General features: G+C 48.2%; 2 protein-coding genes across 11 annotated transcripts in view; one reads left to right on the top strand and one right to left on the bottom strand.

The window, feature by feature from the left end:
• Nucleotides 1-16,079: 16,079 nt before the first annotated feature.
• On the bottom strand, nt 16,080-43,116 carry ALDH5A1 (aldehyde dehydrogenase 5 family member A1). 7 transcript variants are annotated; one of them, XR_005525412.1, is made up of 11 exons: nt 42,778-43,116; nt 40,343-40,426; nt 38,381-38,551; nt 36,917-37,033; nt 33,678-33,821; nt 31,755-31,898; nt 29,080-29,238; nt 24,528-24,697; nt 20,652-20,710; nt 19,104-19,700; nt 16,080-19,024 (listed from the first exon to the last, which is right to left on the bottom strand). XR_005525412.1 is itself a non-coding variant. In XM_039216716.1 (10 exons), exons 1-10 carry the CDS (start codon nt 43,114-43,116, stop codon nt 19,495-19,497), a joined length of 1,593 nt encoding a protein of 530 aa, XP_039072647.1. In that variant the 3' UTR covers nt 16,080-19,494. The 7 variants fall into 7 exon arrangements, 1 of the variants encoding a protein (XP_039072647.1); XR_005525408.1 differs by having other exon boundaries at nt 16,080-19,151; nt 19,196-19,700; XR_005525410.1 differs by having other exon boundaries at nt 16,080-19,135; nt 19,196-19,700.
• Nucleotides 43,117-46,371: 3,255 nt separating this feature from the next.
• The window catches only part of GPLD1 (glycosylphosphatidylinositol specific phospholipase D1), a 61,503-nt gene continuing 37,478 nt past the window's right edge, over nt 46,372-70,396 (top strand). For 2 of the 4 annotated variants that reach the window (XM_039216718.1, XM_039216717.1), the window contains exons 1-7: nt 46,372-46,505; nt 49,238-49,293; nt 61,112-61,190; nt 64,381-64,478; nt 65,133-65,243; nt 66,858-66,906; nt 67,862-67,916. In XM_039216718.1, the coding sequence (XP_039072649.1) occupies nt 46,409-46,505; nt 49,238-49,293; nt 61,112-61,190; nt 64,381-64,478; nt 65,133-65,243; nt 66,858-66,906; nt 67,862-67,916 (545 nt within the window). In that variant the 5' untranslated portion in view covers nt 46,372-46,408. Of the gene's footprint in view, nt 46,506-49,237; nt 49,294-50,224; nt 50,255-61,111; nt 61,191-64,380; nt 64,479-65,132; nt 65,244-66,857; nt 66,907-67,861; nt 67,917-70,396 lie in introns of those variants that run through there. The other 2 variants (XM_039216719.1, XM_039216720.1) reach the window with 2 other exon arrangements.

The raw sequence follows: 70,396 nt of genomic DNA, 5'->3' as shown, positions 1-70,396 counted from the left end.
AGATAAGGATCTGTCTCCCCGGAGCCGAGGTTCTTCTCTTCTCCAGGGACCGTTCTCTGAGCAGTTTCAGCCACTCTTGATCTTCCCCTCATCTTTCCGCAGAGGGGACCCACGCCCCTCCATACCTCCAGGTCCCAGCCCGTTTTTACCTTCCCCAGTTCGCAATCTCGCACCTATGAGGCTGCTGCTTAGTGGACTCTTTCTGTTTTCCTTCCAGACTTTGGCGGTTCAGTGATCTATGGCTTCAGGCCTTCTTTGAGAGATGTGGGTGAGCGAAATGTACGGAGCTCCCTATTTCTCTGTCGTCTTCTAACATTTATTTATTTTTGAGAGACAGAGAGAGACAAAGCATGAGCAGGGGAGGAGGAGCAGAGAGACAGGAAGACACAGAATCCAAAGCAGGCTCCAGGCTCTGAGCTGACAGCACAGAGCCCAACATGGGGCTTAAACCCACAGACTGTGAGATCATGACTTGATCTGAAGTTGGACGCTTAACCAATTGAGTCACCCAGGCGCCCGAAGAGGGACTTCTTAACTGGCACAGGCTTTGTTCTCGAGGTGGTGACAGTGCTCTGGAGTCAGATGGTGGCAGGGAATTGACTAAAAGCCACTGAGTGATACACTTTAGAAGGTGACTTTCACGGTAAGTAAATTCTACCTTCGTGAAAAGATAAAAGTCATCACCCTGTGCATGGCTGAGTCTGTCTGCACCCATATGCCTGTTGCGCCTCTTATCTCAAGATCTGTCTGTCATCAGTTGACTCCATGGCTCTGCGACTGAAGAGCCTTCATTTGTAAATGCAAACAGGTCAGTTCCTCGGCCCATAAGACGCGCTTCTGCCCCTGCCTGACTACACAGCTGTGACAGGTCGCATGGCGGGCATGGACGTGTCACTGCCTGACCGCATGGCCGTCCTCTCTCCTGGTCTCCTCTGCAGCATGTGATTGTGTTTTCTGTACAGAGTGGGCTGCCGCCCACCATCCTCAGAGCTGCTGACGTGGTCCGGAATCTGCTAGGCAGCTCCCCAAGGAGAAGGGGGACTTCTTGGTTTTCAAAACCTTGAGTATCAACACAGTAGGTGCGTTTCCCTGAGTCCACGTAATGCAGATACTTGTTGTCCGTTCGGAATTGCGTAGCACTGAGCGAGACATCCGGTCAGATAAATGCAGCAAGAATCTCACAGAAACATGAATAACTACCCGTTGAGGTTAAAGTAAACAGAGTCCAGAATTTATCTTTCTTTTTTTTTTTTTATGTTTTATTTATTTCTAGGAGAGAGAGAGAGACAGCGTGAGCAGGGGAAGGTCAGAGAGAGAGGGAGTCACAGACTGAAACAGGCTCCAGGCTCTGAGCTGACAGTCAGCACAGAGCCCGACGCGGGGCCCGAACCCACGAACTGCGAGATCATGACCTAAGCGAAAGTCGGACGCTCAACCGACTAAGCCACCCAGGCGCCCCCAGAATTTATCTTTCTAATTAGAAATTATATATCAAACGTAATTCCTCCAGGAATACTCCTACAGGATGACTCCTCTGGGGAACATTCTAAAAGAATGACACTGGCCAGGCATGGCGAAGTGTTGCTGGTGTGAGAAGAGACACGATGTGCGAGCGTGTTCACGCTGGCATCCAGACACTTGTTTTGCACAAGTCTCTGCAGGGGACTGCTTCCAACACGTCTGCCGACTGCTCTTATGTCTCCAAGGAGCAGCGGCTCGTGGGTCAATGGTCAAAGCTGTCAACGGTCCTTGTCAGAAATGTCCTATGTAAGCCATCAGAATGGTGTTAAAGACAGAGAAGCATTGTGGGCTGGCAAAGCTGCGGTCACATAGTTTTTTTTTTTTTTACCTTGGACACCAGGGTGGGGTGACAATGGTGTTCACATGCCACGTGCCTTCCCTCGTACCTCCAGTCACAGTCCCTGGCTCCTGCCCCGTCCCCGCAGCAGCCTGACTCGCGAGTGTGGGTGGCATCATGCTGTCCGACCTTAGGAGGACCGCGACTCCCTCACAATGTGGGACGTGACACCCCTCACCCCCCCGCAGCAGGCACCGAGGACTGTGAGCGTTACAAGGGACACCACGACATAGTGTAGAAACACTTAGCTTGTTTCAGGGACATGTCTCCCCACAATGGACATCCTCAGCGCTGACATGCACTAACTTAATTTTTTTAATAATTCCTTTTTTCTTCCTACAAAAGTAATATCCATTTATTTGTTAGAAGAAACTTGGAATATCCAGAAAGGCAAAAACAAACAAACAAACCCAATCCTCTAGATTCTAGAGCCTAGAATCCCCACTCTCTAAATTTTACTTTTGTTAATAATTTGCTGTATTTCATCCAGTCCCTCCATCTTGGGAAACCTGTGATACAATCAGCATAATTGGATAGATATTGTTAACCTGCTTTTAAACTTCATTTTCTTGCATCTTGCACGATTCTCCCTCAGTAGGATATTTATAGCTGCGTGGTCCTTCATTCTGAATGTGTTCATCCGGTCCTCCGCTCACGGACTTTAAGGTTGACTTTATTTATTTATTTATTTATTATTTATTTATTTTTCTTAAAAAATTTTTTTTGATGTTTTATTTATTTCTGAGAGAGAAAGACAGCATGAGCAGGGGAGGGTCAGAGAGAGAGGGAGACACAGAATCTGAAACAGGCTCCAGGCTCTGAGCTGGCTGTCAGTGCAGAGTCCGACATGGGGCTCGAACCCACAAACTGTGAGATCATGACCTGAGCCAAAGTCGGACCCTTAACCGGCTGAGCCACCCAGGCACCCCAAGGTTGACTTTAAATACTGCTGAATCGTAGATAAATTGTCGTGCATATCCCAGTTATCACTGGATAACTTCTTAGAATCTGTCTTTCTTAGGCCAGAGGCTGCTATGGTCTCTGCTACATTTTTAAGGCTTTTGTTACCTGGTACCGATCGTTTTTTCCCCTGCCATTTGCTCTGATAGAATAGACTCCCTGGAACTTCCTCTGTACCGTAAGAGGTTCTAGATCCAGCAAGCTGCATCCCTGCAGGACCCTGTACGAATTGGGGTCCACAGTGGGTGGAGCCAGGACCCCCTGCTGGCCTGGTAACCTCAGCCCCCACCCCATTTGCAGACTGCCTTCCAGAATGCTCCGGCCACTGCCACCCCATCACAAAGTGTTGTGTGTGCCCTTCACTGTGGATGGAGAACCCGATAGAGCGTTACTTCCGCACCGGGGAGAGCAACTGTGGTGAGTTCTGGGGGTGCAGCTGTGGGCAAGGGGCGCGGGGAGTGCCGGAAATGCCTGCCCTGCTTTGCGGCTATAAACATTTGCCCTTTCTCACCTGAAGCCAAGGAGCAGTGACCTATGATCCTCCACTCCACAAACCAGAGCAGATGTGCTTAGGCGTTTCTGGAAGACTTCCAATGAGGTAAGTCACTTCGGCAAAGAAGACTTCCGCCACCTGGGCCGTTATCAGGTCACACCTGCCGTGGCTTGTGCTCCACTGACCTTCTGGTGAAGTGTCTCCTGAGGACAGAACGTGGCTCACTCTTCCCGGATGTCTGCCTGGGCAGGCACCCAACATTGAGCCAGCTGGCCAGCCTGGTGCCCTCAGGTGTCTTCCAGGGAGAAAACTATTTTAATGCCAGTCGATTTCTAAGAGTAGTTTTGTTGCTTTGGGAACGAGATGTTTATATTTGGCAGAAACATTTGAAAATAGTCCCTAGATCATTATTTCAAGGAGCACGGTACAACACTGAATGGACTTAAGCCTTTGTCTTTGGCTCCTTGCTTTCTCTGTCTCTGAAAGGCCACGGCCAAGCTGTTTACACTGGCACTTGCAAGGGAGTGGAAGGAATGGAGATCAGGTACTTTCTGAATGACTGGCTCTCTGAAAACTGTCTCCGTGTCTTAGGCAGCCCCACAGATATTTTATTTGCTTTATGAAAACCAAGCCAGACCTATTTCGGTGGGAGGGTGGTGTTGCTTGTGCTTATGACATGGCTATATTGATGGGCCATATGTGGGTGTCTGCATATTACTTCTTAATTCGCTTGTTTTTTCAGATAATTCTGTCTGTAAGTCAGCATGAAATATACTCCATCAGGTCCCCAAGCCGATTGGACAAAAATAGGGTGCTTTCACATCATCCCTGATTTGTCTGCAGTTGACCTTGCTCATGCTCTGGCACCAGCCCCGTGAGGTGTGATCAGCCAGCACTATGTACGGGTGGCCTGTGTGTAACCACGCCCACCTGGTGTTCTTGTTTTTCAGAGTGGCATATATTCTCCGTGACCATGGTGCTTCTCACTCTTCTGGCGATAACAGGGGGCTTGCCCTGACTTTGTGTCTTCTGCTCCAAGAGGTACTTGGCCTGCTTGTCTGTGTTTTTACCTGAAATCAAGACACATCATGAAACCAGACTTTGGCTTTGGCTGGGCTTGGTTAAGCTGCGTGAACCATATGACGGTCACTTTTTTATAAGACAAAGTAGACTTTAAAAGTCCTTTATCGGAGCGCCTGCCTGGCTTAGTTGGTGGAGTGTGCACCTCTTGAGCTCAAGGTCGTGAGTTCAAGCCCCACATTGGGCGTGGAGCCTACTTAAACCCTTTATAATGAACCGTTGCCCACAAGGCTTATGTGCCCGGATAAATGGAATAAGAGTAGAGGCAGCTCCTTTTTTCCTAGAAGGTGCAGGGATCCTGTATCCAATCTCATGTTACTTTGTGTCAGCTCACACCATGTGTACTGTGACGCTCCCTGAGCCGCCTGACTGACCAGCCAGCCCTCAGGAGACTTCGGAGTTCTGGAACACTCATGCACATTTAGAATTTGATTTTTTTGTGTGAAGCAACAGTAGAATCTATCTGAATTCTGTTTAATAAATGCAGAACTTCGTCAAGGCGATGTGATCACTAAAGAGAAGATTTACTTCAAGTTTTTCCTTCTTCCTCTTTCCACGGAGCTGACCTCTGAGAAGCTGATGAGCTGCCTCATTGAATCTTCCAGAACTCTGTGCCCAGCCCTGTGGGGAGGGGATTTGCAGAGACAGTGATTTCTCAAGTCCTTAGAAGACAGTGCCAGGTGGCCCACCTTCCTATATCTCCCTTGGAGATATGATTTAAAAAAAATGTATATCATACTTAATAGTTATTTTTTAAAACCACTTAGATGATCTTGGTTTTATTTGTGATTACTTTCCCAAAGATGAGGCTGGTGAAGGAGGGGATACAGGTACTCAGAGGCCTAAATCCCAGAGTAAAACTTCTCTGAAAGTTTTAAAAAATACAAATTCTGCAGTTTTGTGACATCTTATCAAGCAGATGGTGGTGATATAAAGAATGTGGTTGACTGTGACCGTTTATTAACTGTCATTGTGATGAGTGGCTCTGAGTGCTTTACATATATTCCTCAGTCCTCCTACCAACCATATAAAAAGGGACTGTTTTCAATCCCATTTTACAGATGGGAACATGGAGTCAAGAAACTATCAAAAAATTGTCTCAGAGTCACCCAGCTAGCAAGTACTAAGTCAGGTGTTAGAGGCCCAAGCTCTTAGCCACCGGTCAGAAAGCTGTCTCGGGCCGGGCACTGCCCTCAGCACGCCTCACCATGGCTTTGAGGTGAGCTTTCAGAGAATCCCCTGAAGCTTTGGGTGACGTGCAGGGGACCAGTGCAGTTGTTTTCAAGCACTGTGAAAAAATGAAAACTGAGTAATTGCTAATTAGTTCTGGGGAATCTGTTCTATTTCTGTGTGTGCTGTTATTTGTTTGTTTGTTTTGTTTTCCTGGTTGCCAGTTTATGTGACCTGTTCGTTCTACAGTTTGGACATTACAGGCCAGTATAGGTTCAAGGGAAGACATGTGCATCTGGTGTTTCTTTTTTTTCTTTATTCTGAGAGAGAGAGAGAGAGTGGAGAGGGTAGGAGAGAGAGAGAGAATCCCAAGCAGGCTCTGAACCATCAGCCTGATGTCAGAAACTTGAACTTGTGAATCCCTGAAATCATGACCTGAGCCCAGATCAAGAGTCGGACGCTTACCTGACTGAGCCACCCAGACGTCCGTCCAGGTTTTTCTGAGTAAAGAATTAACCCAGGAAGAAAGGCTGCTGTGCAAACACACAGGCGCTGAGGGTTCCTGCCGGAGGCCCTGGCCCCGGTCCCGAGGCTCAGCCGGGAGCTCACAGTCAGGTGGCCGCTGGTGGTGTCCTGCTCCCGTGTTTCCTCAAGATGCATAGGGCTCTTGGGTCTGCTGACCCCACACCTGGCCGTGTGCGCGCCTCATTCCTACAGTGCGGGCTCTTCCGTTCCTGCACGTGTTTAATTCCTGGTTCCCGGTTCCCTGTCTGAGAATCTGACTTGAGCTTTTCATTCTTGCTTTCAGACGAAAGAGGACTAATTTGAGAAAGAAAACCAAGTATAGTCTCTTGGATAACATGGATGACCAGGAAACTGTGGAGCTGAGGCCCAAGTGTGGTGAGGTGGGCTCCAGGAGCCTTACCTGGTGCCTTTATTTATTTATTTAAAAAAATTTTAATGTTTATTTTTGAGAGAGAGACAGAGTGTGAGCGGGAGAGGGGCAGAGAGAGGGAGACACAGAATCTGAAGCGGCTCCAGGCTCTGAGCTGTCAGCCCAGAGCCCGATGCGGGGCTCGAACCCACAAACTGCAAGATTATGACCTGAGCTGCCTGAGCTACTCAGATGCTTAACCAACTGAGCTGCCCAGGTGCCCCTCACCAGGTGCCTTTAAATCCTGGCCTCCAGGAGTTTGCTGAGAGTTACCTTGGGGGAGGGGAGAGCAACAGACTGGGGCCGGCCCTGTACTCGGGAAGGAAGGGAGTCTGGGCTTCGCCCACACCAGTCCCTGGCACTGGGCCGGGGAGGTGTACTGCGCTGGGAATTTCACGAGATTCGGGTGAAGCGTCAGTTGAGGGGTGTGAGATGCCTGTTCCCAGCGGGGCTCCCGCCGGAGGGCTGCAGGCAGAGAGTGCTTTTCCCGCACAAGTCCGCACAGGCTTTTCCCTCCTGGTGCGGGCTGTGGGGCGCGTCACCCAGCTCCTGTCCCGCGCCCCGGGGCCTGCAGGGCAGTGGCGTCGCCGGTAGCCGGGCGCAGGTGACACGCAGCCGGTAAAGCGGAGCTTCCTCACAGAGTGAGCGGGCCGTGTGCCCACCCGGGTTGGCATGGACTCCTAGGGACTTAGGGACCCCTGTCTGGCCCCTGGAGGCTGCTGAACACTGAGGCTTTCGTAACCACATTCCTACAGAGGGACACAGTCCCTTCCAAAGTCGTGAGATGCACAGCGCCCCTGATGAACGCTGGGTGCTTACCGTGCACACCGACGCCGAGCCAGGCCCTGCAGGGGGAGCAAAGCCCAGGGCCCCCTTTATAGGGGCTGATGGGCCCTGTCAGGGCACGGACGATGCCCCGGGCGGACGAGGGCGCACAGGGTGTGGCTGGGGCTTTGGCGGGGAGGGCGTCACTGGGAGTGCGGGCGATCGCGCGTGTGCGGGTCGTGCGCGTGCCCACGGCGGGAGGGCGTCACCGGGAGTGCGGGCGATCGCGCGTGTGCGGGGCGTGCGCGTGCCCACGGCGGGAGGGCGTCACCGGGAGTGCGGGCGATCGCGCGTGTGCGGGGCGTGCGCGTGCCCACGGCGGGAGGGCGTCACCGGGAGTGCGGGCGATCGCGCGTGTGCGGGGCGTGCGCGTGCCCGCGGCGGGAGGGCGTCACCGGGAGTGCGGACGATGCGGACGGGGTGTGTGTTCACCGTTTACATCACGTCGTTTACTGTCAGGTATTAGAAGGCAGCTTTGTACCTGAGAGTGCAAGGTGCTTTACCCTTGGGTTGTGTCACCCACCGTGTCCTGACGTGCACCCGTCCTTCCGACCCCCCAGGTCTATTCAGAGAATCCCGTGCTTGTTACTGCCAGGCTCCAAGCCGGCTGTTGGTGCTTGGTCAGGAGCGCCTCGTTCCGGCCCCCCCCCCCCGCCCAGTCTCTGGTCCCTGTCCCCGACAGCATCATCACCACCCTGCAGACCCTTATTGCCTCCCCTCTGGACCAAGAGCACTAACGGTAATTGTGAATTTCGTACGTACTGCATCCTGTGCGAGCACATCACCCACTCAGTTCCAGCACTCCCGTAGCTCTGTGATATGTGTACTGTGATTATCCCCATTTCACAGAAGAGGAAACTGAGACATAGAAGAGTTTAGCCACTTGCCCGAGTAACAGCTGGAAAGCGCTGGCGGCTGGTCGGGCCGGGCCGTCTGCTTCTCCCAGTAGTTCCGGGGCCGGTCTGCACCCCCCGAGCCTCCCGGTCCTCCTGGCCAGACCCCCGACTCTTCTCCTCCCGTCCTCTGTGAAATTTCAGCGAAGCAAAGGCCAGGGATCAGTGTGTGCTTACCTCTTACTGCTTCATGTAAGATTTATTTTTTTTTAATGTTTTTTTTTTTTTTTTTTTGAGAGAGAGAGACAGAGTATGAGTGGGGGAGGGGCAGACAGGAAGACAGAATCGGAAGAAGGCTTTGGGCTCTAAGCAGTCAGCACAGAGCCGGACGCTGAACTCACTAACGTTAGATCATGACCTGTGCTGAAGTCTGACGCTTAACTGACCGAGCCACCCAGCCCCTTATTTTTAAAACTTTCTGACCTGTTTTGAACCATCTTTTCATGAATCTTTGTCTTAAACCCTTATCTGGACACTAAATTCTCCGAGAGCAGGGATCAGATCTTACACCAGCTCGGTCTCTTACTTTCACCCCTGCAGTCACATATTCTACCAAAAATACTTGACTGAACCAAATAGTAAAATCCTCAGAGCTTTCATTTAGTGAGTGCTTACTGAGTGCTGAGTGCTGGGCAGCAACTTCACATGCACTGTGTCACCTCATTCTCACCTTAAACCTGTGGAGTAGACGCCTTGTGGTCGCCCAGGTTTTAAGGGAGAAGGAGACCGAAAGCCCAGAGACGTTCGGCATCTTATCCAGCATCACACAGTGGGTAAGTATCAAAGCTTGGGCTCAAGCTCGGGTGTGACTCCAACACCCCCGGTCATGCTCACACCCCCGGTCATGCTCACACCCCCAACCTGTGCCATGTTGTGAGTGACACTTTGAAGGTGCAGAGAGCACAGCTGGGTGCGTGGATCCGACAGCCAGAAGGACAGCTGAGAACGGAAAGGCCATCGCCCCCCCGCCCCCCCCGCCCCCCATGCATCTGTCTGCTTCCCCCTGTGTATTAAACACCGAAACACAGAGCGCAACTCCAGCCTGATGGTGTCCGAGTCTGAGTTTGACAGTGATCAGGACACAGTCTTCAGCCAAGAAAGGATGGAGCGAGGAGATCCAAAGGTCTATGAATGGTTCCGTCAGAAATGAGGCTTCCTTCAGCTTTGGCCCTCAGGACAGGTGGTTGAGCCGCTGTAACCTGAAGACCCCGCACGGTAGCCCTGTCATCCAGGACCAGTTAATGGAGTTAAGACACAGAACTAACTCTTGTTAGAATTGTGTATCGATGTCCTTTCACACTGGGCTGGATGTGCGCCCCTAAATTTAAAAGATCGGTTTTCTTGGGGAGACACAAAACAGAAACGTTGCTCTTTTAACAAAGATGCTGGTTAATAGGGATAAAGGCTGGGTAAGATACTAGGTTTACTTAAAAGAGTTTTGTAGCCGGCCCAGTATTTATATTACCCACATTAAAATAAAGATTAACACCTGTTTCTATCAGCAGACCCTCAGGTAGATTTGAACATGGGTTAAAGAGGCCTGATTTCTCTTACAAGCTGTGATTGCCTTTCAAGACGACGTTCCGAACATGGTTGCTCTGGTAGGACCCGTACGGTCCGATGGCTGTCTACATTAAAGTGGTTCCTCTGAGACATGGGTTTTCTAGATAGCAGGCTTTCTGTGCTTTCTGTGGACCGCAGGTCCTAGGAGTCTGCGAGCTAAATCAGAATCGTATTATGAGGACCAGAGGCGATAGAAAGGAGAGTGGAGGGTTAATGATCAATAGGATGAAAGTTGCAGGTAGCACGTTAACATTCTTTGCCTTTTCTTTCTCCTAGTAAAACAAACAACACTGAAGTCTCTCTTAGCCCCAGTTTACATTAAACACGACAAAAGTAACGATTAACTCATGGAACATTTGTTAAGTATGTACATAGGCCGTGCATCTGGAGGGCCATAGAGGTAACGACTCAGCAACTTTGTGTAGAGTCCCAAACTCTGAAATATAGTCTTAATTAGGATGGGATGGCTATGGTAATTGGCCCCTACGGATGCTTTCCATAACAGATTGGTGTAGACTTTTACTTCATATGTTTAAAAAAATATGTCTGAAAATATATTTAGAAAAAGTGGTTTACTTTTTCTACCAAATAAATCTCATTTTAAATATATGAAAAAAAAAAACAAAACCCAAAACCCATGCCATCCCCAACTGCAGAGCACCCCGGGGCAGTGAACAAAAGTAAACTGTGGCCTGAGAAGCTGGTTGGCTTATGCTCATTCTCTGCCTGTAGTCCAAAGGTGGTGCCCTTGGCATTTTGGGGGAAGATTAGAACAGAGGCGACACCCACACCAGATAGAACCAGCGTCATGGCCTCACGCACCTAAATAATATGCTGATGTACAGGTTTCTGTAAAACTAGGATTAAACCACCAGGTTTAAACCATCAGGGTGGGAACCAGTGAAAAACATTCCCATGAGTCTTTGAAAACCTTTAAGCCTTCAGATGCTTTTGTCCTCTCTGGTAATAGTCACCCTCATGAGATCACCTTGTTTTTAGTTACTGTATTTTATGGGGGACTGCAGAACTAAAAAGTGTAAGACGATAATTTTATTTGAAAAAATAACTTCTTTGCCTTATGCTTCCACTTTCTGTGTTGCTGGCCAGTTCGGTATACACTGCGATGCCGGAAGGAAGATGCGATGCTTTTTGCGCCAATATTTATCTTCATAAGCTTAATGTGTGCCGTAACCTCCTGATGAGAGTTAGTGATTGTGTGCACAACCAGAAATCTCTGGCACCGGGGAACGCAGCCCAAATATGAGGTCGGGAGAGAGGGCGGGGGTGAAGAAGGAAGGGCACATTTGCAAAGTGCTTGAAGTGCATAATGCAGGTGTTGTGTGTACCCGACTGGTCCCGACAGTCCCCCTCCATTGGAAGGGCCACAGCCTGGAAGTGGGACCTGAATGCGAAATTTTTCAGCTGCCAAGCCCATCTTTCCTCCCTCGCCCCTCACTACCCAAAGACCTCCCACCCTCCACGGCTGGAGAGCAAATTCTCGCGGGCCTTTCCCGGCACAAGGAGGAATTCCTTCGGAAGGTGAGGACCGGCCGCAGAGAGAGGCCTCCCTCGTCTCTCGCCTTGGGGAGGTCACACCCGCGCCACCGCCCTGGGTTTCAAAGCCGCCCCTGGCCTGCGCCTGACCTCTGCCTCCCTTGCACCGCGGGGTCCCTGCCGGCAGGTGCAGCAGGAGGCCGGGTGGGGCGGATTTCGGGGTGCAGGCGCCTGCCCGTCCCCAGAGGAGGGCACCCCCCCCACCCCCCAGCAGCTGCGATGGAGAAGCCGGCCGAGACCCTCACCGCCGCGGGTTCCCAGTCCGTGGGGCAGTGGTGGTCGTGACCGAGCAACGCGGGGAGCAGTCTCGGAGCGCGTTCCAGCCTCACGCGCCCACTCCCGGCCCCTCGCAGAGCGGGGCACCTGCCGGCCCTCGGCGGGGGGAACCGCGCAGGCTCAGCTCTGCCCCCGGCCCCGCTGTGGGTTCCGGGGGGGGGGGGCCCGGGGGGCCGGCCCGCGTGCGCCTGCGGAGCGCCCCCTGCCGGTTCTCGGGGCGCCAGGGGCCCCCCTCCTCCTGCGTGAGCCCCCCTACCCCGACATTAACGGCAGAGCGCCCCCTGCTGGAGGAGGCCTGCAGCTGGCGGCGGTGTGCGGAGCGGGGTTACAGCCCCTAACCCCGTTTCTACCCATCGTGGAGCCCGCGTGTTATCTGTGTGCGACTGTGTCTCTCCTGCGTCGCGTTCCCAGCTGAGAACTCAGGAAGTTCGGTTCCCTAAAGCCTCGCAGCCGCGCCTGCCTGTTACATGGGCTGCTTAGAGCCAGACACTGGGTTGACTTAAAAAAAAAAAGTACGTGAGCTGTAATGGATTCATGCTAAAATGCAAACATGCAGTACAGCTTGGTAAGTGTTAATGTGTGTCCCACTGGGAAACCGTCACCACGATTGAGATGAAATTTCCTTGTGACACTTTGTAACCTCACCCTCCCTCAGGCAACCCCTGATCCGCTGTCACTACAGGTTAGCTTGAATTTCCCAGAGTTTCATGTGAATGGGACCATATAATATGCATCCAAAACTTTTGGAGATTTTTACCTCTCAGGTTTCCTTCTTTCCAAGCCAGTTAAGTGAATCCGTTAGCACCTTGGACCAAGAAAATACTTGCTGAAGTAAAGATCCCAGTAATGGGGATGGAATTACTGTGGTTACCGAAACTAAGTTCAGGCTCCAAGGTCGTCCTCGGTCCTGTGAGAGGTCAGCGTTCATTTACTGAAAACCGAACTGCCCTTTGCATCAAATCTTTATAATCTCAACAGTGATGATTTTTGAATGCAGATAAATTCAAATCAAAACAAACCTCTAAGCTACGTCTGAGTCCACCTAAAAGTTAGCATTAAACTCTGGCTTTAAAGCTTCCCGAAAGTAGAAGTGTTTTCCTTTTGATCTTGGGGGAAAGTGAGAGGTTTCCTGGCATCTAGAGAGAACTGTAGCCCAAAGACCTCACTGAAACTGGTCATTCCAAAAGGTCACAGGCAGGGGCTGGCGGTGCTCTATTTCTTGCTCTGGGTGCCGGTCACAAGGGATCCCCAGTTTGTGAAGGTTCAGCAAGTTCCCAACAAATACGCTTTTCTTTGCATGCACGTTACACTTGGATGAAAATTTAACAAGAAACCTGCCCAAATGACTTTACTTTTGAAGCCAGCTAAGTATAAAGGGGTAGCAGGAGAGATTCCCTTGGTGGGGGTGAAACGGTTCTGTATCTTGATCGTGGCAGTGACTGCACTAACCTACCTGCTGACATGCTTAAGTTGGATAACCCATAAAGGTACATAAAAACTGGGCAAACTGGCGTTTTTTTAAGGCCTGACTTAATAGTGTGATACTAATTAACGTCAGTTTCCTGGCTTTGGTTATGTAAGACCGTAGCCTCATGGGTACAAGGTAAAGAGGAATCTGTTACTTTTGCATCCTCCTGTGAATTTATAATGATTTCAAAATAAAAGGTTGAAAGATGTTGGGAGGAAGCAGATTGATGATTTAATAGTGAACTACTAAAAGCTTTTCCATTAAAGTCTGGAACAAGTTAAACAAAAATGCAAACCCAGCATGTCTCCAGCTAAACAGAGAGTCTCCCTTTTTGAGATGAGTTTACTAAGTGGCCAAATATCCTGTATTTGAAGCCTACTTAGTATTGTCACCTCTGTCCTCCTGAAGGTGATGAGCCCAGAGTTGAAGGCCCGAGGCCTTAGCACCACAGCAAGTGAGCACATCATCTTCCCTAATCTGACCAAAACATCCGAGTCCTCTGAACCACTATGACGAGACTACCTGTGGCCTAACCTGTGACGAGTCCTCGTTAGCTGATAATACAGACAGACGATAAGTAAGTTTGCAGACTACTGATTTCCAAACCCATTTCCTTTCATTTATAAATAGCACGTGCAAATAGAACATAGTGGTAGTTTTTCAGTGCGCTCAGAATAAGCAGGACCTGCTGTTTTTCCAGAGAGATTGCTCAGACCCACAAAGGAAGACCACACTAATTTGCTGTTTAATTTGTTGCAGGCTAACTTAGAAATAAAGCGGCTGTAGCAGGCAAACACTTACCGATAGAGAACAGAAGACAGGGTAGGAAGATGGAAAGTGACACTTGCTTCTAAGTAGAGGCCTAGGCCAAGCACATAAAAACCCACAAATTGAGAGGTAAGTGGAGACTTTGTCCTGGTAATGAACTAACTTTAAAAATCACAGTCAAAAGCAGCTTTAGTGGAAAACTGCATTGTCTACACAGAGCAGAGCCGTCCTGGGTTATCTGGTTCTCACACTCATTGCCCTGGAGGCATTTTCAGACTCTCTAAGGTTGTAGAGCAGAGCGGTAGCAATGCAAATTCTGTCCGGTCCTAGAGTTTCACCGACTTCCCTCCTGCACAGTGTGCTTCCATTCATTTTTGTTGTTCCTCGTCTGTACAAGTTTGGGGAGCTTTTGGCTTCTCCTTTCCACTGGTTATCATACCCTTACTAGGTTCCTCATCGATGACTTAAATAAAATACCCTATGTTCATTTTTTTAAAATTTATATATTTTGAGAGATCAAGCAGGGGAGGGGCAGAGAGAGAATCCCAAGCAGGCTCCACACTGTCAGCACAGAGCCCAGCGTGGGGCCCTAACCCATGAACATCAGATCATGACCTGAGGCAAAATCAAGAGTCAAACACTTAATTGACTGAGCCACCCAGGCAGCACCCCCCCTCCCATGTTCACTTTTTAAAAAAAATCAAAGCAGGTGCTGGGGTGCCTGGGTGGCTCAGTTGGTTAAGCGTCTGACTTTGGCTCATGTCATGATCTCTGAGTCGGGCTCTGTGCCGACAGCTCAGAGCCTGGAGCCTGCTTCTGACTCTGTGTGTGTCTTTCTCTCTGTTCCTCCCCTGCTCACACTCTTGACTCTCTCTCAAAAATAAACAAACATTAAAAAAGATTTAAAAAAAAATTAAAACAGGTGGAAAGAAATGCATGACGTCAATGGAATGACAAAGAGAGGTATTCAGTGGCACTGATCTTTTTTTTTTTTTTTTTTTTAATTTATTTCTAGGAGATAGAGAGAGACAGCGTGAGCAGGGGAGGGTCAGAGAGAGAGGGAGTCACAGACTGAAACAGGCTCCAGGCTCTGAGCTGGCAGTCAGCACAGAGCCCGACGCGGGGCTCGAACCCACGGACCGCGAGATCATGACCTAAGCGAAAGTCGGACGCTTAACCGACTAAGCCACCAAGGCGCCCCACTGATCTTTCTTCTAATGAAAAATCTACCTTTGTTCAACGTCACGTTCAGCAAGGTCACATGAAATTTCTCAACATAAAAGAACAGTGGGTGAAAATATAAGATACATTGTTAGAATAATTAACGCTGATTATATCTGAAGAGCAGGGTTTTGGGGAATTTCTTCCCCATACTCTGCTGTATCAGAAAATCCCAAAGGTGGGGGAAAGTATATAATGGGTAACAGGAAGAGAGGCTGGCAAATGCGGAAAGCTGGAAAAATGCTGTCACATGGCCACACTTATAAACCAGGTATGTTTTCTGTTCAGTTTGGCAATCATCTAATGAGCACAGACCACAGGACAGATGCCGGGATCTAAAATTTCACCTGCAGGCCCCTGGCCCCTGGCGTTGATGGACTACAGGTGTCCGGGGAGGGAGCTCTTTGACACAGGAGGGAGGAATCACTTTGCATCTACCCTTCTGTGTTGGGCCCCCTGCCGTGAAAGCTAGATGAACGAGGGAAGAGCACCCAGAAGCTGATGAACATGCAGGCCTCGTGTAACAGACACCGGGGAGAGAGGAGCTCAGGGAGGTGGCTCAGCCTTTTGGCTTCCAGAGCATCTTCAACAAAGAACGGTTGGTTTGCGGAGACCCAGCAGGACACAGGGAGGCGGCTGTGGGCTTTCGAGGGCGGAGATAATCTGTTACATAGCTTCCTTTGGTGCCCTCTCCAGGCTGACTGGGCCTTCAGTCGTCTCTAGGGACCAACCTCTGTCCTTCCTAGGGGAGGGGGCACCTCTGTCAGCTTAGGTCCTGCTTTTAAGAAAACGGGGGACAGCAGAGAGAGTGCTCTTCTGGTGTCCCGTCCAGGGCATCTTCAGCTCACAGTGCTCCGTAGGCCAAGGCGGCAGGCGTGGGGGGCGGGGCAGAGTCCAGGTCTTCACACATATCTGAGCTGGCCTAACAATATCCAATATAAACTCAAAACGAGTGGGCAAGGGAAAAAAGAACAACAACAAAGAAACCACAACCAGAAACCCTAACAGAAACGAAATTCTGTTAATGCAACGTTTATTAATGCCACATACCGCGCTGCAGACAAGTCCCTGGGACACGTATACAATTATCAGAACCTGTGCACAGAGTCATGTGCACGTTTAAAAAGCAGAATGGCTCCACACTTCCCACTACTCTTATCCTACAAAATATAGTGCGCACGCATGCGCGCACACACACACACACACACACACATCACGCATCACTATTATTCTAGTAAAATGCTGTCTAACATAGCTGCACATGAATAATTAAAACCCTGGGCCGGCCTTCTGAGAAGGGAGTCATGTGGCACAATCTAAAGTTAGTTATCAATGAAATAGGTTTATTTGCATTGTGCTTCTGATATCTATTTTCACAGTCTTTCTGCAAGAATAAAGGACAAAGGACACAACACGTGGCATAAAATCATGTTTGAAAGCCACTCAAAGGGGTAAATATAACAGATTCAGGTAGACCGTTATAATGAGAATCCTTGTCTAGCTGGGAGAAGTAAATTGAGCAGTTTTCTCTAGGCCAACAGACTCATGTTATCTGGATAATTTCATCTGAGTCACACAGTAATTGCTGGCAAATTCTTGAGAAGTTATTAGAGCGATATCCAGAAAAGTGCTTTTTACACAGGTGTCCAATAAAGTAAAATAATGACCAGTAAGTGCAGGAAGGTCTGTCTCTCCCTCAGGCTCAGGATCTCTGGATCAGGGGAAGGCAAACGTTTTCCACGAAGAGTCAGAGGAAATGACGTAGGCTTTGCAGGCCATGCTGGCTGTGTTGCCAGTATTCAGCTCTGCTTACAAAGTGGCCATGGAATCAATGTGAAATGAATGGCCATGGCTGTGTTTCAGTAGTTTTATTCATGGAATCTAAAATCTGAATTTCACATAATTTTGTGTCATGAAATATTATTCTTTCGATTCCCCGCCCCCCCATCATTTGGAAATACAAAAACCAGTCTTCGCTCTGGGCTGTACAGAGACAGGCAGCGCTGGGCTGTACGGAGACAGGCAGTAGGCCACACAGGCCACATTTGGCTTGTGAGCTGTAGTTTGCCAACTCTGGTCACACACGGTCACGTTACTGAAAAATAACCCCCGGCACGTTCAATTAAAGACACTTTTTCTTTCTTCCCACAACCTGGAACAATTTTACCAAACAGCAACCTATTTCCTTCCCAAATTATTTTAATTACAAAATTAATCAGAGATCTTGCAGTGGAATCTCTGAACCTCAGTTTATGCACCCGGTGAGCCAAATCTACAAGAAAACTCAGATCTGCCACCCAGCCAAGGGACCCACTGGTTTGCAAATTGTCACATGTAATTTCGAATGTATTCTCAACACCTCCAAGCATTGGTGTTCCTGACTTCTAACAAATAATGTTATAACATTTTTATTAACAGAAAACAGACGGACACACCCAAATCTTAAGTAATCAGAATGTTCTATAAAACAACCCAAAATTACAAAAACAAAAGGTAGAAATAAGCTGTCAGTATGCTGCCTACGTGACTCTTGACAGCCTGGGTGAGGTGTGTTACCAGGAGGCGGATTCCAGCTCACTTCTGTGGGAATCAGGCTGTGGCTGGTGAGATGCAGGCTGAGCCCAGGGGATCTCCAGGACCGGCGGTAAGTCTGCCCATGGGCATTACACACTATTAGGGACTTACCCACTGCTCCCCAGAGTCAGGGACAAATGCTAAGTCCTGGGGGGGTTGGCAGTAGGAACTGCCTATGACTGTCGGTGGACTCTGCGCACAGAGAGAATGGGAAGGGAAAGAGCTTCATCTCCACCTGTTTAGCCAGGAACAGCATTTATTCCTTTTCCTCAGTGTATCCCTGTGCATGGAGACGTGTCCAGAAAGGCCTAGAATATTCTTAATCAGAGCCCTTCTTTCAAAGGGATGGGAAACACCGGGTCATTTTTGTTTCAAATGATGAGCTTTAAAAACTCTTACTGGATAAAATGTGCCTGAAATTCAAGGCCTCACGCCACTTCCATTAGGCGGATTGGCAGTTATGAAATTGGGTTTCCTCTGGGATCACTGTGGGGAGACTGCTCCTACTCTTTGGGGGTGAGGATGCGAAGGGGAGGCCGTGGGCGACCGCTGCTTGGTCTTGGGTGGAAGCGCAGGCAGGCCCCAGCCCTCTTCACCTTGGCAAAACCACAGCTGGACGCGGAGGTGGGGGGGGGGGTGCGCATAGCCGCTACTGAGGATAAATGGCCCCTTGCACCGGATTTTCAGGGTTTTTTGTAAATAATTTGGTTTCTGTGGGCTCACAGCCTCCCATTGAGCTAAACAAGCCGTACAGTAGGAATCTCCCTACCCGAGGGGCAGGGGTGCAGAATGGCGCGTCTACGGGAACTAAGCTACTCCTCGGGGAGGGGCCTCCCACCAGGCCCATGTGCGTCTTCCCTTCCTCTGCCACTTCTGCTGTTCCTTTTCCGCTTAGGCTGGCTTCCTGAAGGGAACAGAATGGAATGGAAAGCAGGATGGAAATGAGCACATAATCTTTAAGTAGTAAATTTAGGACAATGATGCTTTAACTGAAGCAGTGGTCCAGGGGCGCCCGGCTGGCTCGTCAGTGGATGTTACTCTCGATCTTGGGGTCCTGAGGTCCAGAAAAAAGAGGTGTCCCTTCTTTCCCCACAGAAACACAGGCAATTCTGTGCTACTTCAGAAGTCTTAAAATGATTAATTCAGTCTCTGTGGCAATACCTAGGAATATAACAGCACGTGTGTAGAGCTGAGCTCAGAGACTGCCAGGGACGGGCCAGCCCGTCGTCGCACTCAGCGGTCCCCCCTGAGGCCCTCTTTTGTCTGAGATGGGAGCCACAGGGGAGATGGCGGGATCACCGCCCAGGCAGTAATGAGCCTCTGGGATGGGACGCCAGGCCGGCCTGCCTCGTGCTGCACCTGCTTCCTGCTGCACCTGCATCTGCACCTGGCTCGTGCTGCACCTGGCTCATGCTGCGACTGGCTCGTGCTGCGTCTGGCTCGTGCTGCGTTTGGCTCATCTGCACCTGGCTCGTGCTGCACCTGGCTCGTGCTGCACCTGGCTCGTGCTGCACCTGGCTCGTGCTGCACCTGGCTCGTGCTGCACCTGCATCTGCACCTGGCTCATCTGCACCTGGCTTGTGCTGCACCTGGCTCTGTGGTGGAGTCTCAGGGCTCCGCTCTATACATGCAGTGCTGGTTCTTGGGGAGTCTGCACCTCAGGCACGTGGCATCGATTGGTCCCTCATTAGGTACGGGGAGGGGTGGCGCTCACCTCTGCTTAAGATTATGAGTACTGGAGGAGTTTGAAAAAATTCCTAATTCCGACAACCTAGAAGTTCACCTAGAATAATGGATGGCATGTCCCCGTATGTGTAGGTCAGCTTCCTTTTTTATTTTTTAAGGAACTGACGAGTCCTACAAGCCCCCGAAGCACACGTATTTGATTTCCAGGTACTCGTCGATGCCATACTTGGACCCCTCTCGCCCGAGGCCAGATTGCTTCACCCCGCCGAAAGGGCACTCCACAGAGGAGATCAGTCCCTCGTTCACGCCGACCATGCCCACTTCCAGCTGCTCTGCCACTCTCCAGATCTGGGCTGGGTCTTGAGAGTAAAAATAACCTGTCACGGGGACAAAGGACACATGCAGCATGTATAGTTGTCACAGACGTCACGTCTGAAGCAGAGGATGCTACAGGCGACCTGTGTCTAGTCATTTTCAGCGTCACCAACCATCCTTTCCGAACATCTTTTCCAAACTGAACTCCCTTGGTCCCGTGTGCCCAGAATCTCTCTCCTCCCATCTCTGCCTGACACGGATGCCCTAGTGCAGGCTGCGGTCTCCTCTACCCACATCCCGTCAGGAAGGGAGGAAAGGTGCACTGAGCACAGCGTCACACGCACCTGTGCACACGACTTACCGCAGCCTTGAGCTAAGTCTGTGCAGACAGCTGGGGGAAGGGCCTCCACAGTGAGTGTGTCCTTCCTGTGTTACGTCCTCTACTTACCCCTGGAGGGGAAGCTTCTACGGGGCAGTAGTGTATCTCTGTGTCTTTGTACCTTCCGTAGCACTTCCCTCACTGTGGAAGCTAAGTGCAGATTTGCTGAGTACATTTATGTGCCTATGATGTGTCAGGGCAACAGGGTGCATCCTGTGGCCACCCTGACCATCTCCAAACTAAAAGGACGGGGGCCACTCGGGCTCTGTCTGCACACACGGTCATTGCTGCTTCCACCGTCCCTGCCGCCCCCCTCTGTCTGGCTCAGGCTGCCAGGAGCCAGGCAGAATGGAAGAAGATGATGAGGAATTTCCAAGCATCAAGCCTCCAAGAATGTGAGACTTTCGGGGTGCCCTTCTCCACCCACAAACTGCCCCCCATCTCTCACTAGGAGCTCCCAAATGCAGAAGGACCAGGCAGAAGGTTGTGAACTTGCACAAACCCGCTCGCGCCGCGGAAAGCAACAGAACATGCTCCAATGGTGTTTACAACTCAAAACCCAGGGTGATGTTTAAAAGGCCAAGGCCAGCCTCCACCCAAGTGGCTGCGATCCCCCCCGCCCGCCGGAGCCCACCTGCCAGCCCAACGTCAGCCGCATTAGCGATCGCCACAGCCTCCTCCTCTGTGTCGAACCTGCCAGAGTTAAAGGGTAGTCAGCAAATCTGTAGGGGGAGCAAAGAAAACCGCTCTCCCATCTCCCGATTTGTTTCCAGGATAACGGCACGGGGTGAGTCGCGAGTTTGGCAGGGACCCCAGGGCCGAGCACACAAGCAAACAGCCCCGCTGCTCCACACACACGGCTCGTCTCTTCCACGAAAGCGAGAGAATGAGAGGCAAGCAGGCGGCCGTAGGGAATGGCGGCGAACCTGGAACGTCAAACCAAATGCCTTCAAAAAGGAACGTGGCTCTTGCCGCCTGCTGTGACTGTGTAACAAGCAGCAACCACTTTAGAAGCAACCGCGGGGCGCCTGGGTGGCTCAGCCGGTTAACATCCGACTTTGGCTCTTGTCACCGTCTCGCAGTTCGTGAGTTTGAGCCCTGTGTCGGGGTCTGTGCTGAGAGTCTGGAGCCTGCTTCGGAGCTGCCCCTTCCCAGCTGGCGTGCGCTCTGTCTCTTTCTCTCTCACTCAAAAATACATAAACATAAAAAAATGTTTTAAATTACAAAAAGTAAGCAACAGAACGTGGCAGAAAGAAAGCCGTCCTCAGGAAGCCAGGGCCAGGGCTCTGCGTGTGCTCCTGCCCGAGATGAACAGCGGAGAAACCAAAGCCCCGTGCGGCCCCTTCCAGCTTTATCACTCTCTTTCCAGAACAAGATTTGAGAAACCTCCTGGGGACAGAGGGCTCTGAGCACCCAATTCTTTTTTTTTTTTTTTTTAATGTTTTATTTATTTCTGAGAGAGAGAGAGACAGGGTGAGCAGGGGAGGGTCAGAGAGAGAGGGAGCCACAGAATCTGAAACAGGCTCCAGGCTCTGAGCTGTCAGCACAGAGCCCGACGCGGGGCTCAAATCCACAAACCACGAGATCATGACCTGAGCCGAAGTTGGATACTTAACTGATTGAGCCACCCAGGTGCCCCTTTGAACACCCAATTCTTAAATTCAGAGATTTCTCTGAAGGCAGCAGGCAGAGCTGGCTTGGCCACCTGGGGAATCCTGTCTATACAGGCTCTGGGGGGGGGAGGCCCAGGAGGATCACTTGTCCCGAGGATGAACAGCTGTGACTCCTGGCTTGTCTGCTTGCAGACAGGCAGCAGGCCATTCTGCTCACCAGAGAACAGAATGGGGCGTGTCTGTCCCCACCGCCCGCCTGCCCCTCAAAAACAAAGCAACTGCATCACCGACGGAGGCATCACTGGGAGTTTCCACGTTCCGTTGCGCGCTGTGTGCCCCGAGGGGAGGTGTGCGAAGACCAGAGCCTGCTAGTAACACCCCCTCCCCACCCTAACAGCCATGATGAGGACATCAGGCGCCATGCAAGTGCTTTATGCACGTATGTCGTTCAAACCCTGTAACTACTCTGCGAAGCAGGTCCTAGGTTCTATCCCTTCCCCGCACGGGGACTCGAGGGCTCAGAAAAGTCAGTCCATCCGAGAGCTCACACATATGAAGCAGCAAAGCCTGAATCTACACCCAGTTCAACTCCAAAGCCTGCATTCCTAACCACTGCTTCCTTTAGGCTCCGTGAAAACGTCAAGTTCGCGTTCTAGATTTAAAGAAAACCTTGTATTTTTTTTTTTTTAAATATTTTTATTTATTTCTAGGAGAGAGAGAGAGAGAGAGAGACAGCGTGCACAGGGGAGGGTCAGAGAGAGAGGGAGATACAGACTCTGAAATAGGCTCCAGGCTCTGAGCTGGCAGTCAGCACAGAGCCCGACGCGGGGCCCGATCCCACGAACCGCGAGATCATGACCTAAGCGAAAGTCAGACACTTAACCGACTAAGCCACCCAGGCGCCCCAAGAAAACCTTGTATTAAGACAGAGAAGATGACAGCTCTCGGAGTGGTCCATTTCCTCAGTGGTGGGCTAACACGTAACGAAGCTGGGAAAGCGAGTGATAAAGGAGGCCTCTGTCCCGGACAAGAGGCAGAGGTAGTGCCCCGGGCCGGCACTCCCTGGGAACTTGATGCTGGAGGTGCCGGAGCGGGGACAGAGAGAGAGACAGAGACAGCGAGACAGCAGCTTAGCTCAGAAACCCGCCATCAGCAACTAACACCAAAAACACAAGACACTTCTGGAAGCCGGGAAGGTGGTTGGATCCTGAGGGAACCGTGGTTTCCCGGGGGGGGTGGGGGGGGCGCGCAGGGAGAGCTCAGGGCCCCGCATGGCCGGGGGGGGGACGAGCCGCTCTGTGGAGGCTGCGAGAGGCGGCGCTGTGGAGTCAGGTGCTGCTGCCCACAGACCTGGCCCGCCGGCCGGAGCTACGTGGCAGGGCCAGCCAGCTCAGGGTGCGGGGCCCAGGCAGCGCTGGAGCTAGGCTGGGGACTCACCCGTGACAAGTGTAGACAGCGGCACGGACCAGAGGCCTCTTCCCTCGAACCCCTCCGTGCCTCCAGAGGTCACCACAAAAATGCCCCTGGGGCCCGGGCGGTAGTGTTGAGGCTGTATTTTAATACTAGAAGCTTCCCTCCTGAGGCTCAAATGTATCAGAAGCAGCACAGCAGAAGGTCTAAGCCTTTCACGGCGACCCCAAGGGAGACCCTGCCCGGAGAGGCCGCCAAGAGGCGGAGGGGCTGGAGACAGGTCCCAGAGAAGGTGACAGGGCATCAGTGGAGATGCTCCGAGACGCAGGAGGGTAACAAACAGAATGAGCTACGAGCCAGGAGGCGGCGACAGGGGGACAGAATAACATGCAAGAAAGGGAGAGCGTCCACAGCAAAGGGAAAGTGAGGAAATGGGGGGCCCCGTTAGGGGGACCAACAAAGGGCTGGAGATAGCGAGTGTGACGGAGCGAACGGAGGGACGCGGCGGGGGCTGGGCTGCACGGGCCGCATCTCAGCAACGGACGGCTTAGCGGGGGGGGGAGGGGGGGCTCAGAAGGCGTCGGAATGGATGGAGGGGAAGAGGAGTGGGGTGACGCAGACGCGGCCCCATCACAGACCTCCTAGAAGCCTGGTCCAGAACAGATGAGGGGAGAGAAATATCCGGAGAAACAACGACCAGCAATTTTCCGGGACTACGCACACGTCAGACACTGAAGGAAGACAGGACCGTGGCCTGGTGACGCTCCCGACTGCCTCACCAGGAAAGCTTAAGAACATCAAAGGCCATGAGAAGGCTTGATAGTCTCCAGAAAAGAAAAACTAGATTCTTTTCAAAGGAATAAGAGCCAGGGGCACCTGGGGGGCTCTTTCGGTTAAGCGTCCGACTTCGCTCAGGTCATGATCTCACGGTTCGTGGGTTCGGGCCCCGCGTCGGGCTCTGTGCTGACAGCTCAGAGCCTGGAACCTGCTTCGGATTCTGTGTCTCCCTCTCTCTCTGCCCCTCCCCCCCTTCTCTCTCTCTCTCTCTCAAAAATAAATAAACATTAAAAACACCACCAACAAAGGAACAAGAGCCAGACACCAACTTTCTCGGCAATGACTCCAGAAATAAGGAGACAGAGGGCTGATACAGTGTTGAACCTAGAAGCTTATCCAGGTTAATTATTACTGACTTTTGAACGTGAGATAAAAGATCACCCAAGAGCACAGCTTTTGAAAGAACTCCTTGAGGACGTGCTCCAAGGAGAAGAAAAATGACCCAGTAAGAAGGCAGAGTAAAGAAGCTGCTGAATTCTGTGGTCTCCACAGACAACGATAAAACAAATTACTTTTGAACCATGAATGGGACTTGACTCTTCTGACACAGCACAGCCCTGCCTCCCAGCCCCAGGGCCTTGAAACGGCACTCGAACCGCGTTCCTTTCTAGGTGTCCCTCCTCCCTCACCCTCCCGCTGGGTGGTCTTACTTGATAACTGGTGCCAGAGGCCCAAACGTCTCCTCGTGAGAGCAGAGCATGTCCTGGGTGACATTGCTGAGCAGCGTGGGCTCAAAGAAGTTTTTTCCAAGTTGGTGTCGCTTCCCGCCTGTCACAACGGTAGCACCTTTGGAAACTGCGTCATTCACGTGTTTCTCTACCTGTGTGAAGAGAAGAGCCCGGGACAGGGGGCTTGAAGATCCGCTGGAGAGGATACACCTTCTGGGGAGACGCAGGCAGGAAGAGAGCACGTGGCGTGTGCGGCGCCGCCTTCCCTGCCCTTTGGTTTTCCACTGTTCTGTCCTTCGTTTGGTGACGGGTCTAGTATGGCCTGAATGTCCTCCTGGGCCTGACACCCTGAAGTTTTCCTGGGATTTGTTCTTTGCGCTTTTTTTTTTTTTTTTTGAGAGAGAGAGAGAGCAGGGGACAGGTAGAGTGGTAGAGAGAGAGAGAGAGCGAGCGAATTCCAAGCAGGCCCCTCACTGTGAGCGCAGAGTCCAGCAACGTGGGGCTCGAACCCATGAACTGTGAGATCAGGACCTGAGCCAAAACAAAGACTCGGACGCTTAGCAGACTGAGCCCCCCGGGCACCCCTGTTCTCACACGCTTGAGTTGGCTCCAGATTCCTGGGTGCCATGATCTCCTCCTCACCTTCATTTTGTTCTACTACATTCTCCTCAAGTGGTTGTTTTGAAAAAGGTGTGCCAAAAATGGCGTGCTTCCTGTGCTTCCTGACCCTTTGTGTCTCATGGTTTGTTTTGGTTTTTGGTGCAATAAAGGTGGTTTTATGAAAGCACGGCGACAGGGCCCGTGGGCACGAAGAGCGGCCTGCGTGTCTGATGTTTTTACCTTGTGCTGGTTGGTGGTGGAATTGTCATCCCAAACCGTTTTCCTTCAGAATGCTAACTACATGTCTCTATTTCTAGTGCTGTTGAAAAGTCAGCTTCAAAAATAGTGCTCACTCCTTGGCGGGTAGCTTTCCCCCCGTCCCTGGGTGCTTTTAGGATCTTCTGTGTTCTTGACATTCCACTGTTTTAGCAGAACATCTCTGCACTTTCTGCTTTCATTCCACTTGGCAGTTGGTAAAGTCTTTCCATCTGAAGAATCACTTTCCCCTGACTCTGAGTTCTCATCTCTCATTTACTGGATAATGCTACTTCTTCCATGTCCGTTCTTTCTAAGTTCTTACAGCTAAAATGTCACCTCAGATTCTGATGTCTTTTCCAATTTCTGTCATATTTCTCATCTCTTTGCTTTAAAAAAAACCTTTTATTTATTACGTAAATAAATACCCAACATGAGGCTCGAACTCATGACCATGGGCCATGTACTCGCGACCCCAAGATCAAGAGTCACATGCTCTGCAGACTGAACCAGCCAGCTGCCTCTCATCTCTGTCTTTTGCTTTAAATTCTCCTTGGTTTTGCCTTCTGTCTTCATCTACTAATGTTTTAGAAAGATTTGACCATCACGTGTTCAATTTCTGAAAACTCTCCTCACTGCCTCATTTTCATAGAACCTGCTTTGATTTTATGAATGCACTATCTTCTCAGAAACACGTGGAGGACGCTATGAGATTCTCAGAAAATTCCTTTCTGTTCCCAGACTCATCTGCTTCCTTGAGGGTCAGCTGTGCCTCTAATTGCCGAGGGTTTGCCCCAAAGGTGTCGCGATTCCTGGCTGCTCCCCTTCCTCATGAAGGACTGGTGACTTGGGTGGCCTCTACAGTTTCCAGTCTCTCCGCTGAACAAGGTGGGTAACGGCAAGCTCAGGCTGATTCTGACTTGGCAGGCTTCACGTTAGGGACCGCCCCCTTTCCCAGAGGGCAAAGGCACATCAGCCTCCCCCTTGAAGGGGAGCCCGTAGCCCATGTCCTGGCCAGAGCAAACGCCTTGCTGTCCCGGTGGTGGCTGTGAGGAGCGGAGGTGTAGGGATGGCCCAGAACACTCTACAGAAGTCTAATCAGTTGGCACCATGTTTCCCTGCTCCCATCCCTACCCCAGCCACTTCTAGAAAGGTCCATCCTAAAAAATGGCACCCGCTTCCCCTACAGACTTGCCCTGGGAATGCCTTGTCTGTTTTGACTTTTCTGTTAGCACCATCCCTTCCTCCTTCCAGAAGTTCTCCACCACCTTTGGTCTGGAGTCCTCCCCACTCCTATTCTCAGCAGAATAGTCCATGGGATTTCAGGAAAGGGAGATACGGGCTGGGGCACATTCTACCATCCAGACCCACCCTTTTTAAGCCCTAGCCCCCGACCACGCTCTCAGAGGCCGCTGTCGGCAACACACCCCCATTAGCCGTAATGGCTTCCCTCCCATGATTTATAGCTCGAAAACGAATTATATTTAACAAGGTCCACCTCTTTGCCCTCAAAGTGGGCTCTGCCGTTTTCCGGTCATATTTCATGTCATGTGCAGTCTACCCTGCCCTGGAATTTACCCCGTGACTGTGGCTGTACTAAAGCAGGCACAACAAATTTTTGCAGATGAGGTGTTTTCTCCTAAACTCTCTGAAAAAGAAATCCTTTATTTTCCTTGCTCGAGGTCGGAGACACAGCGCCCTCTGGAGGCCAATGGTTGCACCTTCACGTTGGCAGCAATGCCAACATCTCTAGGGCAGCAGGCTCCCAGGCAGGAAGATAACAATGGCAGGAGCGTGAAGACCCATTGGTGCTGAGGCCCTGTTCACACCCCGTCTCCTTGGGAAGGACTCTGGCACCTGCGGTTGTAAAGGGCACAGGAAGGGTTAAGAACCCTTGAACTCTGAGCCTTGAACCAGTTAGTTCAGACTCAAATTGTCTCCACTGGCAATCAAGGCACTGGGTCCAAAGTCACATCAAAACTGACGGTGCTACCAACGCACACTTTAATGCATGTTCTCTATTAAGGCGACACCAAGGCAATAACTAGATGCTCTGCCAAACCTCAGTGCTTCCCTGGCTCCCACGGGACGAGGCAACAGATGTGGGTTCAGCTGACCCGACCCCACTCTGGGTCTGGTTACTGACCTGGGTCTACCTTAATTGTGGCTCCATAGGTGACACCCAGAAGGCCAGCTATGCTGCCCTTTGGGGCCACCTCTCCTTCCTTCTTTCCCGTCCATCAATCTCCAGCCTCCATTTTCTGTCCAATTTAAATTATTCCATTAAAATCCTTTCTATTAATAGAGACGTATCGAAAGAGCATATTGGATGTTCACATTACAAGAAAGTTCCATGTAAGTAACTCTGAAAAGGATAAGGTTTTCCCCTTTATTTATTTAATTCCAGGGTAGTTAACATATGATGTTCTAGTGGTTTCTGGTGTACAATATAGTGATTCAGCAGTTCCGTACATCAGCCAGCGCTCATCATGATCAGTGTATTCTTAAATCCCTATCACCCATTTCACCCAGCCCCTCCCCGCCGCTGGTGACCACCAGTGTGTTCTCTGTGGTTAAAGGTCCCATTTTTCTTGTTTGTGTCATTTCTTTTTTGTTTTGTTGCTTAAATTCCACATATGATTGATCTGGTATTTGTCTTTTTCTGACTGACTGACTTCACATCTAGACCCATCCATCCATGTTGTTGCAAATGGCAAGATTTAATTTGTTTTTAATGGCTGAGTAATGTGTTACTGTATATGTAGTACATACAATGTATATGTAGTACATCTTCTTTATTTAAAAGGATTATGTTTTAAAACAGGAGATTCTCTTTTAAAACACCAAGGACGGAACTCTCACTCAGCTAGTGGTCTATCCAGACTGTGACTTTCTTTGAACAAACAGATCCTCCCTAAAAGCAGTCTCCCTCTCCTGGCATCTGTGAATCCTGGCTGCGGCTTCTGTTCTTCTTTGCCTCCCTATCAGATGCTTTTGTCAAGGATTCTTCTGGAAGGGCATTTTGTCGTCAGTGGAAGCCAGCATTTCAGCTGAAACACCCATGATTTCAAAAACAAAACCAGTCTTCCTTTCCTTTTAGCTGTTCAAAAAATTAAAGAGCTTTGTCTTTCAAGATCCTAATTCCCAAGGCAGCCAGGGACAGAATGATCACCACTATCTGAGAAAATTTAGGAAGGGCAGTAGAGGTTCTAAAGTGATAGATCTCAGGACACCTGGGTGGCTCAGTCGGTTAAGCGTCCAACTTTGGATCACATCATTATCTCATAGTTTGAGTTCGAACCCTGCATTGGGCTCTGTGCTGACAGCTCAGAGGTTGGAGCCTGCTTTGGATTTTGAGTCTCCCTCTCTCTCTGCCCCTCATCAACATGTGCATGCACATGTACTCTCTCTCTCTCTCAAAAGTAAACGTTAAAAATAAATAAAGTGACAGATCTCACAAGCACTCGGTGTAATGATGGCCAGAAAAGCTTATAGCCAGATGATGCTACTTGATTCATACAAAGAGGCAGAAATTCACTTCTTTCTGATTTCTCCATTGTTTCCAAAACAGCTTTGCTGGGCACCTTACTGATGTGTTTTTTTTTTTTTTTTTTGCTAGTTAAAGTTTTTGACATTGAAACCATGAAATTTACTTTAACAGAAAAGCAAATGAACTTACCTTTTCTACTGCCTTTTCATCAATTAATGGGCCTTGAGTAGTCGTCTCCTCAAATCCATTACCCACACGCAGATTTGTTTTCATTGCCTCAGCAAATTTCTTCACAAAGGAATCGTGGATACCCCTTTGCACCAAGAAACGGTTTGAGCAAACACAAGTCTAGAGAGAGAAACAAAAAAAACCCCTCACGAAACCGTTTGTCAGAAGCTACTGACCCAACCAGTGAATGTGTCACTGCTGCTATCAGATACTCTGAATGTGAAAACACTTCCCCAGGTGGCTCTTGTTCTGTGTCCAACCTGCCATGTTCCTCCCCATGTGGGTGGTGCCCTGGAGACAAATGCACAAAGTGCTTAATCTTCTCCAACCTCCTCCATAGCCGCCTTACCTTGAGGTTAATTAAACAAGTAAGCAATTACAAACATCGATGCAAAAAAGAGAAAGCCACCTGACCCAAGTTTTTTCCAAAGGGTTAAGTAAGCCATTATGAAATAAACAGGGAAAGAAAAAATGAGCATAAAAAAATGGTAACTCCATAAGAGATAGTGATGCTGCAGCAATAGAGCGGGAGCAGGAAGGAAGGTAGTCAAAGGTTGACTTCTACCCACCAGCTTATTAAACTATTCAAAGGTCTGGCTGAATCTGACATTTTGAAAATGGCCACAAGACCATTCTTACATGTCAGCCTAAATTATTGAAAAGACCTTTGCTTATTTTTTTCTAATTAGACCTAATATTTTAAAATTATAAAATACAACCACATTATAGGAATTAGTTATCACTGATAGGTTTTCTTCTTGTATGTTTTTCTTAATCATGTATTTTCTAGTTGAAACTATCTACCTATATCTATATATATCTACATACATATAGAGAGAATTATATACAATGCATTTTTACTGGCTTAAATCAACATACCTCAAAATTGAGGCTTTATAAGTATAACTCTAAAGGTTACACACATTGGCATTTTGTTTCTAAAAGGAAACATAGGTATTTCTGAAACCACCAAGCTTATTTAAGCTTATATGAAAGGGGAAAAATTAATTACCAAAGGTTAACACAAGGATGAAAACTGTTTGATAAAGAGTATTATACAACATTTCACTTTTTTCTCTCCAGAATATAACCTTTCAGGAGTGTTTATTTTGTCTCTGGAATGCATTTAAAACCACTTATTGGGGCACTTGGGTGGCTCAGTCTGTTGAGTGTCTAACTCTTGATTTCAGCTCAGGTCATGATCATGTATCATGGGATCGAGCCCCAGGTTGTGTTCCACGCTGCCAGCATGGAGCCTGCTTGGGATTCTCTCTCTCCCTCTCTCTCTGCCCCTCCCCTGCTCACATGAGTTCTCTTAAAATAAATAAACTTAAAAAATAAAAAGTAAAACCACTTACTGATTGGACTCTGAGACACAGTATATTTTGTAAGGAGCCAGGTTTCTGGCAACAGCTTGGAGAGAAACCAGGAGACAAGGCTCTTGGTCCACAGTCCCTCGTCAGCAGTATTTTTTTTTTTTTACATTTATTTATTATTGAGAGACAGAGACAGAGTGCGAACAGGGGAGGGGTAGAGGGAGAAGGAGACACAGAATCCAAAGCAGGCTCCAGGCTCTGAGCTGTCAGCACAGAGCCCAACGCAGGGCTCGAACCCACAGACCGTGAGATCATGACCTGAGTCGAAGTCGGACGCTCAACCGACTGAGCCACTCAGGTGCCCCCCTCCTCAGCAGTACTGAGACTATGCCCCAAGGATGTAGGCCTTCAAGCCAAATAGTCTCTCCGAAGTTTCACTGCCTCGTCTATAAAATGCAAGGTTTGTATCAGGTCACTTGGAAGGTCCATGCCAGACGTGATATTCCAAGATATCCTGGGGAGGTGTGGACTCAGGCCGCTGCTCTCCCTGTGACAGTGGGTCAACCTCGACACCCCCTGCGCACACTGTACTGTGTGCCTATCAAGCTGCCTCCATCTCAGGGACAGTGAGACCCAGGCTACAGAGGTTTTTTTTTTTTGTTTTGTTTTGTTTATTTCTAGGAGAGAGAGAGACAGCGTGAGCAGGGGAGGGTCAGAGAGAGAGGGAGTCACAGACTGAAACAGGCTCCAGGCTCTGAGCTGGCAGTCAGCACAGAGCCCGACGCGGGGCTCGAACCCACGAACCGCGAGATCACGACCTAAGCGAAAGTCGGACGCCTAACCGACTAAGCCACCCAGGCGCCCCAACCCAGGCTACAGAGTTTTGAGGTTTTCAAGAACCATCTCAACATTTTCCTACCTTCTTTTTCTTAAGACTGTGGGCCTCAGACCCCAGCTGTTCAGGCTGTTTTGTGTCTGAGGAGATGACTCTACCTGTTCAGCAGAGAAAAGCCCAGGGAGGGAAAACTGTGAAGATAATCAGATTCAAAGAGTAGGAAGAAGAAGAGAACAATTTGATTTAAAAAAAAAATCTGCTGTTCGTGAAATCCCTCGAAGATAGAGATTACACCTCATTTCCTTTTGGACCCTCTGAGCCCAGAACAGGCACTGGCGAAAAGAGGAACTTAGGAAATAAGCGCCGATAGAGTAAGGAAAGAATGATGGATGGAACCTACAGGTTTGCGCCCAGGAGGTGAGTGAGGTGGTAAGATCTTTGTGAAACACACACACACACACCCTGAAAATCACCGCAGGACTCACCTGCCCAGAGTTCCTAAATTTGGATGCCATCGCTCCTGCCACAGCCCGGTCCACGTCGGCGCTGTCGAACACGATGAACGGAGCGTGGCCGCCCAGCTCCATGGAGACCCTCTTCACAGAGCCGGCCGCGTGGTGCAGCAGTACCTGCAACAGAGCACGGATCCGTGAGCGCCGGGCAGGGTCAGCTGCCAGCCGCGGGCGGCGGTAAGCCTTCGTTTCCGACGCCTCCCCAGCAGTGAAAAAGCCAGGTGCGCGGCAGTGTATGTGGGACAACAGTGTGCGCAAGACAGGGAGGAAATAAGAACATCAATTTCGAGGGGCGCCTGGGGGGCTCAGCCGGTTAAGCGTCGACTCTTATTTTGGCTCAGGTCTCACAGCGCCTGGGATTGAGCCCTGCATCAGGCTCTGTGCTGACAGCGCAGAACCCGTTTGGGATTCTCTCTCTCCCTCTCTCTCTGCTCCTCTCCCACTCATGCTCACACATTCTCTCTCACTCTCAAAAATAAATAACCTTAAAAAAAGAGAATATATATCTCTGATAAAGACACAGTAGGAAGGTAATAAGAAACAGAGTAGTTACTTACAGAAGGAAGAGAGTCGGGCAGGAGGGAGCCTTCTGAACGTGAGCATGTTTACATCGTCTGGCTTCTTGAACCATGTAAGTGTATTATCTATTAAAAAATTATGTGATGGGGCGCCTGGGTGGCTCAGTCGGCTAAGTGGCCGACTTAAGGTCAGGTCATGATCTCAGTGCTTCTGAGTTCAAGCCCCTCATTGCGCTCTGTGCTGACAGCCCAGAGCCTGGTGCCTGCTTCAGATTCTGTGTCTCCCTCTCTTTCTGCCCTCCCCCGCTCATGCTCTGTCTCTCTCCCTCTCTCTCAAAAATAAACATTTAAAACAATAAAATTATGTGATAATTGGCATAATCATAAAAAGGGCAGGTAATAAAATCTCCCAGAATCTCACAGCCTATAGCTTACCACTGATAAAATTTTGAGGTATATTGATCCAGAATTTAGCCACACAGGTTTATGTATATGTTCTTTTTTTTTTTTTGAAGGAAACAGAATGGTAGATTTAGAGTTTTGTAATCTTATAATTACATTATAATATAAACATTATAATGTGAAGATTCTCTGATGTCAGCACATGTGTTTCTAGAAAATTCCTTTATTATTTTTTTAATATTTATTTTTGGGAGAGCACAAGCAGGGGAGGGGCAGAGAGAGGGGGACAGAGAATCTGAAGCAGGCTCTGAGCTGACAGCAGCAAGTGCATTGTGGGGCTCAAACTCACAAACAGTGCGATCATGACCTGAGCTAAAGTCGGACGCTCAGTGGCTGTTCCATAAATTTATTCATTCAGCCCCCATCTGCTGGAAATTTAGGTTCCTAATTCCTTGTTATTGAAAATAGCACTGCATTTATTCTCAGTATAAATTTGTGGAACAGTGCACGGGTGTAAAGCTTTTTAAGGAAATGAACAAAAAGACCCTTCTATTTCTCTAAGGACCTTTCTACTAAGGTTGTACTAAATACAATTTTTGTTCAATTCCAAGACATTCATTCCAACACCAGTTGTGTGTTTCTGAAAACTTTAATTCTAGATCATGAAAGAAACATGCATCCGAGAGCTGAAGAAATACAACGGATGATGGCTTTTAGCTGCTTTCCACGGGACAAATCCTGGGAGCTCCCGCTCTGCCGGCCCCTCGGTATGGTCAGCAGCCCGCGTCAGGTCACTGAGGGAGCCCACCCCAACCCCTCCAGAGGATGATCAGACGTCACTTTATGCAACTAACCTTTCAACACTCCGCTGCGAATGTTCCTTAAAAGGGTGATAACGATGAACTAGTATTTTCACACACTCTCCGGGGAAAATATGAGAATGACACCTGTTTTCTCGGAGACGTAAGTCGCGTACCTTTCCGGTAGCTGTCGAGCCGGTAAAGGAGATTTTGGACACCAGAGGGTCAGTACAAAGGGCTTCCCCCACTTCCTTGGCCTTCGTTCTGGAGCAGGGAACGACGTTGTACACGCCGGCAGGAATCCCAGCCTGGTCGGCGAGCTACAGACGCAGCCGCCAGGGGGCAGCACGAGCCCAGCCGGGACACAGGAAAAGAGAAAGGCGTTAGCGTCCAACGCGCTGCGGGTTTTACTAAGTTGCCCTTGGGGACAGGATAAGAATATATTTGGACCTGAAATGGGATGTTATTGGTGCAAGGGTGATATTAAGTGTGTGGTCACACACTGAGCTATTTTACAGCATGAGTTTTCATGCCACTTTCTATTTGGAAAAAAAAAAAAAAAAAAAACAGGGGCGCCTGGGTGGCTTAGTCGGTTAAGCGTCCGACTTTCGCTCAGGTCATGATCTCGCGGTTCGTGGGTTCGAGCCCCGCGTCGGGCTCTGTGCTGACTGCCAGCTCGGAGCCTGGAGCCTGTTTCTGTCTGTGCCTCCCTCTCTCTCTGACCCTCCCCTGCTCACGCTGTCTCTCTTTCTCTCTCTCCTAGAAATAAATAAAACATTTAAAAATAAATAATTTTTTTTTTTAAAAAAAACAGAAAATTAAAAAACAAAACAAGCCCCTTGGATTTTTTTCCTGAGGAAACTGGGAAGAGAGTTCACGAAGTTCGGGGCTCACCCGCAGACGACCGGCAGGGGGCAGATGTGCCCGCAGGTGACCTCCTGGGGCAGCGGCGGGGACCGCGGAGCCACGCCCGGGGGGCCCCCCAGGGGGAAGGCAGCCAGCGCCTGAGCCACCACCGCCTGCGCCCGGACCCCACGCCCTTTCCGCACCGACCCTCCCGGCGCCCGCCGTATCAGGAACCGCAGTACGTTCTGGAATTACGGTAACCTCGAATCTCAGCAGCAGCTAACACGCACGACGCTGACTGGGGCTCTGGGAAGCCGGTGGGAACAGCGGGGTGTCGCCCCCTCTCTGACCCCCTCATAAACCCCGACAGGGCAACGACACAGCCAAAGCGTTGCAGACCCCGAGATCGGGTCCCGGGTGCGCACGGGACGGTCGGGTGCTGTGCGGGCCCCACGTGGCCGCCCCGCCGCCGGACCGGCCGCTGGTGGCGCTGCCCGCGTGTCGCGGGGGAAGCCGGCCTGGCCAGGGGGTGTGGACGCCGACGGCTGGGAGCCTGGGCACCCTGGGGAGCAGCCGCGACCGAAGCCGTGTGCGGGGCAGGGCCCGGGGGAGCCCAGGCGGCGCCCCGGGGACGTGGGCCGGGCCCCCCCACCCCCCCGGCGCGGCCGCTGACCGCGCAGTAGCAGGTGCGGCCCAGAGGCGGCCCGACGGGCGCCCCGGGATCGGGGGGAGGAGGCCCCGTTACCGCGGGGAAGGGGCGCGGCCAGGGAATCTCCGGGTGAAAACCCAGAAGTGCTTGTGGAGTTGGAAAAGTTGAGGGAAACGAGGGGCGCCGGGGAGCACGGTCGGTTAGGCATCAGACTTCAGCTCAGGTCATAATCTCACGGTCCCCACTGGGTTCAAGCCCTGCGTCGGGCTCTGGGCCGACAGCTCAGTCGGCTTGGGAGCCCCTCCCCCGGCCCCTCCCCTCCTGTCCCCCCACCAAATAATAAACTTAAAAAAAAAAAAAATAAAACCTTAGGAAAACTAACTTCATATAAAAATAAATGCTCAGCAAAATATCCAAGTCAAATCCCATACAACAGTATTAAAAGAAAAAAAAAAGCACCAGGCACAAAAAGCATCCTCTTCACCAAGAGCATTCCAGAAAGATGTGCCCACAAGCAGATCAACACTATAATTTACTATGAAGTTAAAAAAATATTTTTAAAATTATAATGAGATAGAAAACAACTATCTCCGTTAAACTTAGAGAAAGTTTGGAAATGAGGTAAGGGGACATAAGAAAATTAGAAATACAAGGAAAAACTAATTTTAGATGAAAAGGAAACCAAAAGGAACTCCACAACAACCTAACGGATAATCCCTTTACAGAAAACAGAAGGTGAAGAAGATATTCCTAAAAAAAAAATTCTTTTTAATGTTTATGTCTGTGAGAGAGAGAGAGAGAGAGAGAGGGAGACACAGAACCTGAAGCAGCTCCAGGCTCTGAGCTGTCAGCACAGAGTCTGACACAGGGCTTGAACCCTCGAACCGTGAGATCATGACCTGAGCCAAAGTCAGCTGCTTAACCGACTGAGCCACCCAGGCGCCCCGCCACTGGAGGGTTTTAAACAGACGAATGGCGAGATCTGACGGAATGCGGAGTGAACTGGAGAAGGCAGAGGTAGGTACGAGATCCCCTAGATGTGAGAAATGCCCACATTTCAGGCATGTGCCTCCTTGCTTAGTACAAGTGATGGACACATACTATTTTTTAATCTTCTTAAAAAAATGTTATTTTGAGAGAGAGAGAGAGAGAGCAGGGGAGGGCTGAGAGGGAGGAGGACAGGAGACAGAATCCCAAGCAGGCTCCGAATCCAAAGCCTGACGCGGGGCCAGAACTTGTGAACAGAGAGATCATGACCTGAGCCAGAATCAAGAGTCGTACACTTAACCGATCGAGCCACCCAGGTCCCTCCCCCCCCAATTTTTGTAAAAGTTTATTTATTTTGAGAGAGAGAGAGCACCCACAAGTGGAGAGAGACAGAGAAAAAGAGAGAGAATCCCAAGCAGGCTCCATAACATAAGTGCAGAGCCCGATGCCAGCCTCAAACCCATGAACGATGAGATCATGACCTGAGTCGAAACCAAGAGTTGGATGCTTAACCGACTGAGCCACCCAGGTGCCCCCCACCCTTTTTGTAAAAGTTTATTTATTTTCAGAGAGAGCACAAATGAAGACGAACAGAGCGCAAGAGAGAATCCCACGCAGGCTCCATACCGTAAGTGCAGAGCCTGATGTGGGGCTCGAACCCATGAAGCATGAAATCATGACCTGAGCCAAAACCAAGAGCCAGAGGCTTAACCAACTGAGCCCCCAGGCACCCGGACAGATACCGTCTTTAGTGCAGCCTAGATCATATGTTGTGTACAGATGTCAGAAAGTCCCCCTCCAGTGTTTTTTCTCAAACATCAGACTTAAACTAACTGCTAGTCAGTTAAACCCCAACACCATCCAGCATGAGATGCAGCTGAAGGGGGAGGCTGCTGGACTCGGCCGCTCTGCGCGGACGCCGGGGAGGCTCACCTCGGCCAGGGCCAGGGCGGAGAAGGGTGTGTGTTCGGCCGGCTTCACCACCACCGTGCAGCCGGCGGCCAGGGCGGCCCCCACCTTCCGGGTGATCATGGCGCTGGGGAAATTCCACTGCGGGCGGAAGCGCAGAGGGGAGACGTGAGACGCGGGGCCGCCCCGCCGTCCGCAGGCAGGCAGGTCAGCAAGTCAGTCGGCGGACGGCCCTGCACACGCTGACTCTCGAAGCAGTGCTCCGGCTCCTCGTGCCCTGGTGAGCTCTCAGAACACCTGACAGCCGTCTCCCCAGGGGACTCTGGGGACGAAGGCTCGCCAGGACAGGAAACACTTTCAGAACGTAAAGCAGTCCGAGAGTATCCACGCCCGGACGCGGCAAACTTTTTCTGTAAAGGGCCGGGTTCTGTACGGGACATACAGCTTCCGTGGCAAGTACTCCGTGGTTCTAATGTGGAGGCAGCCACAGACAGTATGTGCAGGGATGGGCCTGGCTGTGTCCCCATAAAGCTCTATTCCCAAACACAGGCAGCGCGGCGGGGGGAGGCCTGAGAGCCGGAGTTGCCTGACCCTCTAGGAGAAAACATTAGCAAAGGTGATGTTCCAAATGGCAGGTGATTTCTTACTTCCTTCTCTCCATAGATCGATGTTTGTCGGCCTCTCCCTGTCTATTTTAACTATTTTATTTTGACAAATCCTTGCCTAGTCCTTATTCTGTGCCCCGCACTGTTGTAAGCACTTTTAAATTACAATTAAACCCTCAGCCCAGCCCACGGAGGTCAGTATTATTATACTGGCGAATACCGAGGACATCAGCTGGGGAAACTGACACGGGGACGTTAAGTAAGTTGCCCAAGGTCACACAGCTTGTGAACATCTAGTTCTGAGTCACACAGGGTCAGTGTAGGCAGTAAGGGCTGGGGGAGGGGGGGCGTCTGGGACTCTGCTGCCGCAGGAAAGCAAGCAGTCCCGGGACCAGCTGGCGCTTTAGATGAGCTGAGGTCCCCCAAACGCTGGTGGCCCAGAGGGGGCCGGGTGCCCCACCAGCGAGTTGCAGCTCTGCCCAGGCACACTCAGCAATTTCACCCCCGGCCCCGGCCCCCTGCTCACAAACACTGTCCTGTTGATGATAACCATAAATTCAGCATAAAACTGTCCCCAAACCACGGCACGTTCAATGTGTCACAGCTTGTCGTTAGAAAAAAAAAAAAGACGTTTCAGACACGCTAGAGGCGCCGCGTCAGAACAGCCGCTGGGCCTGCTGTGGTCCCCCCACCTCTGCAGGTGTTAGAACAGGCCTCCCGGCGGCCACCCCACCCCGGAAACGCCTCCCGGTGCAGCAAAGGGGTCAGGAAGCAAGGGCAGGTGGCGGTCCCCCGCGGGAGCACGGCCCCCTGGGGAAGAACCCGCTGTCCCACAGGCTGCATCTCTGCCCCAGGACCCTGCCCATCCTGTCCGTCCACCTACCGGCGTGATGACCGCGGCCACGCCGAGGGGCTGCTTGAGCACCAGCGCCCGCTTCTCCTTGGCGGGGGTGCAGATGACGTCTCCGTAGACGCGGCGGGCCTCCTCTGAAAACCACTCTAGGAAAAGTGCGGAATAGAGGATTTCCCCCTGCGCCTCCTTCAGCGGCTTCCCCTGGATCAGATCGGAAAAGGACACACTCAGGGGCGCCCGGGGCGGGGGCAAGGTCGGGTAAGCATCCAACTCCGGACCTCAGCTCAGGTCATGATCTCGCAGGATCGTGGGTTCGAGCCCCACATCGGGGCTGTGCTGACACCATGGAGCCTGCTTAGCGTTCTGTGTCTCCTCTCTGCCCCTCCCCACTTGTGCTCTCTCTTTCAAAATCAATAAATAGACTTAAAAAAAGTTAGAAAGAAGAGAAAAGGACACAAGTTCTTCCAGGCAGCACGCACGGCAGACAAGTCTCCTGCCTGTCACAAAACCCACGGGTTATTGAGAAATTCGTGACCCCAGCAGGAGTCTTTGAAAGCGGAGGCACAAGTGGTGACGGAAAGCAGCGGGCCTCACCCAAACCACAATCCTGTTCGCACCCCTGACAGCGACAAGTGCGTCTTATCGTCTCCTCCTTTTTTCTCCTCCTGACAGCTTCCCGAGGTGTGACCCTGGTGAAACGTGATTGTTACAGCTGCGGAGAAACTACAAGCACGTTTTCAACGTACAGAAACAACATGAAAAAAAATCAACGGTACCAATCACACGGAAACGATTGGGAACGGTGAGCAAGCATTATTCACAGTTTCACTCAAAATCCATTTCTGACATATTATGGGCATCACTATATCCCACCCCCACCCCCCTTCAATACAGTTTGTTCTCTGTATTTAAGAGCCTCTTTTTTGGTCTTTTTTCCCTCCTTTGTTAATTTGTTTCTTTTTTTTAAAAATATTTTTATTTATTTAAAAAAAATTTTTTTTAATGTTTTATTTATTTTTAGGAGAGAGAGAGAGACAGCGTGAGCAGGGGAGGGACAGAGAGAGAGGGAGTCACAGACTGAAACAGGCTCCAGGCTCTGAGCCGGCAGTCAGCACAGAGCCCGACGCGGGGCTGGAACCCACGAACCGCGAGATCATGACCTAAGCGAAAGTCGGACGCTTAACCGACTAAGCCACCCAGGCGCCCCTATTTTTATTTATTTCTAGGAGAGAGAGAGAGAGAGACACCATGAGCAGGGGAGGGTCAGAGAGAGAGGGAGTCACAGACTGAAACAGGCTCCAGGCTCTGAGCTGGCAGCACAGAGCCCGACACGGGGCTCGAACCCACGAGCAAGATCATGACCTAAGCGAATGTCGGACGCTTAACCGACTAAGCCACCCAGGCGCCCCTGTTCATTTGTTTCTTAAATTCCACATAGGAGGAGATCATAAAGTCTATCAGTCGTTCTTGGACTGATTTACTTCACTTATTTCACTTCGTGTAATACTCTCTAATTCCATCCATGTTTCTTTCGGTTACTCAAGCGTGGAACATACAAATGGTTCCAGCAAAGATGAAGGCCTGACTTCATTAGTAACAGCTGCTGCCGGGCACAAGCATTCGTTGGTATCTATGGGGTGCCTGGGTGGCTCAGTCGGTTGAGCATCAACTTGGATTCCGGTCATGATCTCAAGGTTTGTGAGTTCAAGTCCCACGTCAGGCTCTGTGCTGACAGCTCAGCGCCTGGAGCTGCTTCAGATTCTGTGTCTCCCTCTCTCTCTGCACTCCCCTGCCCCCCGTCTCAAAAATAAGTAAACATTAAAAATTTTAAAAAAAGATTAAAAAAAGGATTAGTTGGTATATGATCATTAGGCAAAGAATTCCCATTTTCTTTAGCTACACAACAGCCCTGAGGTTAGAGGCTTGCCCAAGCTTTCACCTGAGAATTCCAGGACATTTTCTTAGGGTTGCACGTTAGGACCTTGAACTTACACTTTCAGCTGTAATTATCTTGGCAAGGTCATCCTTATTTTGTATCATTAAGTCGTACCATTTCCGAAGTAATGAACTCCTTTCCTGGGAAGGAAATAAAAAGAGCGATAATCATACAAAATAACTCGATATGTCTTCAGACGGTTGCTGTGTGATCTCACTCTTGGGGAGACACAGCTTGACTTTTTTTTTTTTTAAACTGAGGCATAATCCACCTATAACATTAAGTTAGTTTCAGGTGTACAGACCCCTCTTTGAAAAGTAGTAAGATTCCATTTCAAGTTACACATAAAGGCATATGCTGAGTCATAAATTGTAAAAGAGGGGAAAAAAAGCTGTGAACGGCACAAATATGAATAATTTCACCACACACAGGTACGGTTTCCTGCCAGCCCTGTTCTCTACCAGGTAGGAATCTGGCGACTAGAGGCCAGAGCTTACTCTGGGTGAGACACGAAAGACTACATTCTCAGGGGCCTGGCTCAGAGAATGCAATCAAATATCTGAGTACATGGTCTGCTTGGTGTAAAGCACACACTCAGCCTGAGAGAGAACCAGAGAACAGCAAACAGCGTGAGAACTGCGGGAATACAAAGTGTATTCTGCTGACTGGCAGAAAACACAATGTCGGGGCTGAACCCCGGTGTCTGGGGGCGGGGGTGTGTGTGGGGAGGTGACAAACCACCCTCAGTATGCACAGTCTGTGTCATGGGCCGATGGGGTCTGCCCAAAACAGACATGTGGCTGGGGTGCCCGGGGGGGGGCTCAGTCGGTTGAGCATCCAACTTCAGCTCAGGTCATGATCTCATGGTTCATGAGTTCGAGCCCCACGTCGGGCTCTGTGCTGACAGCTCAGAGCCTGGAGCCTGCTTGGGATTCTGTGTCTCCCTCTCTCTCTCTGCCCCTCCCCTGCTTGGACTCTGTCTTTCTCTCTCTCTCAAAAATTTTTAAAAATTTAAAAAAATTTTTTAAAAAGAAGGAACTTTTTTTTGACTTTGGATTTCCAGCCCACAGAACTGAGCCCATCTGTTTCTGTTTGAACCCTCAGGCTTGTGGGGCAGCTCCCAGAAACTACCATGGCCTTTGTGAGGAACTGTGTGAGCGTGCGGGGCTCAAGTCCCGATCCCCCGCCTGGGTAGGGGTGAGTGGTGGACGGTGGACTCTGAGCTCCGGAGGGAAGCGAGCCCACCACGTCCTCAGGAAGCTGCTCGAGATCCTCCCAGGAAGGAAAGTTCTTCCAGAAGACCCGAGCTCCTGGAGGAGAAGCTGACGCCACGTTCAAGCTCAAGGGCAGTGACGTCGGCGGCTGACGTGAACACGAGGGGACTGTGTCACTGAGAGGCCCCAGCACCAGCCCTGGGCTCCGGACCACCACTGAGGCAGAGATGGGGCTGGAAGAGCGTCTGGGACACCTGTTACACGCCAGGTCCTAACCCTCCCGCCTCCCCCCGCCCCTGCCTCCCCCTCTCAGCGGTGCTCACTCCTTCCTGCCGGTATTCTGGCCAGAAACCCTGGGGTCCTGGCTGACCCCCGCCCCTCCCCCCGCCGTCACTCCAGTTACCGGTCACAACGGACCCTGCGCCGGTTCAAGCCTCAGTCACTGCCACCGGCGCACTGGGGGCCCCGCCGCCCCTCCTCCGCCCGTTCTCGCTGCTGTGCCCCGAGCACCCTTTCCACACGCGCACCAGCGCGGCTCTGCTGAGCCCCTGGGACGCGCCTCCCCTCCCTCCCGGTAAAACCCGGCCCACACCCCGCCCTGGGCCCCGCACGCCCCCCCGTGGCTCCCCGGCCTCCAGAGCCGCCCCGGCCCCGCCTCGCTGATCTACAGCTCCTGACCCGGGAATCCGGGTCCCGCTGAAGTCCCTTGCCCCCGGTGTGATCGCTGGTGCCCCTGTCCCCAGGGAGGCCACCCCGAAGGGTGCGCCGTTTTGTACCCCCGCCGCCCCCTGTATCTCAGAACAGAGTCTTGAAAGAGGCTGTCAAGGGTCAGTGCGGTCGTACAGGTGGGTGTCCACAGTTAGAAGGTAGGGACACCGACAGGCAGAGAGGGAAGGGCCTGTGAAGACGACCGCCCCAAACCCAGGAGACGCCCGCTGACGCAGGGCCCCCCGTGCAGGTCAGGACCTGGAGAAAGGTCCTGCACACAGCCGACCACCCAGGCCGAGCCCCCGGCCGCCGCCCTCGGCCAGGCCCCTCTGGCTGCTCCCCCACCCTCTGCTCGCTGCTCATGTAACGTCACTCACCTGGCCGCTGCCCCCACCCACCTGGCCGCTGCCACCCCCCCCCCCCGGCTGGCCGACGCCCCCGCCCGGTGCTCGTGACCAGGCCGGCGCCCCCACTTCTGCGCCGCTCCCCTCGGCTCTCCCCCGGACGCCTCTCTGCCCGGCGCATGCGGGAGCGGGGAGCGGCGAGCCCGGACCCCCGCGCGCGCCCACCTTGGCCGAGACGCCCCTCCAGCTGCGGAAGGCCTCGTAGGCGGCGCGCACTGCGGCGCGGGTCTCGGGCACCCCGCAGTCGGCCACCCAGCCCAGCGCGGCGCCGCTGGCCGGGTCGTGCACGGGGAAGGCGGCGGCGGCCGGGAGCCAGCGGCCGCCCACGAAGCCGTCGGTGCGCAGCAGCGCCGCGGGCAGGCCGGCCGGGCCCCCGGCACAGCGGCGGGGCTGCGCCGGGCAGGGCGCGGGCGCGGCGGGCCCCCAGCGGCCGGGCGGCGGGCGGCGGGCCGCGGGCGGGAGGCGCGGGGCCCGGCAGCTCCGCAGTCGCAGGCAGGTCGCCATGGCCCCGGAGGCGGCGGCAGGAAGCAGGCAAGCGCGCGCGCGCCCGAGTGCGAGGGTCGGGGCGGCGGCAGGAGCGAGGCGGCGGCGGCGGGGGCGCGCCCGGGCCGCGGGCACGCGGAGCAGCGCCCTCTCCCGCGCCCTTGGCGCTGCTGCGCGGGGCGCCCGGCCGGGCCTGGGCAGGCTCGCAGGGGGTGCACCTGCCGGCCGCGGGTGCCCTCCTGTAATTCTTCCTCAGCCCCTGAATCCCGCAGCGCGCCTGCTCCCTCCTCCGCGAGTCACCCCCCCCCCGCCTGCACCCCCTCCCCCCCCGGAATTCGCACGGGTCCGTGGGTGCGCTGGGGGTGTTGCCCCAACCACTGGGGGCCGGATCGCTGCTCTTCGTCTCGGGCTCTGGGCCGACGGTTCTGTGCGGCCTGCACGCGTTTCTGGGTGTGTGTTTACGTATTCGCTCCATTGATTTGGGACCAGGGACCCTCGCCATCCATAACCGCGCCTCTGGAGACCGTCTGGGCCCCAAACTGAGTCTGTTGTCGACGAGGTATATGACCTTGGAAAAATTACTTAACCTCAGTTTTTTTTTTTTTTTTTTTTTGGGTAAAAAAAAAATCGTGAGATAACAAAATTGCTTAGTAGAGTTGCTGCAATAAAGCGGGCGCAGCGTTCAAAGTCCTACCTGCCCTTGGACAAGCCACTGCTAGTTCAAGTTAGGCCTCCAACTAGTCGGTGGGACCGTGTGTCAGAATCGAAGCAACCGAGGCGGAGTCGCGGGCAGACAAGAGCATGCAGGTCCTGAAGAAGCAAGCCTCCGTGTTGACGGGGATGCAAATAAAAATAGGGCTGTCTTCGGAATTAGTGGGTTCAAGGGCAGCCCCAGCCTATGCATGGACTTCGGGCCACCAGTCTCGGCATCTCTCCCCTCCTCCGTTCCTACCGAGTGGAGTCGCTTGCTGGCCTTTCCGCAGCCTGTGGGCTCTTCATCTTTTTCTCTAGGACGTGGGGTTCTTATTTGTCAAATGCTCGGGCGGTCCTTTAGATTTTTGACTTAAGTTTTTGCTGAGTCGACATCACTCAGTCTTGAGTCGGCCACATCTACCAGGAGTGGGAACGGCAGATTTTAATCGTGTGCGTGCGTGTGTGTGTGTGCGTGCGCGCGTGTGGATTCGCTATTTGCATCTGTGTTCTACTGAAGGAACTGGGGAGAGAGGAGGCCCTAGAAGGGAGAAGGCTGGCCTGTGGGTGTCACTGGGGACCTGGTGTATTTCCACCTGCTGCCTGCAGGGGGAGCCCTACTGACAGCTCTTGTCGGGTTGGGGGCAGTGTGTTAGGCTTCCTCTCCACCCTAAATCAGCCTGGTTATCTTTTAAACTTTTTAAAATTTAAATTCAGTTAGTTAACACGCAGTGTAGTCTTGGCTTCAGGAGTAGAATCCAGTGTTTCATCTCTTACATATGACACCCAGGGCTCATCCCAGAAAGCGCCCTCCTTAATGCCCATCCCCCATTTAGCCCATCCCCCCATCCCCTCCAGCAACCCTGTTTGTTTGTTATGTTAAATAGTCTCTTGTGGTTTGTCTGCTTATCTTTTTAAGGTTCCGTTTTCAACAGTGTCCCCTCACTTCTCCTATAGGCACACTGCCTGGGGCCCATGATACTTTTGGGGGCATTCAAAACTGTTATTTCTTATAAAAATCAGGAAAGGGAAACTTAGGGTGACTATTTTATATTAACACTTAAGTCGATTTTACACCTGCATTGGCCTTTTTTTTTTTTTTTTTTTATCTTTATGAAGGAATGGGCCCATAAAGGCAAAAAGGCCTACGGCCTAGGACAGTCATGATGTTGACCCCCCTTCTCTCTGGCTAGTGTGCTGTGCAAGCCCCCGTTCAGAGTGGGAGCAACTCCCCCCCAGCTCCTGTCTGCCCCTAGGCTGCCTGGGATGTCCCCCAGGGCCGGCTACGTGCGTTGGCTCACCAGGGCCGGTGAGGACAAGGCCGTCTGTGCCCAGGACTTTCCTCTTCACCTGCTCATGTCCTGGGCACCTCCATCTTCCATTTCTTCCCTTTACCCATCCACACCCCCCGTCCACACCCCCACCCGAAGTAAGGGGGAGCCTCGGCCTAGGTTTATAAAACACCCTGTCAGTGTGTTTTGTAATGTTATATCACGTCAGGTCATGGCCTCTGGCCTAAAAGCAGTGAGAAGCTGCCCAGCCCAGTGGCCTCACGGTCCAGGGACAGCCGTGGGCTTCCTTTCTCTGGGACGTGCCGGTGGCGGAGCTGAGGTTACCGAGGAAACTTGGCAGACATCTAAGGGTCTCAGATTATCCCACGTTCTATTCTTCTCTCCCATTTGCTCACCTGAGCGTGAGTCTGGTGCCCGTCCACTCTTTTAGGATCTCCTTCCTTGCTCTTCATGTATAACGTGCACAGCCTACGCTTTAAGATCCCGTCCGTTCCCATGAAGAGCGTCGCCCCATTTCCCCCATGGGTTAAGTGCTGTAGATTAGACCCTTCATGACGGGTGGATTCGGAGCCTGGCATTTTCTGAATCCTTGTTTCCCGGTCTTAAATTGGCCCCATGTCTCCCGCCCCCATGGAATCGGCTTCTTTTCTTGGGGTGCAGGAATCTGACCGTGCAAGAGCCTGGAGATAAGCCCCACAGAAACAGCCAGAAGCAGGGAGAGCAGGAGTGGTTGCTCTTGTGTAACCCCGTGCGAGTGTCAGTATCTGTTGCCAAATACTGAGAGAGACGCCGGTGCCAGCTGATCGCCGTAAAAGCTCTCCCAGCACTTGTGCCTTCGGAGGCCAAGGACGCGGGCACCTGATCAGTGTGTGGAAACGATGCCTGAGAGCTCGGCCCTTGGGAGGGGAGGGGGCCCCGCGTGCTGACTGCCGATACAGACAGGTGGGTCTCTCTCTCTCTCTCTCTTTTTTTTTTTTTTTAAGAAAGCAAAGAACATTCGGAGAAAAGCTTTACTCGTGTCACCATACAAATTTCACGTTAGAAAGAACTCCAGACGCCTCCTGGGTCAGAAAGGGGCAATGCTTCAATCTCAGGACATTTAGGTTTGGGTTGATGGCTTTTTCTCTCTCTCTCCCCCCCTCCCCAGGTGTGGAGTTTGTTTGCTGTTCTGGTGAAGTTAAACAGTAGTTGAACAGTTTACCGGGGAGTGTTGTTATTATTTGGAAACGAGGCTGGATCTTCCCGTGTCAGTGACCCGCTTAGGGGGAAAGCAGGGTCTGGGCCTGTGTTTCAGGCACATCGTGTTGCCCAGAGCGGCGAGGAACGGGGCCATGTCCGCGGGCAGCTTGTGGCCCGGCCTGCTCATCGCGCTGGGCTCCCTGTGCCCCCAAGGCTCACCCTGCGGCCTCTCCACACACATAGAGATAGGTAAGTGCCGGTGCCTTGCGGTGCCATTAGGACTCGATGTCATCTAAAGGGGTTAAGGGACACCTGGGAAGTCGGTCCTGCGTGTTGACAGCAGGCTCCCCCAATGCGGCCAGCAGCCAGGCGGCGGGGCGGGCAGGAGACAGGGCAGCGATGCAGCTTTGGTCATGCGGTTCCTGGCTGTTTCTTGGGGCGGGCAGACAGAGCTGGATGAACTGCTGCCCCGAAGCAGAAGATCTGACCGATCGGGAGAGGAGACAGATGCGTGGAATTCGGGAAGAGTGAGGAAGATATCTTTGTTGTTTTGTGTTTCCGAGTACGTGTAAAGGGCCCCTGTGGCCCATGAGTGTACCCCCCAGAGTGGGGTTGTTGGCTGCAGGGAGGGCGAGGAAGTGAGGGAGTTTGGCCACTGGCGTTGGAGGTGCCCAGGGTGACAGAGCTGGGAAGGACCGGCCACCAGCAGGGTATCGGATGCTGGTGGGCAGCACGTTTGGTTCTCGTACAAGGTGGATTTGTACTATTTTTTAAAATGTTTTATTTATTTCTGAGAGAGAGAGACAGTGTGAGCAGGGGAGGGTCAGAGAGAGAAGGAGACACGGAATCTGAAGCAGCTCCAGCTGTCAGCACAGAGCCTGATGTGGGGCTCGAAGCCACGAACCATGAGATCATGACCTGAGCCGAAGTCGGATGCTTAACCGACTGAGCCACCCAGGCTCCCTGGATTTGTACTATTTTTTAACTCCTGGAAAAAGTCAGACAATTTATAATCTAATCAGATGGGATTATATTCTGCAACAATTTTCAGATTCGTTTCAGGTAATACCTGATGTCTGGGTTTACTTTTAGATTAAAAACAACAATATTTCATAGTTAGGCCAACTCCGGAAGGTATGAGGCAGGGAAAGATTACAAATAGAGTGTGAACACTTACCAGTGCAGGATAGACCGAGGCATTGAGGTCTAGTGCAGGAACCTATGCTCCCAGGATTTTACCTGAAAGGGCACTAGAGCTCACTGAGCCCAGCCCCTGTGGGTCATGTACAAGGACATGGATCTAGAAAATCTCCCAGCTGGCTCGTTAGTGGCCTGGCCTAGGGTGGGGTGTCCTGACAGCCAGCCCAGGGTTCTGTCCAAAAACACTTGTTGCTAACAGGAGTCAGGGAACGGTAGGAAAGAGAGTTAGACCAAGGTTCGAATACCAGATCTGCTATAAACTAAGTATGTGCCACAGATCGATCCATTTCCCTTCTGTTCCTCTCCTGTAGAATGAGGTGCTGAACTTCCCAATGAATTTGAAAGTATTTTCCAAGTGTAAGTTCTTTGAAGTTGAAATTGGCTAAAACTAGAAGTGGGCTGAAAAAGTACCAATATAAGTGGAAATCCTCAAGCATTTCCTTCGAGTTTAAACACAGATGAAATATACAATTTTAAATTATCAGATAATTGTTATTTTTTTATCTGTGCCAAAGATCCTAATTAATATATACTAAACACATAGGAAATGTACTATATTAACATAAAACTTTATGTGAAGGTAATTGAAGACAGTTTCTAATCTGCACAGATTTTGAGGATTTAAAAAATTTTTTTTAATGTTTATTAATTTTTAAGAGAGAGAGCACAAGCAAGGGAAGGGCAGAGAGAGAGGGTGACAGAAGACCTGATGTAAGCTTTAGGCTCTGAGCTGTCAGTACAGAGCCCGACCCGGGTGGGGGTGGGGGGCTCAAACCCATAAACCATGAGATCATGACCTGAGCTGAAGTCGGATGCTTAACCAACTCAGCCACCCAGATACCCCAGATTTTGAGGGGTTTTATGTAAAAGGCAAAACTCCAACATTCACTAGTTAGAAGATTTTATAAATATCTTGTTCATATTTTCACTTCTATAAACCCTGTGTGGAAGGGTGACGTTCAGGTAAGTTAATTAGATTTGGCCTCGTTCAGTGGTTTGGATTTGTAAATTTCTGGAATCTTCTGTACAGGTGATTTGTGTGGGCTGTGAGCTTGTATCATAGTATCAATGCTTCTAGCAGTGGCTGTGTTTTTGTATGAATTATAAAACTGGTTGTGATGCCCAATAAAAATAAGGTATTGCCTTTGAAGGTGACTTCATAAGGCATCTTCGTCTTCTAGGTTCTGAGAAGATTTCAGGGTGTGGGTGTGTGGGCATGTGGGCGGAGCAGGCGACTTGAAATTTTTTTTCCTGGTCCATCTAATGTGGTCTAATTGATGGGGGAAAACATTTGAGAATCATTGATTCATTCCATGCCTTTGGCCGTGTATCCTATTTCCTGCTTCGGTTTATTTATCTCAGTGAGTTGTTGAGGCAAAATACAGTGATGACACCTTCTGTTTACTGAGCTCCTAGTGTGTATCAGCCATTGTGCTCCTCACACAGCATTTATTTTGTGTGACTCCCTCAACAAACCTGTAAGGTGGGTATTATTACTTAATTTTACTTAGGAGGGAACTGAGACCTAGCCTAGCCAGGGCCATCGTGCTAGCTAAGCAGAAAGTTCAAATCCCCATGCAAATCTGATCTGTAGTTTAACAACATAAATAGTATGTGAATCTTGGTCCTAATGAAAATTACTAGTGAGTACACACTTAGTTTTCATTTCCCCATTTCCTTGACAGTTACAATGACAAAGTTACATTTTCCCGTTAAAATTTCTCAAGTCAGTTCTGTGTCCAGTTATGGTTGAATTTAATTGATTTCTGTATTTCTTTCAGGACACAGAGCTCTGGAGTTTCTCCACCTTCAAGATGGGCACATTAATTACAAAGAGGTATAACGTTTACTTCTCACGCGTGTTAACTTTCTTCCAAAGGTGCCAAAAAAATTAATGATGAGTCATAATTTAAGAAATTAAGAAAGAATTTTCAAAAAATGGTGAGTCTCCTTGTTTTTACAAAGAGAAACCACACCTGAGGTGATTTTCCACCTCTTCGCTGTGCATTGTCTAAAAATTGCATCCGTACAAGGAGCAGGAAGGATCTGTTCAGACGTCCCACGTGGGTCAGCTCCTCCAATGTCTCCTCCTACTACATTCTTTGTAGGGACCATCTGGTGGCTTCCCTGGACCCGCCCTCAAATTGACTCCCATTCTGACCCTATACACTTTTGCTAGTTTTGTAGCTAAACAGTGCTCTGTGACAAAGATGATTCTTAAGTACCTCCATTTGATAGGAGTGGTTAACATTTGTTTGTGACGTCAAGATCGGGTCAAATTATTACCAGTAAGTCCTGATAATTCAGTATGGAAAGCAGGATGGTAACAGAGCTGAAATTGATCCTCTCCTCAGGCCACTTTTAGACATTAGTTTCAGCTTTCTTACTTGGCACTTGAATGGCGTTGGGTTATCTTCCCTGACCCTGGCGGAAGGTAGATGCTGCCTGATTGATCAAGCGGGTGATCAATCCTCCGTGTGCACAGAGAGGTTTCTCTAGTAGAAATACTCACGCGCGTGTCATTAACTTAATTTGAAACGTGAACTGGACACAGATCCTGCCCCTCAGCATCCGTCCTGATGCAAATAGTGATGTCATCATCGAAGATGACTAAGTGCCCTGGGTGCGTCCACTTCACCTTTCAGTTTATGATGAGCGGGATTACTTCACCTTCCCTGATCCTACCCGATCCCTTTTCGTGATTGATTTTATCTCTCTCTCTGTGTGGGAATTGTTGTAGTATCACCTTCTCCCTCTTCAGAGCTGCTCTTTGGTGACCTCTGGACTCAATGCTACAGGTCGGTGAAATGATTCAGAAGGAAGGGGCCTGAAGGATGCCAGCTGTGTGCCTAAACCGTCCCCTACTGGCTGGCGGTCTAGGGACAGGCTCTGTGGGGTCTTGTTGGCTCTGGGGTTACCTTTTGTTAATATATCTGCTCTTTAAAGATTTGACGTCACAAAAAGAATAATGCATAAATGGAGAAAATCAGTTCATTAATTTGTAAGAACTGTAAAAGCAAACTGGCCTCACTTTGGGGGTCATTATTGCCCTGATACTTCTTGCCTATTGTCTTCTTATTTATTACTAAAGCATAGTTGGTGTGTAATGCTGCATTACGTCTGGACAGCATCGTGATTCAATGATTGTATACATTATTCGGTGTTTCGCACGCTAAGTGTGGTCACCACCTGTTCCCATGCGTTATTATATCGTCTAGTGTATCTCCTGTGCTGTACCTTTCATTTCCTTGGCTTATAACTGGAAGTTTGTACCTCTTAATCCCTTTCACCTGTTTGGCTGATCCCCTTCCCTCCAGTTTCTTTGTATTGAAGAGTCTATTCATGCGTTTCTTACGTTCCACGTGTAGGTGGAATCATGTGGTGTTTGTCTTTCTCTGACTTATTTCATTTAGCATAATACCCTGGAGTCTGCCCATATTATCCCAAATTTCAGGATTTTATTCTTTTTATGGCTGAGTAATATTCATGTGTGCGTGTGTGCGTGTGTATATAATCACATCGCCTTTATCCATTCGCGTATCCATGGACACTTGGGTTGCTTTCATAGTTGGACACATGTAAGTAATGCAGCAGTAAACATAGGGGTGCATATATATTTTTGAATCAGTGTTTTCATTTTGGGGGGTAAATACCCAGTAGTGGAATTACTGGATCATATAGTAATTCTATTTTTAATTTTTTGAGAAAACTCCGTACTGTTTACCACAGTGGCTGCACTGGTTTGCGTTCCCACCAACGGTGCACAAAGGTTCCTTTTTCTCCACATTCTTGCCCACACTTCTTTTTGATACTAACCATTCTGACTGGGTGAGGTGCTATCTTATTGTGGGTTTGATTTGCATTTCCCTGCTGATTAGTGATGTTGAGCATTTTTTCATGTGTGTATTGGTCATCTGTAGGTCTTCTTTTGAAAAATGTCTCTTCAAGTCCTCTGCCTATTTTTTAACGGGATTGTTTGGTTTTTGGTTTGTGTGTGTTTGTGTTGTTATTGTTGTTTAGTGCTGAGTTGTGTAAGTTCTTTATGTAGTTTAGATATTAACCTTTTATTGGATGTATCATTGGAAAATCTCTTCTTCCATTCAGTAAGTTACTTTGCTGTTTTATTGAGTTCTTTTGTGTGTTTGTCTTTTTACTTTCCTGTGCAGAATCTTTTTATTTTGATGTAGTTCCAATAGTTTATATTTGCTTTTGCTTCCCTTGCCTGAGGAGACTTATCCATAAATATGTTGCTAAGGCCAATGTCCAAGAGATGACTACCTATGTTTTCTTCTAGGATTTTCATGGTGTCACATCTCATATGTAGGTCTTTAATCTATCCAGAGTTTATTTTTGGTGCGGTGTCAGAAAGTGGCCCAGTGTCCTTCTTTGGCACATAGCCGTCCAGTTTGGCCAGCACCATTTGTTGAAGAGACGATCTCTTTCTCACTGTATATTTTGACTTCTTTGTCATAGGTATATTGACCACATAAGTGTGGGTTTGTTTCTGGGCTCTCTATTTGGATCCATTGATCTGTGTGTCTGTTTTTGCGCAAGGACCCTTCTGTGCTGATCACTACAGCTTTGTCGTATAGCTTGAGATCTGGACATACTCCAAGATTCCTCCAGCTTTATTCTCCTTCCTCAAGATTGCGTTAGCTGTTTGCGGTCTTTTGTGGTTTCACACAAATTTTAGGATTTTGTTTTAGTTCTGTGAAAAGTGGCATTGGTATTTTGATAGGGATTGCATTCAATCTGTGGCTTACTTTGGGGAATACGGACATTTTAACAATATTAATCCTTCCAATCCATGAGCATGGAATATCTTTCTATTTGTGTCCTATTTAATCTCTTTCATCAATATCTTACAGTGTTCAGAGTATAGGTCTTTCACTTCCTTTATAAAATTTATTCCTAGATATTTTGTTCCTTGTGGTGCAATCGTAGATTAGATTGTTTTCTTAGTTTTTCTTTTTGCTACTTCATGATTCACATATAGAAATGCTGCAGATTTCTACATATTAATTTTGTATCCTACAACTTTACTGAATTCCTTTATTCTAATAGGTTTTTTTCTTTTTTTTTTTGGTCCTTAGGGTTTTCTATATACAGTATCCTGTCATCTGCAAATGGTGACAGTTTCACTTCTTTCTTACTAGCTTGGATGCTTTTATTTCCTGTCTCCTAGCTGCGCCTAGGACTTTCAGAACTATGTTGAATAAATGTGGTAAGAGAGGATATGATGTTGGCTGTGGGGTTTTTGTACAAGGTCTTTATTATGTTGAGGTAGGTTCCCTCTACGTCCACTGTGTTGAGAGTTTTTATCATAAACAAATGTTGCATTTTGTCAAATCCTTTTTCTGGATCTCTTGAGATGGAGAGTTTTTATCATAAACAAATGTTGCATTTTGTCAAATCCTTTTTCTGGATCTCTTGAGATGGTAGTATGGTTTTAATCATTTTGGTTAATGTGACCTGTTACATTGATTTTGAGAATATTGACCCACTTTTGATTCCCCGGAATAAATCACATTTAATCATGGTGAATGATCCTTTTAACATACCGAATTTGGTTGGTGATATGGGTTGAGGATTTTTGGGTCTGGATTCGTCAGAGATGTTGGCCTATAGTTCTCTTTTTTAGTAGTGTCTTTGTCTGGTTTTGGTATCAGGGTGAAGCTGGCCTTATAGAATGAATTTAGAGATTTCCCTTCCTCTTCTATTTTTTGGAATAGTTTGAGAAGAATAGGTATTAACTCTTCTTTAAGTGTTTGGTAGAGTTCACTTATAAAGCCATCCAGTCCTGAACTTTTGGGAGTTTTTTTATTACAGATTCAATTTTGTTACTAATAAATGGCCTGTTCAAATTTTCTATTTCCTCCTGATTTCAATTTTGGAAGACTGTTTCTAGAAATTTTTCCATTTCTTCTAGTTTCTCTAATTATATAATTTTTCATAGTATTTTATAATTCTTCGTATTTCTGTGATGTTGGTTGTTAATTCTCCTTCATTTCTGATTTGACTCATTGGGTATTTTTTGATGAGTCTGGCTAAAGGTTTATCAATTCTGTTTTATCTTTTCAAAGAACAAGCTCTTGGTTTCAGTGATTTCTTTTTTTCATTTATTTTGGTTATAATCTTCACTATCCCCTCCCTTCTACTAACTTTGGGTTTTATTCTTCTTTTTCTAGTTCCTTCAGGTGTAAGGTTTGACGGTTTCTTTGAGGTTTTTCTTATTTCTTGTAGTAGGCCTACACTACTATAAACTTCCCACTGAGAATTACTTTTGCTGCATCCCAAAGATTTTTTTTCTTTTCTTTTTTTTTTTTAAGTAGGCTCCACACCCAAAGTGGGGCTTGAACTCCTGACCCTGAGATTAAGAGTTGAATGCTCCACTGACTGAGCCAGCTAGGCGCCCCCCCCAAAAGATTTTGTCATTATGTTTGCATTTTTGTCTGTCTCCATGTATTTTTTTTTTTTTATCTCATCTTTGATTTCTTCATTGACCCATTGGTTGTTCACTAGCATGTTGTTGGGTCTCCATGTGTTTTTCCCTCCTTGCTTTTTTCTTATAATTGAATCCTAGTTTTACACTGCTATGGTTGGACTTATATGTATTTATGTTCTATAAGAATAAACAGAATGTGGTATTTTAACCATGAAATCATAGCAGTGGTAGTTATTTGGCTGGTTGCTGTCCTCTCTGCCTTGCTTCCTTCTACCTGCCCGTAGACGAGATTTTTTCTTTTCTGATTAGAGAATTGATAGATGCTCATGTAGAGAAAAATTCTGAGATCATCAGCTTTAACACTTGGCTTTATATCATTCTAGGCATCGTCTCTTCATTTATTAGCACCCCCCACCCCCACCAAATTACACTTCACATTCTGCAGCTTGCTGTTTTTCACTTAATATATTGTTTTTCACTTAATATATTGGTGATGTCTTTCCATGTCAGTAGAGAACTTCAGAGTCACTGAGAATAATTACATTTTTTTCTGTTGTCTGAAATGCACCATGATTCATTCAATCAATTCTATATTTTATCTTTTCATTTGGAAGTAATTAAAGACCAATCGAAAAGCTGGAAACTTAGGCAATTCCTTTATGCCCTTTACCCGGTTTCCCTAACTGTTGACAACTTATCATATTTGCCTTTTTATCCTCTCTGTTGTCAGCCAAGGAAAGGAGGTGGAACTGAAAAGGAACAAAGGTCTTTATTTGGGTCTCAGAATTGCAATTTGTGAGGGCACAGTTTCCAGAGTCACCAGAAAAATGTGCTGCTCATTCAGGGAAACCAAGGGGTTTTGTGAGAAAAAAGGAAGGGGTAATCCCATGATGTAGATAAAGGAGAGAAGGAAAAAACCTGCTAATTAGGTGCTGACCAGTTGAACTACTTCTGATGACTGTCTTCTAGATCATTGATGTTATCCATTGAAATTGTCCTCCTCTGTATTAATTAACTTTACTGCCCTCCTCTGAGCTGATTGCCGGTTGCTCTGTTGAAATGTTATGAGCGACTGCTTGTCAAACAGTTGCTGCTTCTGGCTCAGTTCCAGAGTTCGTTCGTTGGAAAAGAAAATGGAATCTCTCATGTCTAGAGATTTTATGCAATTCCACACTGTTTATACGTATTGATTCCCCCCCCCCCCGAACCATTTGAATATAAGTTTTTGATGGGATATCCATTATCCCTTCACACATCATTGTGTATTCCCTGAAAACAAGGGCACTCTTATGTAACCACAGCATAATAGTCACAGTCAGGAAATCAACACTGAACAACACTTTGACCCAATCCTCAGGTTTCAAATCCCACCAGTTGTGTCTCAATAATCTTCTTTATGGTACCAGGATGAGTCTAGCACCATGTGACCTACAACAGCTCCTCAGGCCCACCTTGTCTTTAATGACCTTGATGTTTTGGAAAGGGTGAAGTCCAAAAACTCTGTAGAATGCACCTTAATTTGGTTTCATCTGATGGTTCTCCATGGTAGGTCCCCTTGCAGCTTATTTTTTAACAGAAATATCTAGAACACGGAGGTGATGCTATATTCTCATTGGATTGTATCAGAAGACTCACAATGTCAGGGCACCTGGCTGGCTCAGTTGGTTAAGCATCCAACTCTTGACTTTGGCTCAGGTCATGATTTCATGGTTTGGGAGTCTGAGCCCCGCACTGGGCTCTGTGCTGATAGTATGGAGCCTGCTTAGGATTCTGTCCCGCTCTCTTTCTGCCACCCCTACCCCCGCTCATGCACCCTTAATCTCTCCAAAAAATAAATAAAAATAAACTTTAAGAAATAAATTTAAAAAGCCTCACAATGTCAAATATACTGTTTCTGGTGATGTTAACTTTTATTTCAGCAATTGTGTTTTTCATTTCTAGGATTTACCTTTGGTCGTTCTTCATGTATTCCTCTCCTGAGACTGCTTTGGTGCTGGGGTGGGGGGAATTGTTTCAAGTGTGTTTATGATTGGAGCATTTTTATGTAGGCTGCTTTAAAAAGTTTGTCCAATAATTATAAAATTTCTGCTCTCTCTGTGTTGGTCTCCATTGGTTATCTCTCTTCATGCCTTTTGAGGTTCTTGGTGTGATGACTGATCTTTGATTAAAACCTGGACATTTGGGTATTAGGTTATGAGACTCTGGATCTTACTTGAAACTTATTAAAAAATTTTTTTAATTTATTTATTTTGAGAGAGAGAGAGACAGAGCATGAATGGGGGAGGGGCAGAGAGAGGGAGACACAGAATCCGAAGCAGGCTCCAGGCTGCAGGCTCTGAGCTGTCAGCATAGAACCTGATGTGAGGCTCAAAATCACAAACCATGAGATCATGACCTGAGCCGAAGTCCGATGCTTAACTGACTGAGCCACCCAGGCGCCCTGAAACCTTGTATTTCAGCCAACTTCCTTTGACACCACTTTGGGAAGGGCCTGCGGTGGGCAGACCTCTACCTCCTAACTCTCCTGCCAGCTGGAGGTAGAGGTCAAGGTTCCCTTGGGTCTCCAGTGATGCCTCCCTGGCTGGAGGGGTAGAAGTACCTAATTACTGCTCCTCACAGTGGCCTCTACAGATCCTGGAGGTGGGGGGTGTCACTGTGATGTTGAACGTCCGCTCTCCCCGGGGTCTTTTCTGGTTCCACCCAGTGGGGGTGGGGCGAGGTGCCATGTTACTGCCCGTTGGGATTGTATGTCCAGGCTCTCCCCAAGGTTTCCACTGATGATGAGGGGTGGGGACAGGAGACAGGACAGCACAGATGAAAGTCCTGGTGAGGGTGGGGCCACAGTCTTTTCTGTGGTGTTTGTGGCATAGAAAGACTGTTGTCTAAAAGTTTCTGTCTTGCCTGTCTGCCTCCTTTCTGGTCTCCTGCTTACAGCAAGCTTTTGTTGTGGCTTTCGCTTATGTGTTTAGTCTAAGCTCATAGGAGCTTCTAGTTTTTCTGGTACCCAGTTTGGGACATAGGAAGCAAAAAGAAAATCCAGAGAACTTTCCATGGTATCATCTTCAGCTCCTGAGTCCCCAGCCATCTGCATACTTCCCTCCACCTTCCAGAGTTTTCTGAGGCTCCATCTGTGTACAATGTCCAGGGTTCTTAATTAGCCTTCACAAGAGGAATAAGGAAAAGTACATCTTTTCCATCTTCCTGGAAGCAGAAGTCTTAGTGATGGTAACTTTTTGGTTAAGGTGGTGTCTTCACATTTTTATAATGGAAATTTAATAAGTGTTTTCTACTTCTTAGAAAGGTTTATTTATTATGAGAGAGAAAGAGAGGATGCGGCTATGGGGGGTGGGGGAGAGAATCCCAGGCAGGTTCCACGCTGTCCGTGCAGAGCCCGATGCAGGACTCAATCTCATGAACCACGAGAACATGACCTGAGCCAACATCCACAATTGAATGTTCAACCAACTGAGCCATTCAGGCACCCCAGTATTTTCTATTTTTTAATTAGCAAGTAAATATTTTCTGGGGAGAGATATTGAGGTAATGTAAATATTCTCCAAGTTTTTCCCACTGGTTTTGGTATCCATTGATAATTCTTGCCTGAAATAATTCTTATGATGGCTGCCAAATTTTTTATCTGATTCCATTATTCATTCTACATTGATTGGCATTCTACTGTAAAGTCTTTCCTTCTTCTCCATTCGTATATTTACTTATACCCGCATATGCTCATGGATTTCTACTTAATGGTTTATATTACGTTACTACATTTATGTTGATGCTTCCATTGTCCCAGATTCCACTTCCAGTTGACTTTGGTGTCTATCTGTGTTTATTGAAAGCCGTAAGTTCACGCAAAAATCTCTCCAATTACGTTCCATCATCACAGGATTCGTTCTAGCTTCTCATGTCTGTAACTGTGACTCCTTCCTCCAATAGTGAGAAACCTGGCCTTGGTCATTCTCGATCCGTATTCCTAAGTGTTCAATCTCCTTGTCTGCGGCCAGTTTCCTGACCAGGCTCAGCCCTGCTACTGCTAGTGGAGTCCATTTGGCCCAGAAACAAAACTAGACCAGAAAGACCTATAGGACTGAGGAAGGATTAATATCCTTAATTGCTCACGTATTTCATTTTTTAAAAACGTTTGTTTATTTTGAGAGAGAAAGTGAGCAGTGGAGAGAGGACAGAGAGAATCTCGAGTAGGCTCCACACTGACAGTGCAAAGCCTGACACAGAGCTCAAACTCAAACCCTGAGATCCTGACCTGAGCCGAAACCAAGAGCCAGACTCTTAACCGACTGAGCCACCCAGGTGTCCCCATTAATTGCTCATGTATTCCATTGAAATTTCTTAATAGGTATCTTCAGATTTGGAAACAGAGTCACTTTTAGAGGCTGTTTTTTTATTTTTTCATTTTTGCTAATTTGGTAGGTGAAAAATAGTGTTTTGTTATAGATTTAATTGGCATTTTAGTTAATTATGAATGAAGTTAAATATACTTTCAAGTTTATGAACTATTTCTAGTACTTATGTGAATCGTTTATATCTTTTCTCATTTCTCAATTAGGATATTTATCTTTATCTTGATGTGGAAAAATGACTTATTAAATATATGGGCCCCCATCATGTATCAAATGATCCTCATGGTTACTTTTCTCTTAAATTTGCTTCTGGTGCTTTTTACCATGCAAAATGCTTACATTTTGAGGTAAATGCATCATTCTCTTCTTTTATGGATTCTTCCTGGATGCTTTGCTTAGAAAAATCATTCCCACTCTGAGATGGTGCAGTTATTTCCTTAAGTTTTGTCCTGCTAAGTTCGTGCCTTCTTGTTTTGCCTTTGACTCTTTAAGTCACCTTGTATTTATTTTGGTGTAAGCCTGTTAGGGGTTTAGTAACCTCGTGTTATGCTAATTTCAAGTCCATGTCCGAATGCCACGCTGGAAGCCTCCCCGCCACAGGATTGCGCCAACACCATTTATTGGTTACTCCACCCTTCACTCCTCATCACTGTATATGGTGTACACTTAAGTCTGTTTCCTTACTCTTCTGTTTCACTGATCTCTTTAAAAAAAATTTTTTTTAAACACTTATTTTTGAGAGACCAAGACAGTGTGATCAGGGGACGGGCAGAGAGGAGGAGACACAGAATCTGAAGCAGGCTCCAGACTCTGAGCTGTCAGCACAGAGCCCGACGTGGGACTTGAACCCACAAATCGCGAGATCATGACCTGAGCCTAAGTTGGATGCTTAACAGACTGAGCCACCCAGGCGCCCATCATTGATGTCTTTCGAGCTCAGTATGCTGCTACTATTTTTTCTGTAGCTTAAAAATACATTTTTATATCTGAAGGATGCATCCTCCCCCATACATTTCCCCCCAGCAGTCTCCTATTTTGCTGACACATTTACTTTACAAAATTTACTTCGGAATTATTTTTTAATGTTAAATAACAGGATCTACCTCACCTAGAGATGCAGATTCGAGTCTTTATCATACAGAATGACAGGGACAGTGGCTGACAAGGTAAATATTCAATAAAGTTAACTATTATTTTTAAGTGACAAAAGTCCATCTCGAGCTATCTTTAGAGGGAAAAGGAGACTTTATGGGCGCACGTAACTTCTAGTGTTGGAACAGAGCTCTACCCACGGGTCGAGTGGTGGTCTCTCTCCACGTGGAGGACACCGGCCATCCAGGACTCGGCCTTGATGCTGAAAATCCCCAAAGGGAAGGGGGTGTCTTCCACACAGCTCAGATGAGGAGTCTCAGGGAGGGTTCTAACCGAGCTAGCTTTCATCAAACATGCATCTCCGAGCCCAACATCATGGTGGCGATGGGGGTTAGTAAGTCCTTACAGGTAAATTAGAAAGTTTAGGTTGCCACGCTTTTACTTGGCCCGTTGTGGCAGAGTTCATCTGCAGATCACGGAAACCCCTCTGCTGAGAGGGACTCGATGCCCAGAACTGGGAACTCAGTGCTGACCACGGGTGAGCACTGGAAGGGCAAGCTGTGGGCTGAGCGTCCAGGCAGGACTCCCAGAACAACACCCAGAACAACAGCCAGAGCTGGCCTGCCAGGGCCACCTGGGTCTAGGCAAACAGTCATGGTCCCGGTCCCAGCTCCAGACCCAGCTGCCTCCCACACAGGCTGGAGAACAAGTAGCCGCCATCTTGACTGTTGGCTCCAGGACCTCCTCACCTCAGCCACATTCCTTACTAGCAAAATGGGTGCTCTGTACTCTACCTGGGACCCCCTACCTCTGCTGCAAACCAGGCACTTCCCTGCTAGCTGAAGAAGCAGAAGGGAAGAAGGGGCTCCTCCATGGAGTCTGGGAAATGTAGTCCTGGCTTTCTAGCCTCTAGAAACAGCTGGGCCCACCTGAAGGGGGTCAGAACAGAAAGGAGTGAGCCAGTCAACCAAGGAAGAGCCCCCTCCCCCCAAGCACAAAATACATAATCTTACATAGCAACTGTAAACTTCTGTGTATATATAGATGTCAGTATACACATAGTTGGCCCTTGAACAACACAGGGGCTGGGGGCCAATCCCCCAGGCAGTTGAAATCCAACTATAACTTTTGAGTCCCCCAAAACTTAACTACTAATAGTCCTACTGTTGACCAGAAGTCTTACTGATAAGTCAATTAACACTTATTTTGTGTTATATATATTATATACTCTATTCTAATAAAGCAAGGTAAAGAAAATGTTAATGAGAAAATACATTAAGAAAAATACACTTAGAGTACTCTACTATATTTAGTGGGAAAAATCTGTGTGTAAGTGGACTTCACACAGTTCAAATCTGTGTTCAGGGGTCAACTGTGTAAATGTATATGCATGTATATTACATGTATGTGTGTCTATTATGTGTATGTGCATATTTTATGTATGTATGTGTGTGTATTTTCTCTTTTCACTGACTTCATTGGATCATTGAAAACCTTTCCACAAAGCAGGTGGTGAAATAACCTTGGGGAAATTCCACTCTGCTGGGTGAACAGAGCAAGTGAAATAAGTGGTTTTTGCTACTTCTTGATCAGCCTGTGTTTGCTGGGACAGAGCCCGAGGTCCGCTATTGGAGGGCGTTGTCTTGGATTCTGCATGAGTTTTTATTACGACATAAGCCTCCCCCCTCCTCCTCCTGTTGGTGGGCTTGCCTGAGCTGCTGCCTCTGGCCCCTGATCTCTGTTTTCCTGCTCCCCAGCTGTTGCTCGAACACCAGGATGCATATCAGGCGGGAGCTGTGTTTCCCGATGCGTTTTACCCCAGCATCTGCGAAAGAGGTAAGATGGAGTTTTACAGATCAAACAATGTCACCTTCACTTGAGCGACAGGAATGGCTAGCCTTTAAAAACCGCAGCACATCATATCTTCCACTACTGTTGGTCAGTGACTTGGTTCACATTAACTGCGTTTTCCATGTAACCAAACCTTACCTACATAAGCACAGAAATTCTGAACTTTTTCACGATCCTGTGCACCCTTAATTTACTGCTTTGTGGTGGAAGAGAAAACATCTTGAAAGAGATTGAAGGGTCTGAGTTCTTGTTCCTGCTACATTGTCTGTTAGCACATGACTTTTAAAAAGTCCTGGCGGGGCTGAGTCTGTTTCCGAGCCTGTAACTTAGTAGTAATGCCAGCTTGCCTCTTAACCAGATTTTTGTTGACATTAATGTGTATTATTTTGCCAAGTGTTCTGTAGACCTAAGGTGGGGTTACCAGCAAATTGGGCTTATGGGGTGTGTCAGTTGGGGCCTCATCAGGCACGGAAGGTGCTCTCTAGTGGAGTAATTTGGGGTGTGTGGATAAGGTGGCCATTTACAAGGATATGGGCACAGTGTAAGAGAACTGGGGAGGGTAGTGCAGGAAGGGGGCAGTTAACGGATCTGCAGACAGGTTGCTGCATGGGGGACCCCTTGCTGGGGGCCAGACCTTCAGGCAGGGACACAGCCAGGCCCTGTGACCCCGCAGCAGGGGAGCTGGGAGAATGAATACCCCCATCTCTCTCTCTCTCTCTCCCTTCTCTCCCCTCAGATCTCCCCATTGGCCCAACCCAACCAAAGCCGGAGGGCAAAGAGGCCAGTTGAGCAGGTCCCTCAGGGGTACAGGGCGGGGCAGAGAAGGGTGGACCTCGGATCTGAGGGACACAGGAAAGACATCCAGTACTTTGGTCATCACGTAAACCAGTTTTGGAATTTTGCAGTCATAGCCATGGTGTCGATGTTCGGTTTGATACATGGGGCCCAGTGGAATGTTTGTTGCCACTCACCCCTGTAGTTACTACCAGATAACTAAGCTTTCGTGTCTCTCACATCTGGAAGGTTGGGTTTTTCTTTTTTTTCTGTTTCCTTCTTAGTCTGTTAACTATCCTTTCTTAATCCTATTATTTTGCCTGCTTGTAACAGTTTTTTCCTAAACCTGTTTCCTCTTTAGCCCTTCCCAACACTGCGTTCAGGGAGCTGTAATGTCTCTTGGTAATTTAACAGTTCCTTGATCTCTTCCGTAAAAAAGAAGTAAAAAAGGACTTGTTTTGGTCAATTAAATTTGAGAAAACTTGCTTAACATATGACATTTTAAGAGACAGCTAAACGTATGGTACTGCAGACTTTGAGAAGAATGAAAAAGTAGTTCCCACTCTCCTGAATTTTCCTTTATTCCTACAGCAGTAACTGCCTTGCCTCAACCAACACAGACGGATCCATCAGTGAGATCGCTTAGAATTATGAAATATGGGCGCCTGGGTGGCTCAGTCGGTTAAGCGTCTGACTTCGGCTCAGGTCATGATATCACTGCTTGTGAGTTCGAGCCTCGCGTCGGGCTCTGTGCTGACAGCTCAGAGCCTGGAGCCTGCTTCGGATTCTGTTTCTCCCTTCCCCTCTCATACTGTCTCTCTCTCAAAACAAAACAAAACAAAACAAAAAAACCCACCAAACATTAAAAAAAAGAATTATAAACTATGTACTGATTATGAAGAACTCGATGCAGACTTCACTTAGACTTTTATGAAAATTTTCCAGATCTTACCTGGGTCTCACACACACCTACTTCCGTAGCACCTGTCTTTCGTCTTTGGGGTTCACTTTCATGGCATCTTTCGAAAGCAAACATTCTCAGATGCTCAGCTGCCAAGGAAACAGCTTTGTTTTTGTTCTTCCATTGCCTCAGTTTACCTAATACTGAGCAAAGCCCATAACTACAACACCGAGGACCATCCTAGCCAGGAATGGAAGGGACCCTGCCCACTCCCTGTAACAGCACGGCTGTGGGGACAGGAGTCTGCTGGCTGCCACCAGGCCCCAGGCCCCAGAGGGGACAGGGCTTTCTTCTGCTTCTGGTCTGGAGGTTTACAGAGGGGCACAGAAAACAATTTGGTTAAGGGGAGGTTTGTCAAACGGGCTACCGCCATATTTAATTTTGGATTTGTACTGAGCTCTGTAAAATAGGAATTGTAAGTTTTATCTCTAGGAAAACCATTAGTGCAAAAATCACATTTCTTAGTTGCAACATCTCTTAAAATCATTTCCAGAAAAACCAGTGATTGAAAATTGGTTAGGCTGTTTTTACTTGAGTGACTGTGAAAATACTTGAACTGAGGGACCTAAACTCTGGAGTTCTGGTTTTGGTTGCCCCTTGTGACATTGGACACCCAGGGAGAATGTGTGGCTTTGGGAGGTTTCGAGTAGATGCCCCGGACTGTCTTTCCAGCCCCGCCTCCTCCCCCTACTGTGGAAATAAGGGGAATAGAGACTCTCAGCCGAAGCTTGGGGCCAGTGCCCTTATAAAACAATTGTTGTCAATTAAAATACTTGAAGGCCTTTGGAGTTTCTACTTTTTGTGTTTTGTGCTGTTAGGAGGGTGGACTGTGATGGATGAAGATCACACACACAGTAAATATACACCCCGCCACACACACCTGTACACCCCCTTCCCACCGCACTTCCCTCACACCACTAACCCTAACCCTTCTCTCCTTCCTTTCTTATTTTTTAAAATTATTTTACTTTGAGGGAAGGGCAGAGAGAGAGGGAGAGAGAATCCCAGGCAGGCTCCATGCTGTCAGCGCAGAGCCAGTTCGGGGCTCCATCTCTCAGACTGTGAGGTCATGGCCTGAGCTGAAATCGAGAGTCAGATGCTTAACCAGCTGAGCCTCCCAGGCTCCCCCTCCTCTTCTCCCCTTTAGAGCACAGAATTGGAAACTGTTCCCGCTTCCATGCAGCCCAAGTGAATCGAGATGCTGTGAGCCAGTTCAGGCTCCGTTTTCTGTGTGTGTGTGTGTGTGTGTGTGTGTGTGTGTGCACGTGCACGTGCGTGCTGCCTCTTCTGTTCTAGAGGCATCCTCTGAACATCAAGAGAAGAAACTAAGAGACTCGGAGGGAAGGGGGAGGAGGGTTGCAGCGGGCGGCCGTGCTGGTGGCAGATTTGACTGCGGGTCTCCAGTTGCTGAGAAAGTCCTGAGACCCTCTCTTTCACCAGGGCAATTCCATGACGTGTCCGAGAGCACCCACTGGACCCCATTTCTGAATGCAAGCATTCATTACATCCGAGAGAACTATCCTCTTCCCTGGGCGGAGGTAGGCACAGCCCCCTAAGGCCAAGAAGAAATTCTGTCCTAGACCCGCCCAGCCCCGTGTTTACGTCCGTGTTTACTCCGTTTGTCCCCCCCACCCCAGGCTCTGGGAGGGTGCTCCCCGCCCCTCCACATACTTTCAATACCAAACACAGTATGCGGCTAGTTAATATCTGAATAAACCACTTAAAAACGTTTGGGGTACGTCTCTTCCTTGTTTTGTTCTGAGAATAATTAATCTGATATCCATAAAATATTTCAAAGAGTCCTTTATGATTTTTGTGACTAGAAACTACAACGTACCTGCCTCTGATTTTATTTTATTTTTTTTAATTTTTTTTTTTTTTATTTATTTCTAGGAGAGAGAGAGAGAGGCAGCGTGAGCTGGGAAGGGTCAGAGAGAGAGGGAGTCACAGACTGAAACAGGGTCCAGGCTCTGAGCTGGCAGTCAGCACAGAGCCCGACGCGGGGCTCGAACCCACGAACCGCGAGATCATGACCTAAGCGAAAGTCGGATGCTTAACCAACTAAGCCACCCAGGCGCCCCTCTGATTTTATTTTTAAGTCTCAGTAATGGAAAGCATACTTATTAAAACTTTTAATAGGATTTTTATAGAATGACCCAAGCACATAGGACTCTAATTTGCTTCTTTGGCAGGATACGGAGAAATTGGTGGCGTTCCTGTTGGGAGTCACCTCTCACATGGTGGCCGACGTCAGCTGGCACAGCCTGGGGATCCCGCAAGGGTTCCTCAGGACAATGGCAGCTGTGAGTACCTGTCTTCGTGATTAACGGTGATTTGGGAGGGATGCTGTCCTCACGATGTAAAACTAACCCTTTGAGAGGAGAGAGGAAAACTTGAGGTTATTCTCAGGGCATGTGGAAACTAGGCTTCTTTTTTATTTTTTAATTGTTTTTTTAAGAATATTATTTATTTATTCTCAAGACTTGGCTTCAGGAGTAGTACGCAGTGATTCATCTCTTACAGGGACACCCAGTGCTCTTCCCCACGGGTGCCCTCCTCATGCCCATCACCCGTTTTCCCCGCCCCCATCAACCCAGTTTGTTCTCTGTATTTAAGAGTCTCTTACGGTTTGCCTCCTTCTGTTTTTATCTCAGTTTTCCTTCCCTTCTCCTATGAGCATCTGTTAAGTTTCTTAAATTCCACATATGAGTGAAATCATGTGATTCTGTCTTTCTCTGACCCATTTCGCTTGGCCTAATACCCTCCAATTCCATCCACGTTGTTGCAAATGGCAGGATTTTGTTCTTTTTCATCACCTAGTAGTAGTCCATTGTGTATATGTACCACATCTCCTTAATCTATTCATCAGCTGATGGACATTTAGGCTCTCTCCATAATTGGGCTATTGTTTGGAAGCAAGACTTCTTGCCCAAAGCAGTTAATTTGTTAGATTTCCATCTGTTCCTATTGATTCCTCTTAATCTTCCTGCTACCTGTACATTCATCACACAGGCATTAGCCATTCACTAATGTGCCCTGAAAACAGCGATAAATGTGATGTTCAGAGTCACAAACATTGGGGAAATTGCATGTTTTATTCCAGTTGTGTACTCACGAGGATATGAAGGTGTGCCACTTTGTTCTGTTTGAAAGTAATGGTTCCACGTGGTTTTTTTTAAATTTACCTTTTTAAATTAATTTTTTGAGTGTAGTTGATACACTGTTACATTAATTTCAGGTGTCCAGCATGGCGATTGGACAACCGGATGCAGCATGCCATGCTCACAAGTGTAGCTGCTGTCTGTCACCACACAGCACTACTACATCACTACTTCAGTCCCAAGGCTGTGCCTTTTACTCCCGTGACTAATTCACTCCATAACTGGGAGCCTGTCCCCGCTTCTTCCCCTTCATCCATTTTGCCCATCCTCCCTTACTGTGCTTTCTTTTTCAACGTCCTGTATGAAACCACCATATCCCCAAACTGGAGATGGCCATCTTCCCTGGTGACTTACTTCTGGAAGTGCCTTCTGGTCACCAGTTGACATTAGTACCATTCTGTGAGAAGCTCATGGTTGGACTCCATCAAGACTGTGTGTGTTTCCTCTGAGGTGCAAACATTTGCGATAGGTTTATTTACTATCAAACAATAGTATACGACCCAGCTGCCAATATAATTTTTAACAAATAATATAATTATTTAAATAGAATATATGTTTAATAATGTAATATAAAATAAAATGATAAAATGAAACATGTTTTTGAAAATTGAGTCTATACCTATGTACCTTTAGCATTTCATCGGGTGAGAACTTCACCTTCCCACTACCGGCTTGGCTGTGGGGTAGTGGCTTGGGCTACAGTTTGTGATACATACATACATACATACACACTGGGTGTTTCTCTTTCTTTTTCAGGTTGACTTTCATGGCTCCTATTCTGAGGCGCATCCAGCTGGTGACTTCGGTACTATTTATTTACATTTGCCAAATTTTCTTTTGCAGTAATTATATCTCACTTGTCATGGAGTCTCTATCTTAATTCTGTATCTTCCCCTATTTTTAATAACCTGTTTCTTTCTTCTTAACTGAGACCATTTCATAATGAATTAGAACTGGCTATGTGGTTCCCTTGAGTAAAAATGTCAGTTTCATACTCTGAGGTAAGTATTAAGTCACCTTGTGAAATGTCTAATAAGCAGGAAGGTGTCCAGATAATAACAGATGCTTCCAGGAGTGTCCTTTGGCAAAGATGTGGCGAAGATGGTGGGCTTGGTGCGTTCTCTCTTTCTCATTTGTGTGTATGTGTATAAAATTCATTTGATCCTAAAAAACCCCAAATATTTCAAGCAAAATACGGATTTTTATCCTATTTTTCCAGTACATTGTACTAACTAGCTCTCTGTTTTAATAATTCATTTATCATATGGGTATATACTTTAACAAAGAGACGTATTTCCAAAAAGTTCTAAATGTGTGGGTTTTTTTATTTAAAAAATCACATTTCATCATTGACTTGTATCATAATTTTAAAAAGCTTTACTTTATATCAGGTTAAAACTCCTTACGTAAAATCACCCAATACTTCAGCTTTCAAGGAGGTATACTCCATCTTGTTCCTGTAGTAAATGACCTTCCAATATCCAAAGTAGATGGTGAATGGGGTTTTCAAAGAACTTCTATCGTTCATCTTAAAGTGAGAAACTTTTACTTATACAGGTATTTCTTTCTTAATTCATATGTTTTACTGCCTAAGATATAAAAGATCACTTTTTCTTAAAAGATATGCCTATACCTGAAATAACAGACAGATACATATGACAGTGTGATAAGCTAATAACCTGGACTGTGCAAATTTGTGTTGGAGGAAGCATGCTACGTACTGTCGCTGACCAAATGTACATATTTTTCTTGTGCCATAGGAGGAGATGTTTTGAGCCAATTCCAATTTAATTTTAATTACCTTGCACGGCACTGGTAAGAGCAATACACACTTACATATGTGTTCTCTAAATGGCATTGACCCTTATCCCCTTAGAAAATATAACCTACAATGTAAGCAGAAGGCTTCTGCATTTGTAAATTCTGAAAGGTAAAACTGCAGATTAGAACGGTCTAGGTAGGTTCTTTAAACTTGAGGTGTATAAAAATATTTACAAAAAACGTAAGATAATGTAAACCTGTGTAGCTACCACTCAGCTTAAGAATTTGAGCCTTACTGGTGTCTTTTATAAGTTCCTTGCCCTGTCTCCTCACCTTCTCTTCCACTGGGGTAACCACTACTGTGGGTTTCCTGTTCATCATTTTGTTGCTTTTCTCTACGGTCTAATACATAGGGATGTGCCCATACACAGAAATAGTACATGTTTTTAAACTTTAGATAAATAGGATTGCATAGCACGTATTCTTCAAATTTTGCTTACATTTCTGTTTCTGAGATACAATCACATGGATGTGTTTGGCGGTAGTTTATTCATTTTCGCCAGGACGTGGTACTCCATTGTAAGGATATACCAGATGAATTACCCATTCTCATGTGGATGGACGCATAAGCCGTATGGAGCGTTTTTGCGTTGCTATGAACGTTTTTGTACATACACTAGAGGGGATTCCCTCTCATAATCACCACTAGACATGGAATAGGTGGGTCATAGGGCCTGTGCGTGTTTAGCTTTACTAAGCAAGCCCAGACTTTCAGAAAGGTCTTCCAGTTTCTACTCTGGTAGCTCTATGTCTGCATTCGCCAATACTGGGTACCATCCAACTTACAGATGACCTGTTTGGTGTGTAATGGTATCTCATTAAAGTTTTAATTTGTATTTCCCAGATGACTAATAATGAGGTTGAACATTCTTTCATATTTGTTCATTTGTGTTTGATACTAAGTGAAAAATCTTGTTTGGATTTTAGTCTATTTTTCTGTTGGTTTCTTTGTCCTTTTTACTTATTTCTGAGTGTTCTTTGTTTTTAGGGCTCCTAATCTTTGGTCAGTTTATCTTTATTTGTTATAAATATCTTTTACAGTGTGTGGCAGGTCTTTTTACTTATGATGTATTTCAATAAATAGAACTTAATTTTAATGTAGAGTAGTTGACTCTATCCGTCTTCTACTTTGTAATTTGTACTTTGATGTCTTATTTAAGAAATCCTTCCCTACTTGAGGGCATGAAGTTATTCTCCCACTTAGCCTTCAAGAGCTTTTATGGTTTTATTTTTTTAACCTTTGTCTTTTATCTACCTGGAGTTAATTTTTTGGTATATTCTGAGATAAAACCTGATTTTTTTTTCTTTCTGGAGACGTAACTGATAATCTCCAAATCAGGACACTTACCCATAGTCTATCCTTTCCTCACTGTTCTTTAATGCCCTCTCTGACATCAGTTAAAATTCCAAATGTGTTTGGGTCCATTTCTGGGCTTTCTGATTTGTTCTATTGATCTAATTGTTCATGAGCAATACCGATTTTTTAAAATTACAGTGGCTTTATAATACCTCTTGATGTGAAGTAGGGCACTCTGCCAGCCTGTCCTTTTTCTTTAGACATACCATGCATATTCACTTTCAAATAAAGTGATAAGAGCAAGTTGCCATGTTCTAAGAAAAATCCTGTTGGAATTTTCATTAGAGTTTTTTTTTTTTTTAATCTAGAGATCCACTGGAAGAGAATTAACAACTTTGTAATACTGAGTCTTCTTAGCCATAACTCTGCTATATATTTTATTTAAGTCTTCTTTAATGACTTTAAAGTTTCATGTGTTTTGCCATCAAGGTCATACATATTTTATTTCATTAAGTTGCAGAGACTTTTTATTTGCTACCATAAATGATAACTCTTGGTACCAGTTTTATTTTCTAATTGATTGTTGCTGTATAGAAATGTAAGTGACTTTCTAATTTTGATGAAAAAAAATGTTTTAGTGTTTTTTATTTATTTCTGAGAGAGAGAGAGCATGAGCACGGGAGGGTCAGAGAAAGAGGGAGACACAGAATCTGAAACAGATTCCGGGCTCTGAGCTAGCTGTCAGCACAGAGCCCAAAGTGGGGCTCGAACCCACGAACCATGAGATCATGACCTGAGCCGAAGTTGGACATTAACCGACTGACCCACCCAGACGCCCCTAATTTTGATTTTTGTATTTAGAAACGTTTCTATGCTCGCTTACTAATTCAAATGTATCTGAAGATGCTTTTAAATTTACTGTAGACTCACAATGTCTCCTCTACAGAATGTCACCATTTTGTTTTTCCTGTTTCCTTTATAAGTTTCTTTTTTCTGCTGCATCACACTGGCTAATGTTTTCAGGTAAATAGAAGTGATGATACTGGGGCGGTGGGGGGTGCCCGTCAGTCGGTTAAGTGTCCAATTCCAACTCAGGTCATTATCTCACAGTTCGTGGGTTCAAGCCCACGTTGGACTCTGTGATGAGAGCTCAGAGCCTGGAGCCTGCTTTGAATTC

This window comes from Hyaena hyaena, unplaced genomic scaffold (assembly GCF_003009895.1).
Source record: "Hyaena hyaena isolate Hyena2069 unplaced genomic scaffold, ASM300989v1 scaffold_652, whole genome shotgun sequence".
Lineage (NCBI taxonomy): Eukaryota > Metazoa > Chordata > Mammalia > Carnivora > Hyaenidae > Hyaena > Hyaena hyaena.
Note: the sequence above shows the minus strand (reverse complement) of the source record. Positions and strands in the feature narration are given on the sequence as shown.

Coding starts and splice junctions, on each gene's coding strand:
- ALDH5A1 (XM_039216716.1), bottom strand. CDS start 43,116: ATGGCGACCTGCCTGCGACTGCGGAGCTGCCGGGCCCCGCGCCTCCCG. Junction 38,552..40,342: donor AGATAATTACAGCTGAAAGT/GTAAGTTCAAGG, acceptor GATCTGATCCAG/GGGAAGCCGCTGAAGGAGGC. Junction 20,711..24,527: donor CCTCTGGCACCAGTTATCAA/GTAAGACCACCC, acceptor TAACTCTGGCAG/GTTCGACACAGAGGAGGAGG.